Genomic DNA, 70,641 nt, shown 5'->3' with positions numbered 1-70,641 from the left:
AAATGCAGTGCCCCACTCCCATCCCCGCGGCAGGTCCTCAGCCGGAGATTCTGAGCCCGCGCCGCTCTCTCCTTATTTAAGAGGGAGACAGGAACCTGTCTGGGTCCCTCCCCGGGCCAGCAGAGGCATGGAAAGGCGTGGAAAAGGGATTGAGGCTCTTGGTTTGTGGCTTTCTGCTGTTTGCAGCCACACCTGTGTGTGCCGTGGTTTGGGGACCCTGGATTTGACACCTCCGAAGGCTGCTCTGTCCAGCCCAGAGAAGTTCCAAGCTCCCAAGGTCGTCGGCCAAGTTTGGAGCAGAGCTGCACCATGCAGGGTGGGTTGGCCATGGGCAGGGGAGAGAGGTCAGACTGGGCTCGCTTGGGCTCATGGATCCCCAGGTTCCGTGTGCAGTCACCGACTAACAGTGGCCTCCAGGACTTCAGTCCTCTCGCCCCGGTCCCTCTGAAGCCTCCCCTCCTGATGGGTCCACACCTGCTAGGGGTAGGATGCTGAGTCCCACTGGACCTCATGGCAAACCCACGGTCCTCAGGGCCGTGCTACTGGGAGCTGGTGGAACGTCTTGGGATGGGGCAGGGGGACGTGACTTGGAAGGTGGTTCTGGGAGCCCGAGTCGGGTCCCACCCAGCCCCTGCTCCCTGGCCGCGATCCTCACTCCTAACGCACTCTGCCTTCCAGCTCGGGGCCTGCGTCCTTCCAGGTGGACCGTGAGCTAAATAGGCCTCTTTCCTTCACAAGTCGCCCGTCTCGGACACTGCACTGCGGCCGTGGAAAGCGGTCACCACCCCATTATAATCTCAGATACACTCAGCCCGCAGGATGCCAGAGATGAAGGCGCAGCTGAGAGGTGGTGGTGTGGCTTTCTCTTCTTCACCGTGGCTCTGCCGGGGAAGCCCACAGCATCGGGCATCGCGGTGAGGACAGGCAACTGGGGTTTTGCCACACAGCTACTGGAAGAGCCACAGCATCCGTGGGCACTGAAAGGGGTAGCAGGGTAGGCTGGCACCATGGCTCAATAGGCTAATCCTCCGCCTAGCGGCGCCGGCACACCAGGTTCTAGTCCCGGTCGGGGCGCCGGATTCTGTCCCGGTTGCCCCTCTTCCAGGCCAGCTCTCTGCTGTGGCCAGGGAGTGCAGTGGAGGATGGCCCAAGTGCTTGGGCCCTGCACCCCATGGGAGACCAGGAGAAGCACCTGGCTCCTGCCATCGGATCAGCGCGGTGCGCCAGCCGCGGCGGCCATTGGGGGGTGAACCAACTGCAAAGGAAGACCTTTCTCTCTGTCTCTCTCTCACTGTCCACTCTGCCTGTCAAAAAATAAGAAAGAAAGAAAGAGAGAAAGAAAGAAAGAGAGAAAGAAAGAGAGAAAGAGAGAAAGAGAGAAAGAAAGAAAGAGAGAAAGAGAGAAAGAGAGAAAGAGAGAAAGAAAGAAAGAGAGAAAGAGAGAAAGAGAGAAAGAGAGAGAGAAAGCGGTAGCAGGGGAGCCGGGGGACCTGGGGGACTCAGGCAGAGATGTAGGAGTCGTTCATTCCCACCCACCATCACCACCACGAACAGCGAGCATCCGGTTCCATCAGGAGACAGGAGATGGGTGCACCTGCCCTCAGGGGACGCAGCCGAGCAGGGGCACCTGCTGACTCCCGAGCACTGGAGCCGCAGACCCCACCTCCCCCGCGCGTGAACGCGGTTCTTCCCTCCCCCGCTCAAACACTCGGGGGGCGTCAAGGACTCTTCCGGCCGGCTTGGCCCCGGCCCGTTCTCCCTCCTGTTCTGCCACGGGAGGCTCACCTGTCCCCACCTTTGGTCCACGTACCTTGGGTGGGATGGGTGTGGACTCTGCCGCTTCCGCTTCATGGGGGACAGTGTTTCCCAGAACCCTGGAGACCGTCACGGGCCCACACGGGCTGCACGCGACCCAGGCGGAGGAATCCAGCTTAGCCCCCACCCCCAGGTGCCCTGGGCTCGCAGGGGCCGGGAGCTGCGGCCAGCATGGAAAACAGCACGTGCCCCGCCTTCCCGCCCACGCCGCTGGGCCCCCTGGTGCCCAGAGCAGGTGTAGGCGGGGGCCTCTGACGGTGTTTGTGGGCGCTGCTGGCATTTGGACCGGTGCATCAGCAGGACGGACTGCCTTTCCCAGGGTGCACGGCGTCACGCACTCCAACAAAGGCCTGCCTCAAACAAGAAGGGGGAGCACAGAGGAACCCCCACCGTGCTTCCTGTGTGGCGGCTTGAGCTGGACACGGGTCTCCCTCTCGCAGACGGGGACTGTGGGCTCCCAGCCCCCGCGGTCTCCTGAGCCAGCTCCTCACTGTGATTCCTCCTCCCACAAACACGGGCACGGCAGGGACCAGGCGGGAGGAGGGTGACAGTAAGGAAGGCCGCCCCAGAGAGGAGCAGGATAGGGGCGACGAGCCTGTGCCTCTCCTCCTCTCTGGCCCTTACAGAATCAGCGTGGGGACCACGAAGAATCGAGCCCCACTGGTCCTGGACAAAACCTTACAAAGCGCACTCAGTGTGCAGCTCCCGAGGGGATCCCCAAGTCTCTAGGAGAAGAGAGGCGTGGAGGAGCAGCCCCATCTCTCTGCTTCCTGGCCAGCCATGGGCGGGCATCCCAGCACCTGTCACCCCCGCCTGACACCAGGCTGGGCGCTTCCCAACCTTGGACTGTGAACCTCCAGACCCGGGAGCTGAAATAAGCCTTCCTCCCCACGTGGCTCCTCTCCGGTGTGCGCTGTAGTGACAAAAAGCTGGCTGAGCCAGGCTCTTTCCTGCAAGGTGTCCATGCCCTCCACGCCCCATAGAGGGGCGTGACAAGCAAAGCACTGTTGCAGTGGACAGAGGAGGCCCCCGGAGATGTCCACGACCCCACGTGAACACCATGAATGCCACTGTGCCCGACCAACGAGATGCTGCACGCTAATTCAACCAAGCGTCTTGAGCTGGGGGCTTATGGAGAGCATTTGGGATCCCGCAGACGAGTCCCTGGCAACACCAGGGCCCTTGTAAGAGAAAGAGCCACAGCAGAGACCGAGGCTGCTCACTGCTGCCCTTGCAGAGGTGGGGGAGCCGCACGCCGAGGGAGGCAGGTGCCTCTGTAAACCGGAAACAGCCGGGAGCCAAGTCCTCTCCCAGAGGCCCCCGGGGCCACATCTCTGCCGACGCCTGATCCCGACCTCCAGACACGAGAGCATCCGCGTCGTCGGAAGTCACCCACTTGGCAGTGCCCGTAGCAAGAGGAGACAGACAACCCTGGACAGCGCCTTGCGACCCGGTGCCGGCCCCGAGCTTGCGTAAACTCGTTTCCTTTCCCCTGAACCGTTAGCACTGAAGATGGACCCAGCAGAGTGCACCCGAGTTTATATCCAGAACAAAAGCAACTTCGAACAATTGCACAGGCCACAAAGGCGCAAGAACACACAGCTGTGTGTATCCAAGAGGAAAGTCTCACCCTCTCTTGCTGGCTCACGCTCCAGTGGTGCAGCTGATGGACGTGTGGGCAAAGCAGCGTTAGGGACGCGGGGGGACAGCAGTGCCTCGACCTGGACGCCCCTCCCCCCAGCTCGATTCCTGGCCCATTGCGGGGCACCTCCCCCAGCAGGAGCAACACACACGCAGCAATGAGAAAGCACCCGGCTCTTCCCATCACCCACCTGCTACCTCATCCTCTCCCAGTCTCCCCACAAGCCCCCAGCCCCACCTTAAGTGACACGGAGGTCAGGAGGGCGGAGCTGTGGGGAGAGGCACTATTTTGCCACGGTTGCAGCCACAAACCCTCAGACTGGAAAAAGCAGACAGCTGCACCCGACAGGCTCACATGTGCCGGCTCCATCTGCGGAAGCGTGACAAGCGAGCCTTGGCAGGGTCTGCCCAGAACCACATTTGTCTTCTCCATAAAGAGGAAGAGTAAACTGTGCTGCTGGCCTCCTAAGTTCCTGCAATCACTTGGACGTGCGAGGCACCCAGCACAAAAGCAGGAAGCTGGCACCCGCCAAGGAGCCGGCTGCCCTGTCCAATGATGTTCCGGTTCTGTTTCCCACACCCTGGCCCTGCGGGCTCAGCCACCGCTCAGCAGCCCAAGGCCCACGACCCCCATCCAGGCTGGGCGGGCTGTGGGGTGGTCACTCAGAGGAAGCAGACCCTGTGGAAGATGGCAGGAGGCACAGAGTCACCGGGAGGGGAGGAAGAGGAGGAGGGAGTCCATGGCATCTGCAAACCAAGAGTGCCCTAGCCCAAGGCCAGAGGAGAGCCGCCACGCCTGGTCCTTTACCCCAGAGGAGAATCTGCCCAGGGGTTGGACCTCCTGGGCCAAGCCTCTTCCCCGCCCCCAGGCTGGGCACTGACCGGAGCCATCCAGACAGCCTCTCCACTTGGTCACCGTGTGCATCACTCAGCTTCTGATATCCCAGCTGCTAAAGGGGCAGATGACACCGGACTCCGTAGGGGGTGCAGAGAATTGAGGGAGACGACACCAACTCCTTAGGGCGGTGGGGAGAATTAAGGGAGATGAGATAGTTATAGATATAGATATAGATACAGATATATAGATATAGATAGATACATACACACATATATCTATAGGTACATATAGTGAATATATATAGTGTATATATATGTATGTGTGTGTAGATTTAGATACAGATATAGAGATATATACATAGTCCTTAGCCTGGTGTCTGTCTCATAAATACCTCTCGTCATGTCTCTGGACTGTTTGTTGGACACTTTTGAATCTTGGTCACCCTTCCACTGCAGCCCACGTCCTCAGTCTAAACCTGGTGAGACTGGGGGAGCGGTGGGCAAGCCACAGCTTGTGGTCCAGACCCTGTGTGCCACCTGTTCTTGTGCACCTGTGGGGCTAATCGTGGCTTTCTAGTGGCCAATGGCAAAGAGCCGGGCCAGCTGTCAACAGAGACCTGTGTCCTGCACGGCTCGAGGTGTTCACAGCCTGTCCCTTAGCGATACGGACTCCACACTCCCGGGAATAAAAGGAGCGTGTGAGGAAGTCATCCCTAGTCGAATGGGGGCAGGGTGAGCAGCACTGGACAACTAGGTCAGTCCACCTAGGACGATGCCAAGCGACACCACTGGCTCAGGATCATGGGGGTGACTGGCACTGGAGCCAGAGAAAGCCATTTCTAGATCCAGCTCTGACGGCGGCAGGCGGTGTGCCTGGGAGCCAGCAACCCACCCTCGCTGAGACACAACCGCTTCTCCTGAAATCTTGCAAATAAAATCAAGGGCTTTTCTGGGACCCGTTAGAGACTGAGTTTTCTAGGGGACCCACCAGCCCCCAAATCTGGCTCGACAGACGAATCCAGGCACTCGGAGCCCAGTTCCTGGTCTGTCTGTTCCCCAGAGCGGAAGCGGCTGGAGCCCCACGGGCATCGAGAGACCCCCAGGAATCCCGACAGGCAGCCGGAGGCCCAGGAGAGCGGGCAGAGAGCGAGAAACTCCCTGGGGCTGCAGCCTCTGGGGCCAGGACTGCAAGTTCTCCTGAAAACCTGAGAAGACAAATCCCTCCCAGCTCTGGCAGGGGTAGAAGAGAAACCGCTGCCCTAACGCCCAGAGCCCGATCCCCGATCCCCGGGGGCTTCTCTGGCTTCAGCCCCTCCGGGCCTCCTGCCTCAGCTGAGGATGGGGCGGGGCTTGTGCAGGTAGCAGGCCAGGCCCGCAGGCCCGCCGACCAAGCTGCAGACGGAAGAGCACGCCCCGCCCCCAGAGCCCCCACCACACCACCAGGGCTGCAGGATGCCGAGCGTGGATGGCCGCTGACAAAGCCCCAGACACAGGTCTCCCTGAGGGACGCTGAAAGGAGGCCAGGAGGGAAAACCACGGACATCAGAGGAACCGGAGGACCTGGAGAACCCGGAGGACCCGGCGCCGCAGCAGACAGAGGACCACTGAGCTCAACTCCTGTTTCCCGAGGCATCATGTCTGGCTCTTCACAATCAAAAGGCACGTCAGAGAGGAAGGAAGAACATACGCAGCCTGCAGAGGGGAAGCGGGCAAGAGCGCCCGCTCAGACGCGGCGCAGACATCGAAACCGCCAGATGGGGTTGAAAACAACCGCACCTGCCACATATGGGCTGCGACGGGAGCAGTGTGCCCGTGCACCGTATCCAGTCCCATCCTGGAGAAACACAGACTCTGGCAGGGCACAGGGCCGCGCTGGACGCCACACGCACCCAGCAGACGTGGAGAAGGCCCTGGGTGGGCTCCTTGCAGAGTGGACGCGGCTGCGGGAAGAAGACGTAGGGTAGGGGCTCCCCAGACTGGACAGCGCAGAGGAAATGGACGAGAAAAACAGAACCCCCGAGTACAAAACACTGAGAAAGACGTAAAAGCTGAGTTGTCCTCAAAAAGCTCATGGGACATATGTATTACAAAAATCCATGAATGGATTTAAAATATTTTCCCGCTAACAGAAGCTACATTTTAATGCCATCTCCAGGGACTTTGGGAATCCGCCTTCCATGGGTAATCAGGATGCAGGAAGGAGAGTACAGAGAACAGAGAGTGAAATCTGAGATGATGATGGCCAAGCAATTCCCCAAACTAGTGACACGTTTCCAACTACAGGCCCAGGAAGCTCAGAGAATCCAGGCTGCAGACGGGCACAGCACACGCCAACCTCAGAACTCCAAGGTAAAGAGAAAATTTGAAAGAAGCTAGGGGGTCAGTGCTGTGGCACAGCAGGTAAAGCCACTACCTGCAGTGCCAGCATCCCATATGGGTGCCAGTTCAAGTCCCAGCTGCTCCACTTTCCGATCCAGCTCTCTGCTAGGCCTGGGAAAGCAGTGGAGGATGGCCGAAGTCCTTGGGCCCCTGCACCTGCCTGGGAGACCCGGAAGAAGCTCCTGGCTCCTGGCTTCAGATCAGCTCAGCTCCAGCCATTGTTGGAGCTACTTGGGGAGTGAACCAGTGGATGGAAGACCTCTCTCTCTCTCTCTCTGCCTCTGCCTCTCTGTGACTTTGACTTTCAAATAAATAAATCTTAAAAAAAAAAGAAAGAAGCTGGGGTAAGAAGGGAACAGAGGGGTAAGAGTTATAGCGGACTTCTTGGTAGAAACCAGGCAAGAAGAGAGTGAACTATTCAGTATCAAGTGAAAAACTTAGATTCCATACCCAGCTAAACTGTCCTTCCAAAGTGAAGGCGGCATTATGGCCTCCTCGACAAGTGAACACAGAGGGCGGGTGCTGCCCCCAGACCTGTTCTGCAGAGCACGTCCAAAGCCGTCCTTCCAGGCTGGGGCTGTCTCACAGAGCGCTGAGCTGCCGCCCCCAACACCGGCTTCCCACGTGGATGCCAGCTCCTGTCCCGCTGCTCCACTTCCAATCCAGCTCCCTGTTAATGTGCCTGGGAAAGCAGCACAAGACGGCCCAAGTGCATGGGCCCTGCACCCCCGTGGGAGACCTGGATGAAGCTCCTGGCTTAGCCTGGCACAGTCCCAGCTGCTGTAGCCATCTGGGGAGTGAACCAATGGATGGAAGACCTCTCTCTGTCTCTCCCTCTAACTCCACTTTTCAAATAATTAAGAAAGAGAGAGAGAGAGAGGGAGGGAGAGAGTTCTTCCTGTAGAAGAAAAATGACAGAAGTCAGACAGCTGGTTCTATGCTTTACAAAAGGAAAAGGAAAAGCATCAGAAGACAAATGAAAACAAAATCTTTTGTTTTTATTATTCTTAATCTATAAGATAGCCACTTGCTTAAAATACTAATAGTGCCCCGTCTTCCCAGGCCATCACAAAAATACCACTGGCTGGGTAGCTGAAACGGGAGAAATGTATCTGCTCACAGTCCTGGCAGCCAGGGGTCCAAGATCAAGGCTCGTAAGACTGCGCCAGGGCCCTTCCTGGCTGGCGCTCACCTGGCCCGGCCTCGGCGTGGTGGTTTGGGGTGTTTGTTTGCATCCAGTGGGTCTAGTGTTCGGATGAATGACAGGAAAGGCAGCAACGCCCCCATGTGGCAGAGGGAGGAAGTACAATCTCTGCATTGCATGTGAAGCATCGTAGCATTCGAAGGTGGAATTAGATCAGTCAAAAATGGGTAGCGTACGCTCTACTGTGACCCTAAAACTCTTTTAAAAAGAAGTATAATCGATACACTAAGATAAGAGATAAGATAGAAGCATGAAAATGTTCTAATTAAAACCAAAGATGGCAGAGAAAGAAGCGTCCAGCAACAGAGGAAAGCGTTTACAGATACGGTCGAAGGGATCAGAACACGTCAGTGGTCACTCTAACGAGGAACGCCCTAAAATCACCAACCGAACAGCAGAGATCTCAGAGCAGACTAAAAAATAAGACCGACTATGCCCCATTTACTAGAAACAGGCTTTATTAAAGACCCTGGGTTTCACCCGGCGCTGTGGCACAGTGGGCAAAGCCCCCGCCTGTGGCACCTGCGTCCCATAGGCAGCTCCCTGCTGATGCAGGGAAAAGCAGCAGAGGATGTCCCAGGTACTCGGGCCCCAGCACCCACATGGGAGATCCGGGAGCTCCTGGCCCCTGGCTTTGAAGTGGTCCAGCTCTGGCTGTTGCAGCTCTTTGGGGAGTGAACCAGCAGATGGGAGATCTCTCAGTCTCTAAGTCCGCTTTTCAAATAAATAAATCTTTAAAACGATAAAGATTCTGGTAGGCCTACAGTAAGGGTAAGAGGGAAGTCTGTCGTGCCTACCTGAATCCAAGGCTGCAGCTACATTAAATGCAGACAGCACAGCCTGGAGAAGAAACACTCAGAGAGAAAGTTGTGATGCAATCAAGGGCTCAAGTCTCCACGAAGACACAGCCGTGCTAACAGCACCCGCAGCTGCTACAGAGCCTGAGATACAGGGACTGAAAGAGAAACAGACAAACTCACCACTGGAGGCAGAGCCTGCAACCCTCCCACGTCCGTAACTGATGGACAGAGCAGGCAGACGGCCAGCGGGGATGCCGTGGAAGGCACGGTTGGCTGGAGCTCACTGACGTTCCCAGAACAGTCGATCCAACAACTGCAAGTATGCATCCTGCCCAAGTTCACACGGAACACACTGCAGAACCATGAAACAGACCCGAACAGCACCAGCACAGGCCGAGGGTTGTGGTGCACCGGGCTAACGTGCCGGCATCCATGTTGAGGTGCCGGTTCCAGGCCTGGCTGCTCTGCTATGCACCCAGCTCCCTGCCAGTGTGGCTGGGAGCAGCAGGCGATGGCCCAAGTACTCGCACCCGTGCCACCCATGCAGGGGACCAGGACGGAGCTCCCGACTCAGCCGGCCCAGACCTGGCTGTTGTAACCATCTGGGGAGTGAACCAGCAGATGGAAGAGGTCTCTCTTCCTTCCTTCCTTCCTCCCTCAGTCATTCTGCCTTTCAAATAAAATTTTTCAGTCTTTATAAAAAAATCAATTAGTGGACAAAGAAACCAGCGGGGAGAGGAGAGACGCCCAGGGCTCCGAGTCCACACATCGGCGCTGGAAGCGGAGGTGAGCTTAGTAACCGGAGACATTGGCGGGGAAACGGCGGACAGAATTTTAGAGGAGAGGGACGCGGTTTTGAAGCGGGAAAGTCCAACAGACTACAGGAGAGAAGGAAAAATAAATAAATAAATAAATAAATAATTAAAAAGGTGGGGGCATACTGGTACAGACAAGTTCCACTCTCTGCCAACCTTGCAAAGGAGAGCAAGAGACAAAGAGCTGGGATATACATAATAAAAGGGGAGAGTTAAGACTTCAATTCAGTAGCCTAGGCAACCCAGTGGGAGTCCGCAGGACTCTTTGGGTAGAAGCCAGCGAAGCTAAATACCATCCATTCTGCTCAGCCTTGCAGTATTACTTATCTCCTGAACAAAAAATAAAATAAAATAAAATAAAATAAAATAAAATAAAATAAATAAATGAATAAATAAAGAGAGATTTACCACGCATAACCTGAGGGTGTCACCTTTGCACACCTGTAACCCTGAAGAACCGTGCAGAGCTCTCAGGCCACACCCATCTCAAGCCTCCAAGGCTCCTCCATCAGCAGGCAGTACACTTAACACAGACATAGTATAATAAAAAAAAATCCCTCACAGTGAGGGAAACAGAATTAACCATGCCAAGCAATAAACACAGAAATCGAGGGAACAAGATCAACGATGACATTATGATGCCTCCAAATAAACAAAACACCCCAAGCCAAGATTATGAAGATGATGAGATAGAAGAAATGCAAGATACGGATTTCAAAAAATTTATGATAAGAACATTTAGAAGTTTTCAAAAGCAAATCCTTGAACTACAGAAATCCTTATTGGACAGGATTGAGAATCTCTCTCGTGAAAATGAAATTTTAAGGAAGAATCAAAATGAAACTCAGAAACTAGTAGAGCAGGAAAGTGTGATAGTGAAGAGAAATCAAAATGAAATGAAGAGCTCAATAGATCAAATGACAAACACATTAGAAAGCCTTAAAAACAGAATGGGTGAAGCAGAAGAGAGAATATCGGACTTAGAAGACAGAGAACAGGAAAACATACAGTCAAACCAAAGAAAAGAAGAGGAAATTAGAAATCTAAAAAATATTGTTGGGAATCTACAGGATACTATTAAAAAAACCAACATTCGGGTTCTAGGAGTTCCTGAAGGCATGGAGAGGGAGAAAGGATTAGAAGGCCTTTTTAGTGAGATACTAGCAGAGAACTTTCCGGGTCTGGAGAAGGACAGAGACATCCTAGTACAGGAAGCTCATAGAACCCCCAATAAACATGACCAAAAGAGATCCTCACCACGACACATTGTAATTAAACTCACCACAGTGAAACATAAAGAAAAGATCCTAAAATGTGCAAGAGAGAAACGTCAGATTACTCTCAGAGGATCTCCAATCAGACTCACAGCAGACTTCTCATCAGAAACTCTACAGGCTAGGAGGGAATGGCGAGACATAGCACAGGTGCTAAGAGAGAAAAATTGCCAGCCCAGAATATTATATCCTGCTAAGCTCTCATTTGTGAATGAAGGTGAAATAAAGACCTTTCATAGCAAACAGAAATTGAAAGACTTTGTGGCCACTCGTCCGGCCCTGCAAAAGATACTTAAAGATGTGCTACACTCAGAAACACAGAAACACTGCCATCAATATGAAAGAAGGGAAAGGAAGAACACCTACCAGTAAAAGAGCATGGGAAGCTCAAAGCACATACTAGAAAATATCTCCGGGAAAATGGCAGGGCAAAGTCACTATGTATCAATAGTCACATTAAACGTGAATGGCCTGAACTGTCCAGTTAAAAGACACAGACTGGCTGACTGGCTTAAGGAACAACACCCAACTATTTGTTGCCTACAAGAAACACATCTCTCTAACAAAGATGCATGCAGTCTGAAAGTGAAAGGTTGGAAAAAGATATTCCATGCCAACAAAAACCAAAAAAAAGCAGGTGTAGCCATATTAATATCAGACAAAATAAACTTTAATACAAAAACTGTTAAGAGAGACAAAGAGGGGCACTATATAATGATTAAGGGTTCAATTCAACAGGAAGATGTAACTATTATAAATGTATATACACCTAATTACCGGGCACCGGTCTATTTAAAAGATATGTTAAGGGACTTAAAGGGAGACTTAGATTCCAATACAATAGTACTGGGGGACTTCAGTACTCCATTCTCAGAAATAGACAGATCATCTGGACAGAAGATCAACAAGGAAACAGTAGATTTAATCGACACTATTGCCCAAATGGATCTAACAGATATCTACAGAACTTTCAACCCTACATCTACAGACTTCACATTCTTCTCAGCAGTGCATGGAACCTTCTCTAGCATTGATCACACACTAGGTCATAAAGCAAGTCTCAGCAAATTTAAAAGAATTAGAATCATACCATGCAGCTTCTCAGACCACAGCGGGATGAAGCTGGAAATTAGCAACTCAGGAAACCCCAGAAAGTATGCAAACACATGGAGACTGAACAACATGCTCCTGAATGAACACTGGATCATTCAAGAAATCAAAAGAGAAATCAAAAACTTTCTGGAAGTAAATGAGGATAACAACACAACATATCAAAACTTATGGGATACAGCAAAAGCAGTATTGAGAGGCAAATCTATAGCAATAGGTGCCTATATCAAGAAATTGGAAAGGCACCAAATAAATGAGCTTTCAGAGCACCTCAAGGACCTAGAAAAACTGCAGCAAACCAAACCCAAATCTAGTAGGAGAAGAGAAATAATTAAAATCAGAGAAGAAATTAACAGGATTGAATCCAAAAAAACGTTACAAAAAATCAGCCAAGCAAAGAGCTGGTTTTTTGAAAAAATAAACAAAATTGACACCCCATTGGCCCAACTAACTAAAAAAAGAAGAGAAAAGACCCAAATCAATAAAATCAGAGATGAAAAAGGAAACGTAACAACAGACACCACAGAAATAAAAAGAATCATCAGAAATTACTACAAGGACTTGTATGCCAGCAAACAGGGAAACCTATCAGAAATGGATAGATTCCTGTACACATGCAACCTACCTAAATTGAACCATGAAGACATAGAAAACCTAAATAGACCCATAACTGAAACAGAAATTAAAACCATAATAAAGGCCCTCCCAACAAAGAAAAGCCCAGGACCAGATGGATTCACTGCTGAATTCTACCAGACATTTAAAGAAGAACTAATTCCATTTCTTCTCAAACTATTCAGAACAATCGAAAAAGATGGAATCCTCCCAAATTCTTTCTATGAAGCCAGCATCACCTTAATCCCTAAGCCAGAGAAAGATGCAGCACTGAAATAAAATTATAGACCAATATCCCTGATGAACATAGACGCAAAAATCCTCAATAAAATTCTCACCAACAGAATACAACAACACATCAGGAAAATCATCCACCCAGACCAAGTGGGATTTATCCCTGGTATGCAGGGATGGTTCAACATTCGCAAATCAATCAATGTGATTCACCACATTAACAGACTGCAGAAGAAAAACCATATGATTGTCTCAATAGATGCAGAGAAAGCATTCGATAAGATTCAACACCCTTTCATGATGAAAACTCTAAGCAAATTGGGTATAGAAGGAACATTCCTCAATATAATCAAAGCAATTTATGAAAAGCCCACGGCCAGCATCCTATTGAATGGGGAAAAGTTGGAAGCATTTCCACTGAGATCTGGCACCAGACAGGGATGCCCACTCTCACCACTGCTATTTAACATAGTTCTGGAAGTTTTAGCCAGAGCCATCAGACAAGAAAAAGAAATTAAAGGAATACAAATTGAGAAGGAAGAAGTCAAACTATCCCTCTTTGCAGACGATATGATTCTTTACTTAGGGGATCCAAAGAACTCTACTAAGAGACTATTAGAACTCATAGAGGGAGCCGGCGCCGTGGCTCAATAGGCTAATCCTCCACCTTGCGGCGCCGGCACACCGGGTTCTAGTCCCGGTTGGGGCGCCGGATTCTGTCCCGGTCGCCCCTCTTCCAGGCCAGCTCTCTGCTATGGCCAGGGAGTGCAGTGGAGGATGGCCCAGGTGCTTGGGCCCTGCACCCCATGGGAGACCAGGAAAAGCACCTGGCTCCTGGCTCCTGCCAGGATCAGCGCGGTGCGCCGGCTGCAGCGGCGGCCATTGGAGGGTGAACCAACGGCAAAAGGAAGACCTTTCTCTCTCTGTCTCTCTCTCACTGTCCACTCTGCCTGTCAAAAAAAAAAAAAAAAAAAAAAAAAAAAAAAAAAAAAGAACTCATAGAGGAGTTTGGCAAAGTGGCAGGATATAAAATCAATGCACAAAAATCAACAGCCTTTGTATACACAGACAATGCCATGGCTGAGAAAGAACTGCTAAGATCAATCCCATTCACAATAGCTACAAAAACAATCAAATACCTTGGAATAAACTTAACCAAGGATGTTAAAGATCTCTACGATGAGAATTACAAAATCTTAAAGAAAGAAATAGAAGATGATACCAAAAAATGGAAAAATCTTCCATGCTCATGGATTGGAAGAATCAACATCATCAAAATGTCCATTCTCCCAAAAGCAATTTATAGATTCAATGCAATCCCAATCAAGATACCAAAGACATTCTTCTCAGATCTAGAAAAAATGGTGCTGAAATTCATATGGAGGCACAAGAGACCTTGAATAGCTAAAGCAATCTTGTACAACAAAAACAAAGCCGGAGGCATCACAATACCAGATTTCAGGACATACTACAGGGCAGTTGTAATCAAAACAGCATGGTACTGGTACAGAAACAGATGGATAGACCAATGGAACAGAATTGAAACACCAGAAATCAACCCAAACATCTACAGCCAACTTATATTTGACCAAGGATCTAAAACCAATTCCTGGAGCAAGGACAGTCTATTCAATAAATGGTGCTGGGAAAACTGGATTTCCACATGCAGACGCATGAAGCAAGACCCCTACCTTACACCTTACACAAAAATCCACTCAATGTGGATTAAAGACCTAAATCTACGACCTGACACCATCAAGTTCTTAGAGAACATTGGAGAAACCCTTCAAGATATTGGCACAGGCAAAGAATTTCTGGAAAAGACCCGGGAGGCACAGGCAGTCAAAGCCAAAATCAACTATTGGGATTGCATCAAATTGAGAAGTTTCTGTACTGCAAAAGAAACAGTCAGGAGAGTGAAGAGACAACCGACAGAATGGGAAAAAATATTTGCAAACTATGCAACAGATAAAGGGTTAATAACCAGAATCTACAAAGAGATCAAGAAACTCCACAAAAACAAAACCAACAACCCACTTAAGAGATGGGCCAAGGACTTCAATAGACATTTTTCAAAAGAGGAAATCCAAATGGCCAACAGGCACATGAAAAAATGTTCAAGGTCACTAGCAATCAGGGAAATGCAAATCAAAACCTCAATGAGGTTTCACCTCACCCCGGTTAGAATGGCTCACATACAGAAATCTACCAACAACAGATGCTGGCGAGGATGTGGGGAAAAAGGGACACTAACCCACTGTTCGTGGGAATGCAAACTGGTCAAGCCACTATGGAAGTCAGTCTGGAGATTCCTCAGAAACCTGAAGATAACCCTACTGTTCGACCCAGCCATCCCACTCCTTGGGATTTACCCAAAGGAATTTCAATTGGCAAACAAAAAAGCGGTCTGCACCCTAATGTTTATTGCAGCACAATTCACAATAGCTAAGACCTGGAACCAACCTAAATGCCCATCAACGGTAGACTGGATAAAAAAATTTTGGGATATGTACTCTTTAGAATTCTATACCGCAGTAAGAAACAACGAAATCCAGTCATTTGCAACAAAATGGAGGAATCTGGAACACATCATGCTGAGTGAAATAAGCCAGTCCCAAAGGGACAAATACCATATGTTCTCCCTGATCGGTGACAACTGACTGAACACCAAAGGGGAAACCTGTTGAAGTGAAATCAACACTATGAGAAACGGTGACTTGATCAGCGTAGCCCTGACTGTTAATGAACAACTTAATACATTATACCTCTTAGTAGTTTTTTTTGTCTGTTCTACTTAATATGACTGGTTTAATTCTGTAATTAATACACAGTTATTCTTAAGTGTTGAAATTTAACTGAAATGTGATCCCTGTTAAACATAAGAGTGGGAATAAGAGAGGGAAGAGATGTACAATTTGGGACATGCTCAGGCTGACTTTCCCCAAATGGTAGAGTTAGAAACATACCAGGGGACTCCAATTCAATCCCATCAAGGTGGCATGTACCAATGCCATCTCCAAGTGATCAATTTCAGTCCACAACTGATCATAATGAAAGGACTAAGAGTCAAAGGGAGCACATAAACAAGTCTAGTACCTGCTAATACTAACTGATAGAATAAATAAAGGGGAGAGTGATCCAACATGGGAAGCGAGATACTCAGCAGACTCATAGAATGGCGGATGTCCTAAACAGCACTCTGGCCTCAGAATCAGCCCTAAAGGCATTCCGATCTGGCTGAAAAGCCCATGAGAGTATTTCAGGCATGGAAAGCCAAAACACTCAGGCAAAAAAAAAAAAAAAAAAAAAAAAAAAACCTAAATGAAAGATCTATGTGAGTGAGATCCCAGTGGAAAGAACAGGTCTTTAAAGAAGGAGGTACCTGTGGGGAGCAACTGGGAGCAACTCAGACTAGACCAAGTTACTGGAATTAAGACTTATTCTATGCATCTGCTCTCCCACAATATGGCGCTTGGAGAGGAGGAAACAGCTTCTACACAGCTGCCTCCAGTTCAACCAATAAACAGCAGGACCTGCTCCTGATTGGAGGAGAGCAGCGTACTCGGCGTGTGGGTAGCAGAGTTGGGATTGGTGGAAGAGGACTATAAAGGAGGAGAGAGACGGCATGCACCAGGAACATCTAAGAGGAACACCTGTGCAGCCCCCGAGAGAGCCGGCCGGCGGTGTGCTGCTCCCCCGCGGAAGTGGGGAAAGTGGCAGGGGGAACCGCCCTTCCACGGAGGTGGAAGGGACGGCAGCCAACCCGGGAAGAACCAGCAGCAAACCCGGGAAGGGCCGAGCAGACAAAAGAACAGCACAGGGTCTTGTGTCGTTCCTCCGTGAAGAGGGGGAGCGACAGTACCTTTCTCTGAAGGGAGGAGAGAACCTCCACTTTGACTATGACCTTGTCTAAACAAGATAAGAGTCGGAGAACTCAAGGGGCTTCCATAGCCTTGGAAACTCATGACTGGAGCATGGGGAGATTACTGAGGCCATAAACAAGAGTGTCAATTTGTAAAGTCAACAACAGGAGTCACTGTGCACTTACTCCTCATGTAGGATCTCTGTCCTTAGCGTGCTGTACATTGAGATTTAATGCTATAATGAGTACTCAAACAGTATATTTCACTTTGTGTTTTCATGGGGGTGCAAACTGTTGAAATCTTTACTTAATGTATACTAAACTGACCTTCTGTAAAAAAAAAAAAAAAAAAAGAAGAAGAAGAAGAAGAAGAAGAAGAAGAAATTATCAATTCCCAACTTGACTCTCACTGGGATTAAACATGACAATAGGTCTGATCTGATTTCATCATCATTTAAAAAATCATCTATTATTTTTCACTTTATGTTTCTGTGTGGGAGCAAACTGTTGAAAGCTTTACTTAATGTATGCTAAACTGATCTTCTGTATATAAAGAGAATCGAAAATGAATCTTGATGTGAATGGAAGGGGAGAGGGAGTGGGAGAGGGGAGGGTTGCGGGTGGGAGGGACGTTATGGGGGGGAAGCCATTGTAATCCATAAGCTGTACTTTGGAAATTTATATTCATTAAATAAAAGTTAAAAAAAACAATTAGTATAATCTACTACCACAATGGGCAAAAGGAGAAAATATTTATAATTTTAACAATTGATATAGAATAGCATTTGGCAAAATCCAGTGTCCATTCATGATAAAATTGCTTAGCAAATAAGAATGAGGGAATTGTCCTCAATTGGGCAAAACACATTTTAAAAAGCCTACACCTGGAGCCAGCGTTGGGGCATAGCAGGCTAAGCCACTGCCTGCAATGCTGGCATCTCAAATGGGCATCAGTTCAAGTCCCAGCTGCTCCACTTCTCACCCAGCTCCCTGCTGATGCTCCTGGAAATACAGAGGAAGATGGCCCAGGTGTTGGGGCCCTGCACCCATGTGGGAGACCACAGAAGCAGCTCCAAGCTCCTGGCTTCAGCCTGGCAAAGCCAGAGCCATTACAGCCATTTGGGGAGTGAACCAGCAGAGAGAAGAGCTCTCTGTCTCTCTCTTTCTCTCTGTAACTCTGCCTTTCAAATAAACTTAAAAAGAGTTTTTTTTAAAAAAAGCCTGCACCTAACAACATGCTGACGGCATGATAAGAAGTAGTTGTTTCCTTCCAACATGTTGTCCCTCACTACTTTCATTCAATGCTGTCCCGGAAGTCCTAGCTGGTTCAATGAGACAAAAGGAGGAATTAAAATGTTCACTGATTGAGAGGGAAGAAATACGACCGTCTTACAAGGCTGAACTCAGAAGTGCAGAGTGAAACGGTAGTTTCCAGAGGCTGGGACCGGGGAGGGAGGGAGGGAGGGAGGGGAGAGCTGTTGTCGTTGTTGTTTTCTTTTAAATGACTTCTTATTAAGAGGCAGAGAGACAGAGACTGAGAGGCAGCCGGAGAAGAGTCTTCCCTCTACTGGTTTACTCCCAGAAGCATCAGGGTGCGTAAGGCCGGAGCCAGGAGCCAGGAGCTCCACTTGGGTCTGCCAGGTGGATGGCAGGGAGCCAAGTGCTTGATCCTTCACCTGCTGCCTCCCAGGGGCACCTTAGCAGGAAGCTGGAATCGGAAGAATCGGGGACCGGGGTTGAGGCTCATGGGCTCAGCCGCTGCTTGCAGCATTGGCATCCACATCCGAGCACCAGGCCAAGTCGTGGCTACTCCACTTCCCGTCCACTTTCCCGCTAATGCACCCGGGAAGGCAGCAGGAGAGGTTCGAGTGCCACCAATGTGAAAGACCAGTATGGAGTTGCCAGCTCCTGGCTCAGCCTGGCCTCGATCCGGCTATTGTAGCCATCTGGGGAGTGAACCAGCAGCTGGAAGATTCTCTCTCCCTCTCCTCTCCCCCTGCCTTTCGAATAAATGAACCCTTAACTAAACAAAAGAGGAGCTGGGAGTCAAACTGAGGCACTCTGATTTGGGGGGCCAAGCTCTCGCCCCCCCCCCGAGTTGTCAATCAAATGGCACAAAGTTTCAGCCAGACAAGAGCAGCCCTGTCCTGCGCTGTGCTGCACTGTTCATCGCAGAGCAGCCAGGGAGCAGCTGCAGATGCGTCGCCGGCACGAGGCGGGGAGGTGCGGGGATGCCGACCTTACTCAGCTGGATTTAAGCACCTCTCACTGTATACGTATTTATCAGACTATCACATCGGAACCCAAAAGTGTAGACAACTACGACTTCCCAACTAAAAATAAATAAAATTAAGTAGAGCCAGGGCCAGCACTGTGGCATAGTGGGTAAAGCCGCCGCCTTCAGTGCCGGCATCCCATATGGGTGCCAGTTTGAGTCCTGGCTGCTCCACTTCCTATCCAGCTCTCTGCTATGGCCTGAGAAAGCAGGAGAAGACGGCCCAAGTCCTTGGGCCCCTGCACCTACGTGGGAGACCCGGAGGAAGCTCCTGGCTCCTGGCTTCGGATTGGCTCATCTCCAGCCATTGTGGCCATCTATGGAGTGAACCAGTGGATGAAAGACCTCTCTGTCTCTCTCTCTCCCTCTCTCCCTCCCTCCTTCCCTCCCTCTCTCTCTCTGCCTCTCCTTCTCTGTGTAACTCTTTCAAATAAATAAATAAATCTTAAAAAAAAAGAAGAGCCAAAAAAAGTTTTAAACTAGTACCTAAAAAACCAACCATCCAGGTATAATGCAAATAACATACGTGCAGGTCCTGTTTGTGGGGCTCTACGTGAACAGACGACACTTCCACACTCAGGCACTGAGAGACTCCAACGGTGCCCATATGGGATGCGGCACTGCTGAGGCACTGGACCTTCTGAATTCACCTGGGCACCCTGGACAGCAGCTGGCCCTCCCTTGCTGTGCCCCGTGTCCCTCTGTGGTCACAGCGCGGTCAGCATTGCCCCACACCCCACAGTGAGCACTGAACATGGTGAAGCCGAGCCCGGTGCACTGGTTACCGATTTGCCCGAGTCTGGTGGACAGAACCCTCTTACAGCCAACAAGCCCCGTGAGCGGATCCATCACATACAGACACAGAGTGAGGGGCAAGAGAAGCCGGGGCCACGGCGAGCCAGGCCCCCGGAGCCCAGAAAGCTGCTTGAAATGGAGGGGGCTTGACTGCACATCTGCATTGCAGCCGAGGACCTCGAAGGCAGCTCTCCCTGAGTGTCCCACCCTGGGGGGGTGTGGACCACCGGGCTAAGGCACCAAAGGACGTTTTCGCTTCCCAGGTGGCAGCTGACAGTGCCTGGGCTGTCCCGGCTGCTCCCTGCCTGGGGTGGTGCATTCCCAGCTTGTTCCACAGTTGCCCCCTCTGAGAACTACAGGCCCCACGGGGGGACACCGGGCTTGGTCCCAGGCCACCCAGACAGCTGTCCTGCAAACACAGCAAGGCTCCCGGAGCGCTGTCCACCACGACCACCCACCAAGGCCTTCGTCTCTAAACTCCGCCAAGTCCTGGGTGCATACTTGAGATATAGCCAGATCTAGGAAAATCGGCAGGAGGGGTGGGAGTGGGGGAGTGGCCCCGCCTGAAGTCCTTCCCAGCCAAGGGAGCTGGCCATGGCATTCACCGTGAGTCAGTTGCAGGCTGCAGGACCCCACGGAGGGCAGGAGGTTCCCAGGCATCTCCAGCTCTCTGAGCGGCCAGGGTTGCAGCTGTGAGCTGTCACAACACAGCTAGGGCAGGGCCACACGGCATCGGACACAGGGCTCAGGACACCCATGGCGTGTGCCGTGGTAGGCCAGGCCGGGGCTGCTGCGTGTGGTCGAGGTGTCGGCGCAGGCACAGCACGAGGGCCGCGTGAGACGGAGGGCAGCGCTCTCGGTGCACCAGAAAGCCTTGCTGTGAATGTGGGAGACAAGGACAATGGGGAGCTGGTGTGGACGGGCGTCTCCTGAGCTCCCTCTTGCTCCATTCAGAGCTGAGAATCCCCGCTGAAAAGCCCCAGATGAGGAGCCCCCTGCCCCAGGAGCTCCAGGGTGGAGCGGTCACCCGGGCTGACCTCCGTCCCACCTGCTGGCTGCAGACACCCACATTCAGAGTCTTCCCGATGCATTTCTGGCATCTCTGGTACCCAACTAGAGCCGTAAATTCCACTGTGGCAACACCACTAGGCTCTGGTCCCAAAGATACACAGCTCTTCCGGTTTGGAATGAAGGCCAAGGCCAGGCCTTCATCCAATAGATATTTACTGTGCAACTGCTGGGACCTGGCACTGGGGGTAGAGCGGTGGATGAAGGCAGGTGTAGTCCCTAGCAGGGGGACAGCCCAGCGCAGAGACAGATGTTAACCAAATAATCACACACTCACACTCACACATGCACATACCTACATGTTCACACACTCACACACGTGCACATACCTACATGTGCACACACACGCATGCATATACCTACATGTGCACACACACTCACACACGTGCACACGCCTACATGTGCACACACTCACACACATGCACATTCCTACATGTGCACACATTCACACATGCACACACCTACATGTGCACACACTCACACACACGCACACACCTACATGTACACACACTCACAGACATGCACACACCTACATGTGCACACACACTCACACACGTGCACATACCTACCTGTGCACACATACACATATGTGCATGTGCACACACATGCATATACCTACATGTACACACATGCACATACCTACATGTGCATACACTCACACACATGCACACACCTACATGTGCACACTCACACACATGCACACACCTACATGTGCACACACTCACACACATGCACACACCTACATATACACACACTCACAGACATGCACACACCTACATGTGCACACACTCACACACATGCACACACCTACATGTACACACACTCACAGACATGCACACACCTACATGTACACACATTCACACACGTGCACACACCTACATGTGCGCACACACATGCACGTGCCTACATGTGCACACACACATACCTTCATGTGCATACACTCACACACATGGACACACCTACATGTGCACACACTCACATGGACACACCTACATGTGCACACATACACACATACACATACCTACATGTGCACACACACACAGTTCTGCCAGTGACTCACGGGGACCTCACATGTGGCACTCCAGCCTCAGTGTCTCCTCTCTGAGGTCGATCCTGCTCCGAGCCCACAGCCTTCCCGGGGTTTCCACAGAGCAACATGTCTGTCCTGTGTGTCCCACTGTGTGTGCTGGGGATCCACGTGTCTTCCTCCAGCGCAGCGTGGGTGCTGGCAGGTCCCGACGTCGGCTCTCTGCCTGGACTCACGAGGCCCGGGCGCCAGTGCAGGGTCCCCGGGGCATCAGCACTGGAGGAGACCCCTGGGCCGTTGGCTCCCTCAAGGTGTCTGTCGTTCTCAGGGCCTGCCCACTCTGGACATTCCAGTGCGTGTTGTCTCCCCACCCAGAGACCTGCAGGGCCGACGACTGCACCTGCTCAGGGCTACTCGGGGCCCACTCGGCCACCACGTGCACACACACTCACACACTCACACACACACACACACACGGATCACACAGCTATGCTGCTTCTGTATAACAGCTGAGACTCATGCAACACTTAATCTCTTAGTTTGCTTTCCCCCAACTCCACCCAAAAAACCAAGCCTGGAGGAAGGACTGTGTACAAATAATCCATTAATAATCCACTCTGGAGACGTCCCAGGAAGCCGGAGAGAGGGAAGAGGAAAAGCCAGGGGAGGAGGACGTGCCGGAACCGGGGCCTGTCCCCAACTTCTGGGGCAGGGTGAGTGGGCTCAGTCTCGCCCCTGGCCTGCTGAGGAGTCACCAGCGCTTGCCAGGAAGGACCCCACAAGGTGAGCCCGGCCAGTGCCTCATCCGTGACGAGAGGCAGTTCCCAGTCACGGCGCAAGAGGAGCCAGCGCAAGGCTGGGCGGTCACTCGGCACCGAACACGGAGCAGCAGAGGCCGAGGCCGCCCAAACAGCCGAGACCTACGGGCTGGGCGTGGGAAACACGGAAGCTGTGCAGACGGAGGACCCCAGAGGTCCACCTGGTACCGTCCTCAATGACCACATAGGTGGGGACCACCTGGGGCCTCCCAAGTGGCAGCTGTGAGGTGGGTGCGGGTAGGGGCATCTTAGAAGCTGAACCGTACCCAAGACATGGTTCTGGCCCTGGCCGGAGTGCGGGACTTCATTAACATCTCATTAATATGCCTGGCATTCAGCCGAGCCATTACAATGCTCTTCAGAGTAAGACCCACACCCGGAGCAGGGCTGGTCGCGCACTTTCCTAGCAAAGTCCTCGCAAGATCCGTGGTGCGTCTGCAGTGGCTGGAGGCTGGACCTCCCCTTGGAGAAACGTCTTAGGATCCAAACAGCCTCACATCAGCCAAGCCGGTGAACAGGTGGACAAGATCAGCCATGACTGGGTCGGCTGCTAGAACCAGGACCGGCGCTCTTCAGGGAAAGGCATCAGAATTCAGGTCTCCACCACGAGCTCACAGAGCCTCTGAGGTTCAACCGACAGCCACCAAGAGGGGGAAACACAACCCAGTTTTCTTTAAAGATTCGGTCAATAGAAACAGGAACGAGGCATTCCAGATGCTGGACTTAGCAAAGATTTTAAAGCTGATTTTATGTTTTAAAAATATTTATTTCATTTATCTGAAAGGCAGAGTTAAGAGAGAGAGGAAAGGAGGAAGGGAGGGAGGGGGAGGATGAGAGGGAAAGGGAGAGAGAGAGAGAGATTGATCCTTCATCTGTTGGCTCACTTCCCAGATGGCCTCAATGGCCAGGGCTGAGCCTGGCTGAAGCCAGGAGCTTCCTCCAGGTCTCCCACGCAGGTGCAGGGGCCCAAAGACTTGGGCCACCTTCCACTGCTTTTCCAGGTGCATTAGCAGGGAGCTGGATCAGAAGTGAAGCAGCTGGGACTTGAACCAGTGCCCAGATGGGATGCGGGCATCACAGGCGGTGACTTAACCCACTAAGCCACGATGAAGCCCTTAAAGCAGCTTTTGTAAACATGTTTTAAAAAATGAGAGGAAACCATGGTCTTCATGTCTAACCAGCAGGGAACCTAGAGAGCAAAACTATAAAACTATAGTAAAGGATCAAACGGAAATTCTAGAAGTAAAATTGCAATAACTGAAATTAAACCCCCTAACCCCTCATTGAACATGGCGGAAGAGTTGGTCAACTTGAACACAGAGCAGTAGAAGCTATCCCATGTGAGGAACGGAGTGAAGAGTGCAGAAATGGCCTGTGACACAAGATCGCTCAGGCTAACACACGAGTGTGGCGTCCCAGAGAGTGAGAATGGGACAGAAAACACGGCTAAAATCTCCCCTATGTCAATGGAAAATGTAGATTATAGATCCCAGACGTCTGCAAACCCCAAACAAGAGGAGTACAAAGGAACGTCCACTGAAGAACCTCGCAGCTAAATGGCAAAACACTGAAGACAGCAATCCTAAAAGCAGCAGAAATCAAAGTTTCGGTCCAGGGGAACCAGGGCAATAGTTACACCAGACATCCCGTCTGAACACGATGGAAGCTGGGAGACGATGGAATGAGTCCGGAAAGTGCTGTGAGAACACCTCTCAGATTGTCCACCCAAGGACTGACCTAGAGACTTGCTTACTCCTGGTCCCCACTGCCCGAGGATTCACCTGGGCTGTCCACTCCCCTGCACATTCAGGCTGCACCCGTGTATGTGGCCAGTAGGCTCCCACGGTGTTTGCAGTGTCAGAGAATCCCCGGGGCAGGGATGCTAACTAAAACTCCACGTCACACCTTAAGGCCAAGATGGTGCCAATGCACGACGGCTTGCAAGGGGTCCATGGTGGGTACGGCCGACTTGGTAGGGGAAGCAGACATGGCAAGTGACAGCACCAAAGCCGCCAGCATTCTATAGCCCAGGCGTGGGTCTAAGGACTCAGCATGGCCAGTTGCACTGTAGGAGTCAGCCAGTCCACAGATCCTCACTGCCAAGTCTGAAACTGAGGCACAGAGGGGGCAAAATCGCAGGCCACGTTCCCACAGTTGGCAAGTGCTAAGCTGGCTTGGAACCCACGTCTGTCTGGCATTCCAACTTTCAGCCACCAGCCCACACTGCGTCCTGAGCTGACAGAAGTCATTGTCGCACAGATAACTATCACACGCTCAGACTTCTGCATAGACACCCAAAGCCACAGTGTCCACACTGACACTTAACTGCACGTGTACTGCCATGCCATCCTCACACACGTGCATGCAAGCACACACGCACACACGTGCACACTCACTCACTCAAGCTATCCACGCATGCAGCAGGAAGAACTTTATCAGGGAAACATTCCAGCCTTCTTCCGGATGACGTAACTGGGCTCAGCACAGGTGGAAAGTGGAGGCCACTCGGCCCCCAGGCAGCAGGCCACCCCACTCTCCCTCTTCCCCTCGCTTGTTGTGCTTAGCTGCCGCTGTCAGGGAAGTTATTCATCCCCTCCACGGCACCCCCATGCAGACCTCCCCGCTGTCTCGCCCACCTCTGCAGCCTGCCCACCCCCGCTCACAGCCCCCGCAGGTGCTCTCCCAAATCCCCACCTCTGTTCTGTTACCACCAGCGCAGTCGGAGTGGAATTCGTTATTCTAAACCCGAGAGAACGAGCCATGCTGGCAGCTGGGTGGGTGGGGAGGGAAGTGCCTTCCTGCTAGCTTTGTAGCCTCACAGATCACGGCCCCACCCTCAGGGGAGCAGCCCTCTGCTTCCTGTTGGGTCCACCAAGGCAGAGCCCCCCCCGCCAGGCATCCCCTGTGAGCTGGGCAAGAGACCACCCCCCAAATCCCAAAGCCCCCTTTCTTCCAGGTCATTATGAGCCACAGCATGAGGGTGTGAAGGTGCTTTCTAGGCACCATGTCATTTGTATATCTACTCAATGAACATTACTGAGCACCTACTGTATACCAGGGGCTGGGGTGCCAGCAGGAGTCATTTCTGTTGTTTTACTGCCATTACCAAGCTTAGTGCCTGGTGCATGGTCGGTGCTCAGTTTGTGTTTGTTGGATGAATGGATGGATGGATGGTGGGTGGATGGATGGATGGATGGTGGGTGGGTGGGTGGGTGGATGGATGGATGGTGGATGGATGGATGGATGGATGGTGGGTGGGTGGGTGGGTGGATGGATGGATGGTGGATGGGTAGATAGAGAGACGGATAGATGGAACAGGCCCCACACAGAGCGGTACAGGTTGATAAAGAAGATACAGTTGCCATCTCAAAGGCATCCACCCTCTAGTACAATCTTTCTTGCACAAGTGCTAGGAACAAGGGAGGGAAGGGGGAAGAGAGTGGAAAGGCAATGTCACATCCGACTTGGGAATTTCAGGGAGAGCATTTGGGGGAGTCCTCCCAACACCCCTGAGCCTGGCGAAGGAGCAGTGCCCGTCACCGATTCACAGAAATTATCAGCCAGGAACACTCTGCTGGGGTGGCCATCAGACCCCTGGAGCCATGGAAGAGGAATGCCAGGGGGCCGCCAGCACTTGAGTCCTGCAGGGTGTCCCCCACGTCACCGGATCCTCCCTGCTTCAGAACACTCGTAGCAGGGGACACCTCAGAGTATGCGTCTGATCACGACAGCCCATTGCAACCTCCACACCTGCTGGAATGCACACAGCACCTCGCAGCGTGCACCCTCCCTCCAGGGAGCCCCTCCCTTCCCTCTCAGCAGGTGCACACCAATCCAGGTGCGATCAGTGCCAAGACCTGCACACACCAAACCGATGCCACCCTGGAAGCGTAGTGATAATCTCTAGAAAAACCAGGCCTTCCCTGCCACCCAGAAATTCACTGTCATCTTTAATAACCAAAATCTGAGGCCAGTGGGCATCCCCATGTCACTCCGTGTCCCCATAAAGCAACTCAACACTGAGAATTCCAACACACTCACAGAACAGCCATGTGAAGCTGAGGGTTGGAACCTGCTCGGAATTTCTGTTTCCCATTTAATTGGGGGGAATAAAAAGTCACACATTCAAACCCAAAAATTTTCCACTGCATCAGCCCTACTTCTCTCCCAAGTGCCAGTCTCACCACTGTGGGAGTGCTCCTCCGATGGGCAGGCTGGTCCCCCACCGCCACCATATCGGGTCAGCATCATCACACTCCAGGCTCAGACAGAGGTTCAGGGTACAGAGAAACAAGTCTACAACGTGTCCCTTCCTCCCAATCCCTCTCAAAACCCGTTTTGACTTTTGAGCTATGAGTAAGGATCTCATGGAACCAAAGTTGCTGGAGTTTGGTGCTGCACCCACAGGGGATAGCGTGCAGACTTAGAGGACAGGGCTAGAGAGACGTGCCTCCCACGGGGGGCACCACCCACACAGAACCTGCCCCGCCCCTTGTGCACCTGCTCACACCCCCAGCACTGGCCTGGTCTCCTTGGATTTCCACCAGCATTTACCAAGTGGCCTCCTATCAACAGCCCCCAGCTCCCGGGAGCCCCACACCCACACCCTTCCCTTCCCACAGCCACTCAGAGCAGCCCCAGGCAGGGATACGAGCCAGGTCCCCTTCTCCTGGGAGGTGACAGCTCAGTGCACCTGGGATCTGCAAGCCCATTGCCCCGTGGCTGTGGCCCCAACTCTCAGCTCCCTCGATTCTTCCTTTAAAGCAAACTACGTCTCGCTCTGAGCTCCCACGCCAGGGCTGAGTGGCCAGAGGTCAGGAGCAGTAAGGAGCCAGAAGGGCTGGCATCTGGGGGTCACTTGTACCGGCAGATGCCGGGCCTCAGACAAGCGGCTTCACTCCTCTGAGCCTGTGAGTGTGGATGTGTGCACACGCGCACACATGCACACCCTGCACACGGCCCGGGGAGGTGCTGTGCTCAGTGCTGGGAGGCGGGGCATGATTGCCAGTGTCCTTGCTATCCACCCGTGCAGAAGGAAACGGCTATCCTCACATTTCCACTTGGGGTTTGTCTCTGTGGTCCCTCCCTTCTGGAGGTCGGTTTGCTGACAGCTGTGGAAGTTCCACGGTCACCATACTCCCGGCTGGTGTGATGCACCTGGGCACCGGCGGGGCTCTGCAGACATCGCCACCACCCATGATGAGGAGGGAGCTGTGTGGAGGGCTCACGCCACCCCTGCTTCCCAGCCTAGCATACTGAGGTTCCGAGCAGTGAGGACCACACCCGAGCTGAGCCCTGGGCAAAGCCACAGCCCCCTTGATTGGTCCCCGGGAAGCAGGGAGAACCCTGCAGACAGAAACAGAGCTGCCTTCAAGTTCAAAGGTCAAGTGTGATGTTTGGTTGTTACACCCCCTGCCAAGCAGACGAACCTCAGATCCGGGAGGACCCACAGGCCCACGCTCCACCTCGGCTCCTGGCGTTTGACCTGGTAGGTGCCTCTCTGGAGAGGCAAAGCTCACCTGCTGGTGTCCACTGGGAGTCCCTGTTCTTCGCCACGTTCCTATCGTTACTATCCTGGATACGTCCAAAGAGGGAGCTGCAAAATATCATGTCTTATAAAAAAAAGAATTTTTAAAACTCAGGCTGGGGCTGGCGCTTGGCGCTGTGGTGTAGCAGATAAAGCCACCACCTGCAGCGCCGACATCCCATGTAGGCTCCAGTTTGAGTCCTGGCTCCAACGCAGCTCCCTGTCGGTGCATCCGGGGGAGCAGCAGCAGATGGCCCAATAGGACGCCTGCGCCCATGTGGGAGAGCGGGACGAAGCTCCTGGCTCCTGGATTCAGGTCGGCACGGCTCCGGCCGTTGCAGCCATTTGGGGAGTGAATCAGCAAATGGAAGGTGTCTCTCTCTCCCCTTCTCTTCCTACTCCCTCCCTCCCTCTCTCTGTAAATCTGCATTTCAAATAAATAAATCTTTAAAAATAGAAAGTAAAAAATAAACTAAAAAATGAAACTCAGGCCTAAGGAAGTTTCACCGGATTTTCACTCTTCGAACGTCCTGCCTCTAAGGCTCTGGTCCCAGGAGACTGCACCTTCTGGGCTTGCTGGCTTTAGGGAGCTAAGTCCGTAGACTCTCCCTTGGCTGTCCTTCCCTGCCCTCCCTCCACTGTCCCCACCCCCACCCCACCCTCCATCCAGTGGCTGCCCAGTGATCGTCTTGTTGATGGCTTTGGGTTTGGCTTCTCGGGGAAGTTTGTGCGAGAAAATGAGAATCTCATTCAGATGGGTTTGCAGTTTTGTTCTGCAAATTCCTATTGTCATCCCTCCTGGTCTGGCTGCAACAAACCAGGGCATCCTACTGCCCCTTCTCCACCTCCGTGGAGCTGACGGAGTGCACTTGCTCTTGGCTGGGAGGGCTGCAGGCCCCGCGTCTGCGGGAGGCCAGGGAAAGGCGGACACCGGCAGCCACACCGCTGATGGCAATTGTGGTCGGGAGCCTGCGTCTCCGTCTTCTTCAGTTCTGCCATTTGTGGCAGGCAGTGAGCGAGGCGCTGCGGGCACAAGCAGAGTCTTGGCTTATGGAGAGCGAGAGCGACCGGGAAACCGGAATTCAGCGAATAACTGCACATAGAAGCGGGCGATTCCGGGACGGCCGACGCCAGGAAGAGGAGTGCCTTGAAACAGCGCCCTCTCTCCTGGAGTTTCCGGAAGGCAGCGCATTGGAGCAACCCGAAGACCAAGAGTGAGCGACCACCAGTTAGCTCTGAGTTCAAATATTCCTTCTGCCCCCCACCCCATCCTGCGTCCCCCAGTGCCCACCCGGTGCGAGAACACCTGCCAGTGAGAGCAGCTCTGAAATTCACAGCAAAGCTGCCACACCGAGACCAGACGGCTTTTCCACGGTGCGGGTGTGGCTCCCACGGGGCAGGTGGTTTCCCCTGTGCAGGTGTGGTTTCCTGGTGCAGGTGTGACTTCCCCTGTGCAGGTGTGGTTTCCACGGTGCAGGTGAGCTGGTTTCCTGGTGCAGGTGAGCTGTTCCCACGGGGCAGGTGAGCTGGTTTCTACAGGAAGGAAAGTGAGACGGAAACTCGCTGGAGACGAACCACAGCTGTCCCGGGGGTTCTGGCAACGCTCTGCAAACCCACGCAAACCATGGCTCCTTCCTTCATTACAATCTGCAATCTGGGGCCGGCGCTGGGACATAGCAGGTAAAGCCACCGCCTGCAGGGCCGGCATCCCATATGGACGCCGGTTCGAGTCCCAGCTGCTCCACTTCCAATCCAACTCTCTGCTGTGGCCTGGGAAAGCAGCAGAGGATGACCCAAGTGCTTGGGCCCCTGCACCCACGTGGGACCTGGAAGAAGCTCCTGGCTCCTGGCTTCGGATTGCCCAGCCCGGACCATTGCAGCCATTTGGGGAGAGGACCAACAAATGGAAGCTCTGTCTCTCCCTCTCTATAACTCTACCTTTCAAATAAATAAGTACATCTTTTTTAAAAATCTGCAAATCCTCCCAAATGATGACTCCTTCCTTTATTTAAAAAAATAAAGGGATTTAGTCGTCATTGTCTGCAGCCAAGTTTCCCTAAACGTTTCAGTGCATCTCAGAACACCACGCTGATGCGTTCGGGTCACAAAACTGCTCTGGAAGTTTTGGGAAAGCTCGTGGTAGGAAGACACACAGTCTCCCTGCACTCTAGTCTCCTCATTCCTGATCACGCTGCGGCATGTGGAGATTGACAGGTGACTGCCAACCGAAGCCGACTGCAGGATGCCTGCCTTTTTTCCCGGCATTCAGTGCACCTCAGGGGGCTCAGAAGGAGACTCTGGCGGTGTGCGTGGCATCAGAGACCACAGAAACGCACACGGGCACAGCGCCTCCTTTTCAGTCCTTCTCACTCTGCCAGACTTGTCTTTAACCCCTCCCTACAGCTGCCACTGCCACTTTTTAAAAAAAGATTTTATTTATTTGAGAGGCAAAGATACAGACAGAGAAAGAGAGGCACAGAGAGGTCTTCCACCCGCTGGTTCACTGCCCAAATGGCCACAATGACCAGAGCTGAGCTGATCTGAAGCCAGGAGCTTCTTCCGGGTCTCCCACAGCAGGTGCAGGGGCCCAAGCACGTGGGCCATCTTCCACTGCTGTCTCAGGGCGTTAGCAGGGAGCTGGACCGGAAGAGGAGCAGCAGGGACACCAGCCCCATCACCGCCCTTGTAAGAGACGGAGCAGCTACGACCCGGAACAGGAATCTCCTGACATCACTGTGTGTCTGCCTTCGATGGCCACCTCGACTGTGACAGACAGAACTGGTTTCCCATTTGTGGTCAAAGAACTTAAAATTTTCTTTTTAAATGTTTCCCGAAGAGTGTCAATATAAAAGAAAGATTAGGTAACCGGTGACCCAGACACGGCAGGCCGACGCGAGTGGCAGGTGGGGGCAGAACGCAATCGACACACCGGAAGTCACCGCTGCTCTGCGTGCCCGTTGCTGCAGCTCAGAAACGTGGACATTAACGCCTTCGCAGGCGACGAGAAAGGGGGCTTGCGGAAGGAAACTGACCCGACCCGCAAAAGCCTTGCCCCTCTACATTCATAATTGCTTGTTGCCTTGGTGATACCTCTGGGAGGCCCTAGTGGGCAGTCCGTAGGTCACCTAGGTCATGGGGCGGGGGTGATCCTCAGAGTGATTACAGAGTTCTCGGGCCAGCACTGCAATGTAGTGGGTACAGCCTGCTGTACCAAGTCCCGGCTGCTCCTCTTCCGATCCAGCTCTCTGCTGTGGCCTGGGAAGGCAGTAGAAGACGGCCCAAGTCCTTGGATCCCTGTATCCACATGGGAGACCTGGAAGAAGCTCCTGGCTCCTGGCTTCGGAGCAGCACAGCTCCAGCTGTTACAGCCATGTGAGGAGTGAATCAGCAGAGAGCAGACCTCTCTCTCTCTCTCTCTCTCTCTCTCTCTCTCTGTAACTCCGCCTTTCAAATGCATAAATAAATCTTTAAAAGAAAGAGTTCTCAGGAGAAGTTTGGAACAGGAACAAGCAGGGCCCCTCCCCCATCTGGCTTCCTGTCGGCTGATGTGGTCTCCCTCACGCGTGTGCTCCTGCCACGGCTGCCTGTGTGGCGTGTCATCGCTCTCTCCCGTGTGTGCTCTGCCACGGTGGTGCCACTGCCCTGGGGTGACGGAGCTGGGGGGCCCTCCTCAGAGCCCGTGCCATGCTGTGTGAAGTCTCCGCCTCCCAACCCAACTAAACCCACCTCTTTGCTTCGTGCACAGCCTGTTCTCATTTATTGCACTAAAAACGCGCTAACACGTGACTCAGAGGAGTTGAGCACGGGAACCCAGGCAGAGCCCTGCACACAGCTGCTTGTTTGCCGTGCTTCACCCATAACCACCCAAACCCGGAAGCCATCCAACATCCTCCAGCAGAGGATCAGAGAGGGGCGGGGTCCGTCCAGACGCAGGGATGTCACTCGGTGCCGACAAGCTGTGGAAGGACGCAGAGGACGCTGCCACGCGTGTGACTGCGTGTCAGAAGGCTGCGTGCTGTAGCAGCCCAGCCCACGACACTCTGGGCAAGGCAAAACGATGGAGACAGCAAAGTGACCAGTGATTGGCGGGCATCGCGGGGAGACGGGGGAGCACAGGGGGTGTCTGGGCAATGAGGCTCCTCTGCAGGACCCTGCAGCGGTGGACACAGGCCGTTTCCACGGCTCCAAACCCACAGAACACACAACACGGAGAGCGACCCGGATGCACGCCGCAGGCTCTGGGTGATGCTGTGCCAGTGAGCTGTAGCAGGTGCAACAAGGGAGCCCTCTGTGGGGGCACTGATCACGGGGAGCCTGGGCCTGCGTCGGGGTGCTGGGGGGCACCTAGCTTCTGCTCAGTGTTGCTGTGAACCTAAAGCTGCCCTACAATTGCGTCTTAAAGGAAGGGTGGATTCATTTAACGTCTGCACTACACCAAGAGCTAAGAGACGCTGGCACCACAAATGGAAGCGACTGCGGCTACATCTGTACCTGCACCCAAGGCCGTGGGAGGTGGCACTGAGCCTCCAACTCCGGAAGCTCCATCCCCACCGCCAGCCCTGCCCCTCCACCCAGGTCTCCTCCCAGAGCCAGAAGCCCCCTGAGCAGTGGGCGCTTCCAGGTCCTCCTGGCTGGGAGCCCCCCAGTTTGTGCTGGGACCCCAGGGACACGGCGCCCATTTATACCAGAAGCAGCCCCCCCAGCTTGCAGAGAAACAGAACGGGACCCTCCCCTTATCTGAGGGACCCACCGCGTGTGGGACTGCAGGCAGGACATAGCCCAGGGGAAGGACCGTGAGGAGACACGGACAACACACGGGAGGGGTCAAGGCCGCTGTGCCGGGCCTGACCCCGTGACGCTGCCCAATGGCTCTACCCATTCTGCTACACGCGAGCACTCGAGACACGGGTCATTGCACCCACGTTCACCGGCCAGGGGCTCCTGGAGCTGGTCTGTCTGCTCCAAACCCGAATCGACAGGAGCCGGCTGGCACCGCGCTAGAGAAACACAGGCATCCTGTGGCATGTGCACCTCCTGCCAACGCGCGTTTATGAACCGCTGAACTCAGCTGGCGCGTGCACACATGTGAATAATTGAGCCTGAGTCATCCTCGCAAGGCAGCACCGGGGCTGGGCGCCGGCATCTCCCGGCAGACAAAACAAGAGGCAGGCGTCGCGCCTTCTAAAAGCGTGCGTCGCGCCCCACGCCCCCGACGGACCCCGCAGGCACCGATCGGAGGACGCCTGGCCTTTCGCGCACACCTTGCGGCTTCAGCCACAAGCCCTCGTGGCCAGCAGACGACGGACGTGGAAGAAATGACAGATCCTGAGCTGTTTTTTTTCTCCGCAGACTTTTGAAAAGTTTGGTGTCCAAGCGACTTGGCACACCCACATCCTCGCGATGATATTTGGTGCAGAATTCTGAGATCAAAATATAATTTCAAAATAATGTAGCTTCTGACATCCCCCAAGAAAAAAATTACCGGTTTCTTCCTTCTAAAAGGATCTGATGGAATAACATCTGTGCTGAGAATATTGTGAATATGTTAAACTGACAGGCAGTCTCTAAGGCACTCTGCTCATTAATGTTCTGTGCATAAAATTAAAACTTGAAATATATTTTTAAATCCATTTTGAATCATTTAAGCAATTCTCCCGCAAAGGAACTATTGTGCTGAAATAATATATTTGGAGCGAGGGGTATGAAAGCTATTAAAATGTCTTAGACCCCCTGTCTTTCACGGGAAGAAGGGGAAAATGCTCTCTCCCTCTTTGATTTGAAGCAGGTTCTGTATGAAATACACCCACCCTCACCCCTCAAAAGAACTACTTTGAAATAACTAAGAGTTTGACTTAAACCCACGGGAGCCCTGGAACTCAAAACTGAGTCTGCCTGCTTCTGTCTCCGTGTGCACGGCTGAGCTGGGAGCAGCTGACCCCGGCCTGCAAGGACCACGCAGCAAGGCCGTGCACCTGCCCAGGGCTGGGGCAGGGGGAGGAAGACAGGGGCACAAACAGCTTTGCTTGCTCCTGCCTCACCCCGATTTCAGCACACACGCAGGACACCAGTCGACCCGCCATCTCTTCAGAGCCAGCTGGTGAGAGTGTGTGCGGCCGCACCCTTCCCGGCAGCCTCTGTTCCTGGTTCGTTATCTCAGCCTCCTGTTGAATGAATATTGATTGTGGGCTGACCAAGAGCCATTGCTGTCCCAGACGGAGAGCTCAGTGCTGGACTAACTCAGCTGTGGGAAGTCATTAGGAACGGCCACTGCAGGAAGAGGACCCAGGGTGTGGAACGGGGACAGGGGACAGCTGGGGGACAGCTGGCCCGGCTTGGGGACTGACCGCAGAGCCACTGCCAAGGAGGGCGGAAGACAGAGAAAGTGCGTGAGCGAGGAGTGCAAAGGCCCTGCGGCGTGGATTTGACCAAGGTCTTTCCCCGTGGGAACCCAGCCCCTGCAGGAGCTCGGAGAGTGAGGGGTGGAGAGAAGGGCTGAGTTCAACAGGTGAGCCGGGCACAGCCTGTGTCTGTGAGAAGCCTCAGCTCGACCCTAGGCCCAGACGCGTCCTCCCTGCGTGCGCTGGGCCCCGTGCAAACGCGTTACCGTACGGCAGTCATTCATTCTTTTAAGGTGCGTCCTGGCTGGCCGCCTGCTCAGCACACAAGACAAAGCCTTCTCAAGCCCTCATGGCTACGGCGCAGACAACGGATTCGAGCCTGGGCCTTGCTGGCCGGCCTGGCTGTCACCACAAGGCCCAGTCTCTCTGGGAGCATGGACGGACAGTGGGGGCTTCAAGCTGCGAGGGAGACACGACCGAGTGTGTGGCTGCCAAGTGCACTCCGGACGAAAGAGGCCAGGGTGGCCATGCGGGGTTGCGTGGCAGCAAATCAGGCAGGAGGACACAGGCACGTGGCTGGAGGCCGCGGGAAGGTGCCCTCTCGCCCAGGGCCAGCAGGTGCCTGGGTCAGCGGTGCCGTCCTCCGGCTCCCTGTGACAGCTCTGCCAGGATGTCCCTTGACCAAGCTGGGTCCTCAAGGAAGCACAAGCTCCTCCCTTTAACGCCCACGTGGGACGGGATCACGCGGCCAGGGGGCCCTGCAGGCCCAGGCTGGGGCTCAGCCACCACTGATCCCCCCAACCCAAGTCCCACAGGGCCCTGCTCCCCCCACGGCTGACAGGACACACACATCTCGCTCGCCTCCGCACCTGCACACGTGACACGCAAAAATGTCTGCGAGAGAATGAATGAGTAGACAAATGAATTCCAGCGTGAACTGAACTAAACCGGACACAGCGCGGAGCCACGAACCCGTCCAGCTTCCAGGGCTGACGCAGAGGACATTCTGGTATTTTCTATCTGGAAGCTGAATTCTGGGAACTCCAGGCGTCAGAGCCCCCGCCAGCCCCAGCCTGAGGTTCTGGGAGACTCCAGGCATTGGAGCCCCGGCCAGCCCCAGCCTGAGGTTCTGGGAGACTCCAGGCATTGGAGCCCCGGCCAGCCCCAGCCTGAGGTTCTAGGAGACTCCAGGCGTTGGAGCCCCCTCCAGCCCCAGCCTGAGGTTCTGGGAGACTCCAGGTGTCGGGGCCCCCGCCAGCCCCAGCCTGAGGTTCTGGGAGACTCCAGGCGTTGGAGCCCCCGCCAGCCCCAGCCTGAGGTTCTGGGAGACTCCAGGTGTCGGGGCCCCCGCCAGCCCCAGCCTGGGGTTCTGGGAGACTCCAGGTGTTGGAGCCCCCGCCAGCACCAGCCTGAGGTTCTGGGAGACTCCAGGCGTCGGGGCCCCCTCCAGCCCCAGCCTGCACAGCTCGCACCGGCCTGGAGACAGGTGCGCTAGTCTATTCTCATGGGACCCGGACCTGGTAGTCCTTGGATTCTGAGAAACAGGGCTCCCCCCTCCAACATTCTTTTTTTTTTTATTTTAAAGATTTATTTATTTATTTGAAAGTCAGAATTACACAGAGAGAGGAGGGGAGGAGAGACAGAGAGAGAGAGAGAGAAGTCTTCCGTCTGATGGTTCACTCCCCAGATGGCTGCAATAGCCTGAGCTGTGCCAATCCCAAGCCAGGAGCCAGGAGGTTCTTCCAGGTCTCCCACGCAGGTGCAGGGGCCCAAGGACTTGGGCCATCCTCCACTGCTTTTCCAGGCCACAGCAGAGAGCTGGATCGGAAGAGGAGCAGCCGGGACTCGAATCAGCATCCATATGGGATGCCAGCGCTTCAGGCCAGGGTGTTAACCCACTGCGCCACAGTGCTGCCCACCCCCCCATTCTAACAGCTTTGAAAGTGAGATGCAACTCGCAGCAGATGGACGGCAGGTGTAAAGGGGCCAGGTGGGGACCCTGGACGCTCACCTCCTCCCTCTCTGGGGCCCCAGCAAGGAGCTGGCTCTGCAGCACCGAGCGGCACCAGTGCCTACACTTTGAGGCCACTGCGAGTAGATGAGCATCCTGGCCCCCATTCCTGCCCGTGGGTAGAGGACTGTATACAGAGCAGGGGCCAGCGCCCTCATTCCAAGCAACCCGGTCTCCCCACGCCCGGCCACCGCACACCTGCCACGCGCCAGCAAGCAGGCCGGGGCCAAGGTGCTCGGCCGCTCCTCTGCCACGGCTCCCTGCAGCCAGGTCAGCTTTACGCGCGTCTGCACGCACACCCCGCTTTTCCCCGCACCCGAGATCACAGAGCCTGCAACGGCCAAAGGCACCTGGATTCTGTTGAGCAGCCGGTCTGGGCCTCGTCTCCCCGTCTGCATTCGGGGCAACAACACGGAGCCTGCAGGACGGCTGTGACGCCGCCTCGGAGGCAGGCAAGACGCTTTCCGTGCCCGAGAGCGCCTTCCCGGGAACCTCAGCGCCGCCCAGACAGACGCTCTGGGAAGGTCGCGGGTTTCTCCTCCGGCATCACCACCCCGTGGCCTCCCTCTTTGTCTCTTTCTGGAAGATGAGCTTCCGGAACACACCCGGCACACCTCATGGGCGTGAGACGTGACAAGCACACGGCCCTCCCACCACCTGCCTCGGAAGACACAGGTGGGTGTCTGTCCCGAGACGCTCCCTGCACCAAGCCACTGGCGCCTGCCCTGGGCCCTGTGAGGTGGGCACTGTGCTCATGTTGGGAGGGGACAGAGGCTCAGACAGCCCAGGGGCTGACGGGGCTGTGGCGCAAGGCCGCCAGGCCACATTCGGCACCTCCACCTGCTCACCGCCAGCATCTGGGGAGGTGACAGCGGTGAGATGAGGTCCAGGGCGTGTCGGGCTGGGCCGGTTCCGCTCCTGCACCTGTGAACACGGTCCTCGTCCCCTGGGGTCTGCATGCTTGACGGCGCTCGGCGCTGAGCCCCGGTTATGCTGGGGCTTACGATGCCTTCCTCGGGTTTATAATCTTGGGCTAGGCACCCACAAGACTATCTGAGCACCCAGCACCCTGCACAGAGGCTGTCGACGTCCATTTGTGTCCCTGGGTCCCGAGTTGCCAGGGTTTCCAGAATGAGTTAGCACAAACCCGCGTCTCCAAACAGCAGGTGTTCACGCTCCCGCAGCCGGAAGGGGAGCCCACACTCAAGCGCTCAGCAGGGCCACCGATCTGAAGGGGACAATCCCCACCTCCCTCCGCCGGCTCCTGGTGGTCGCTGGTGTCCCCCTCCCCCGGCTGGCGGCTGCCTCGCTCCGGTCTCCACGCATCCTCTTCTGCCCGTCCGTGTCCCTGCCTTCACCCAGCCCCTCTGATAAAGCCACCGCCTCTTAATGTAACTCGTTACCTCCGCACAGAGCCTCCCTCCAGAAAGCCTGCTGTCACAGGTGCCAGGTGGACGCCACTCAAACCAGTGCACCCAGGACACAGATGACTACCTGGGAGGGCAGAGTGAGTAAGTGGGGAGATGTGTGGCCGGGCTTGGGATGCCGACTTCCGCTCGCAGACGGGAGAGGCTGATGTCCACTCACCCTACCAGCAGGGGGCGCTCTAGGACAAATGTTAACCTCGTGGTGGCCAAGAACGAGGGCTCAGTGCCGCAGGGTGAGGGACACGTGGCTGGGAAGATGACCCAGTCAGAAAGGGCCAGCAGTGCTTGGAGCTCCCCACGCCAGAGCGAGCTCAGCACCCCAGACAGCCCCGCACACAGGTGCACCAGACAAGTGCTTTCCGTGTCGGACCCAAGAAGAGCTGTTCTTCCGGTGAACCCGCCCAGATTGCCATCAGCCCGAGAAGCAGAAAGCGAAACCGCACTGGATCATCCTCTGGTCCTGAGCGAGCAGTGGTGAGCACACAGCAGTGTGGCAAGACCACGAAGACCACACAGAGTGGAAACGGCCGCCGAGCCACAGGCGAACGAAAGCGCATCCCCGCGCAGGCGTGAATCAGGACAACTCAAGTCACACAGCACCACCTGCTCCAGTTCTGCTGTGGTCCAGTGCCGTGGCTTCCTCAGCAGGTGCAGCGTGGCAGCCGGCCCCAGCCCCTCGTCCCACGTCAGAGGCACCCCAGCCTCCATGCCCTCCCCCACAACCCCTGGGCCTCCGTGCCGTGAGCAGCGGGCATCTGTGGGGGCCCACCTGCTGCAGCTGGGTCACCTCTTCCGCCAACTTGCCTCAGTCTCAGGCCCCGGCCCCAGGCTGCCAGTCATCTCAGCCGTCCTCGGGCCGTGCCGAGCCGACTGCATCAGAGATGGGTGTGTGACCCACGCGGCCAATCAGAGCAAACCCCGAGACCTGTGCCAGAGCAGTGGGGGGCCTGGCGCTGCTGGTGGCCACCCCGGGCAGGCCTGCAGGGAACATAGAGCCACACAAGAACGCCAGCTCCGGGGGCTTCACCTGACGCCTCCGAACGCCAAGTCCAAGGGCTCAGCAGTTCCGTTTTCACTCAAACTGACTGGCGCTGAATACCTAACGTGGGAGCAGAACACCGAGTGTCCGTCCCACCAAACACACTCGCCTAATTTCCCCCAAGCCCCACCGTGTCTGGCTCCTTCTCTCCAGCCCAAAGGCCACTCGGCTGGCCCCGGGCCCCACCATCACCTGAGTGGACGTCATTAGAGCCTCCAGGTGTGGTTCCGGCCCATTCTCCAGGCCAGAAACCTCCCCCTACACACACACACACCACAGCAGGCCCTCTCCAGGCCACAAACGCTGAGGCCTCCAACCAGGCTGTCCACAAGGACAGCCAGGGCTCCAAGACCGGCCAGCAGGGACAGCAACCCGCAACCCAGCTGCTGGGTCTACCGAGCCCCAGGCTGTCCCTGCAACTCCAGCACAGGGTGACCCGAAAATGAGCGCCAGGGGGACGTCGCTCCAGACGCCGGCGTGCGGGCGCCGAAGGGGACCACGCCACGAAGCCGTCCGCCTTGTAGATCAAGTGTGCGGCGACCCAGGGTGTCTCTCTCCACGCCCACGACACGGGAAGGCCTCTCCTAGACACACGTGGGGGGACCACTCGAGTCCTCACAGTAGCTGGAGCCCCAGTAAGACAAGTATCTGCCGAGGACCTACTGTGCGTCAGACACCATCCCGGAGGGGACGATGGACTTAGCCCCTGGGCCACCCACGTTACCGAGGGCTGCCCACACACACGGGGGGCTGGGCACACAGTGGGTGCGTCACAGACACCCCTGGGTTGGCGGAATGCTGAGGACAACAGTGCGACTCACGCCCTCTGTGGTCCTGTGATGTCCTCAGACTGTAACTCGGGAAACAACTTTCTCCAGGTGATCCTGGTCCTCGCACAGTCCGCTGCGTGCATCTGGGCCAGGACAGGGGCCCTGGACCCACCTTCACAGCTGGGTGACCACAGGCAAGCGACCAAACTTCTCTGATTCTGTCTACCTCTGCAAAATGAGAACGCCCGGGGCTGTCATCCCACGGGGCTCTCTCCTGAGGCTGAAACGCAAGGAAGCTTGGGAGTGCTTCTTAGGTCAGCACGTAACAAGATTCAGCAGTTATGGGTGCAGCCTCCGCACCCACGACCGCTGTACTACACACAGCAGAGCCCGGGAGAGGAGCGGCCACAGAGCGGCTGAGGCGCTCGGGCGGTCAGGCCCCCAGAGCTCGGCGCCCAAGCCGCCTGTGAGGCCGCTGTGCCACGCCTGTGACCCTGCAGCCACGCCTCGTGCACGTGGCATCCTGGCCCTGGCACGAGGGAGCACGTGTTCGCAGGTGAGACCCAGCCCCCAGTGGCAGCCGAAGCCTCCGGGTGGAGCAAAGGCAGAGCAAGCCCGCCTGGCGAGGAGGATCTCCCCGGCTCAGTCACGGGGGAGACATGGGGTGCCCGTGCCGCACCCAGGTCTGAAAGGAAACCTGCGTGTGGGACTGGACAGAGCCAAGCAGGTGCAAGGAGGGCTCCCCGCCCCATCCAGCGAGGCCTGCCGGGCCCCCAGCCCTGTTCCCCTCGGCTGCATCCCCGGGGCCGCCTGCTCAGAGAACTCCCAACCCCACAGGACCCCGCCGGGCACCTGGCCCCTCCGAGAGCCTCCTGGTGGATCTATGGAATGGAAGCTCCCTGAGGGCAGGAAGCAGGCCTCTCTGGCCTCCGCCAGGCGCCTGGGACCTGCACACGGCCCAGCAGCCCCGTTAAGCATTCTGTGAACGGACGAAAGGGTAGGGAAGCAAAGCCGCGGCCCAGCAAGTGGGCCGTAGAGACGCAGGGCGGAGCAGCTCCACGGACAGAAACCATCCGCCTCCCCTTCCTCTCCGCGATCCAGCTGCCTCCACACCCCCAGCCCTCCCTGGCCGTCCAGCCCCCATGGCAGGCCCAGCAGGAAGGGGGACCTGCAGCCCCTCGGAGCCTTGCAGAGGCCACACTGGGTCCTGAGAACGTCCCCCTGCCCACCCAGCCCCTTCTCAAGCACGGGGACCCCACACTGTGGCCGCTCCCGTGCCGGCTCTGCCTGCCCCGTTCACTCTGGCGCCCGTCTGGGCACCCAGGCCATAGGGACAGGGCTGGCGTCGAGGCCCGGCCTGTCCCCCCAATGCAGGCTGGAAGGACAGGGGAAGAAACCGGTCAGGGCGCCCTCACGGAGCAGGCCTTGGTGACTGGGCCACATGGGAAGTGTGTTTATCGGCACTTCCCTGGGGAATGTGGGCAGATTACAGCTTTTCTCCTTCAGTGAGCCCAGAGGATGTTAATTGGTCCTGCAGGTGTGTGGAGTGTAGACAGATTACAAAGGGGGGTAGCGTCCCGAGCGTGACAACTGCTGGCTTCCCGAAGCCACCTCGGGCACTGTCTCAGCCCGCCTTGGTGCCGCCGCCGGGGTCACTGTCGCCGGCACGGTGCCTGTAAAAACTACGCAGGGCACAAAGCAACTTTGGTTAAAAAAAAATCACAAAATAAAAAAGAAACCTGCTTAAGCTTAAACACTGAAAAAGAAACAGTTGGCCGCCGTTGTTGGAATGTTTTATAAAGCAACAGCAAAATGAAAAAAATTAAAAAATAAACCGTCCCAGAGAACTGAGAGACGGCCAAAAATATTAATACCCAGGGACACGGCGAACCGCTTTCCCACGCCTGCTCAGCAGGTGTGGCGCTGCTCTCCGTCCCCTCCCTCCGCGCTTCCTGCCGGGAACCCACGCCAAAGCACCAAGAGAAAGTATTAGGGGAGCAAAGTGCGTGTGCAGAAGGGCGCATGGATTTCTCGTTTCAAATTTCAAGGGGGGCTCCGATCCCTGGACCTGAGCAAAAGAGGGAGGAGAGCGCAAACAGAGCCGGGAGACCACGAGGCTGAGCAGCGAAGCCGGCTCTGCGCCGTGCAGAGGCGTCACCTGCTGGCCCGGCACCTGCACCCGCGGAACGCACCCAGGCCGTGGCAGGCAGGTGCCTGAACTTCAGACCAACAAGAGAACCTCTTGGTTGACAGAGAGCAGAAGTGTGTCTGGGGAAGCCGGCTGTAACGGGGCGCCCTGCTGGGGAGCAGTGCGGGAGGAGGGGGAGGGGCAGGTGCTGCCCATGCTGAGTCCACAGTGGATGGAGCTCTTGGCCCAGCCGTGGGCACTTGACTTGGTGATTAAGATGCCAGTTAAGACCCGGGCGGTCCACACCAGAATCCCCGGGAAACCCCGGAGGCAGCAGAGATGGGTCTGGTAGCCGGGTCCCTGCCACCCACGTGAGAGAGCCGAGTTCTGAGCTCCCCGCTGGGGTGTGGCCCTGGGCTGACCACGCAGGCATCTGGAGGAGTAAACCAGCAATCGAGAGCACTCCCCCTCTCCACCCGGAGCCCCCTCCAAATAATTTTTCAAAGAAAATGGAAAGTTTTCTGCCCACCCTGGATCAGGGGCCACCTCCAAGGCGCAGGCATCCCCCTGCTCGGGGTTCAGCGCCGGGGCGAGTGCCCCTGGGGGACATCTGGTCTTGCACAGAGGCCACCTCGGAAAAGGCCATGCCTGGCCGCTTCTCCCAGTTCTCAGAGGTCCAGCTACTGGGAGTCGTCAGGGAGGAACTGGGGTCCTGGCTGAGTGCCAGCCATGCCAACAAGAGCCCCACAGGTGGGAGCTGAGCCCATCTCTCCGCTCACAGATGAGCGAACTGGGGCTCTGAGAGGCTAGGCAACCTATCCATCTCAGCTCAGGGCTCCGCCCATTCTGCCCTGCACCCACCCCCAGGGCGCTCCGTGCAGTCTTCCAGCACTGGCAAACTCCTGTCCATCCTTCAAAACCCAAACCACTCATCCCCTCCTCGGGGCTTTTCTGTCTCGCCCAAGGATCGCTGTGAACCACATCCTGCAGCGAGGCACTGTCACCTGCTGCGTTCACACCTGTGCCTCTCCTGGACTGAAGGCGGGCACTCGCTCTTTCCTCCCCAGCTGCCCTGCCCTCTGTCACCCCCACACCCCGATGCCCACCCTTTGCCGCCTGGGCCCCTCCCTGGGGTGCAGCACCCCTGCATTTGTTCACTTGCTTCACCGTCTGTCTTTCCCATGACTGGCGGCTCCAGGAGGGCGGGGCCGTGGTGGCTCAGCTCCGCCCATGTCCCAGTGCTCGGCACACACCTGTAGAATGAGGGACCCCACGGCGTGTGGCACGCAGGGACGGGCAGCACACAAAGTCATCATTGTACCAGAGACGTCTCAGGATCCCCCGAGGCGCAGCAGAACCTGCCCTTGCTCCCTGATGGAGCTCAGCCTTGCCAGCCGCTTGCTGCCTCCCAGGGCGCCTCCCTCCTGTCGAAGGAACGGTGAGCTCTGGAGAAAGGCCAGGAGTTGCACCTGGGCCCCACCTGCAGACCCCGGCGTGTTGTCGGCTCGGCCCCGGGCACAGTCGCTGCTCGTCCACGAGACCACTCATTCCTTCCCCGGCTGAGCAGGGGTTGGGACCACCCCAACCTTGGGCCTGGGCCAGGCGTTTCCGGCAGCCAAGCCTTTAGGACGGAGATGCCGACACAGGAGGAAGCCGCCCCAGCCCTGCTAATGCTGCATCAACGCCCAGGTCTGCTGGGGGTGCGGGCGGAGGCCCCCAGATACCCAGCTGGAGGTGAAAACCCTCCTGCCTCTCACAGCAGGGCCTTGATCACGGTCTGGGAGACAGGCGTGGGTCGGCCAAGAGGTGTGCTTCCTCTCAGCCCGAGAGACGGGGGATATCTGTGTGTCCTGCGGTTGCTGGGCCAGAAAAATGCCCCCTACCCTGCCTTGCCGGTCCCTTAGCTCTTATATCCGACCCACTTTCCATTCCAGGCCCATTACAACATGATGAAGCCAGGGGTCAGCGAGTCAATCAACAAACACAGATTGAGCACCCCCTGGTGACGGCATGAAGCAGAGGGTGGGGGTGTTGGGGTCTGCAGGTGATGCTACTGTGAATTTCATGTAGGGGCTCTTAGGGGCTGGATGCCAGCAGACACCACCTGGATTCTCCAGGGGACAGGCACGGTAGCACCGCTGGCCGCACTGGTGCAGCGGCGGAATGCAGTGTCCATCAGCCGCTGGACACGCGGGCTCCTGGCAGCGCTGTGGATGCCCCACATTGCACCTGCCCTGCAATGCCGGGTGACTCCAGGCCACAAACGTCCGTCACCTGCTGGGAACGAGGCCTCAGCGTTCACGGGGGGGGGGGGGGGGGGGGGGACCGCGGGGGCCGCTGGGGTGGGGGGGAGGGACCGCGGGAGCCGCTGGGGTGGGGGGGACCGCAGGGGCCGCTGGGGTGGGGGGGACCGCGGGGGCGCTGGGGGGGGGCTGCCCGTGCTCCGTGCCCAGGTCGCTGGTTATTGAGATGTGCTCCTTTGCCGTGACGCTCTGTGCTCCGGCAGGAGTGCACCCCGTTATTACGGGTTTATACTTTGAAAGGAGGCGAGGGGCTAGGTCTAAGGGCTTCCTGCAAAGGGGCAGGCGGACCGCGAGGTCGCACAGGGCTCCACCCTAGCCCAGGCTGACTGGGCAGACTGGGCCCTCTCTGCGCCGCCGCCCCACCCCGGCCAGGCAGGTGCGGCACCGCCTCCGCGTCCCGTGTCGTCCGGGAGACCGGTTGCCAAGCGACGCGGGACGCGGAGCCCGGGGTCCCTGAGTGCCTGGCCCAGGAGATCCCAGGCGCCATGGCACAGAAACCTCTGAGCACCGCGGCGGCTGAGCGCATGAACCTGGTGGCCCAGGACGAGATCTGGTAACACCGGGGACCCGCTGGGCTGGGCGGTCCTCCCCTGAGAGGTGCTCACCTGGCGGCTCCTGGTCCCCACGAGCCCAGAAGGTGGTGGAGCGGTGGGCTGGAGGGGCCTGCACTGAGGACGGCCCGTGCCAGGGCACCAGGGGCGCCAGGGCTGGGGACTGGACGGCCCTTCCCCGGGAGCCTCCTAACGTCCTTCTAAGAGTCCCAGATTTGCTTCAGATAGAAAATCTCAGCGTTCAGCCTGAGAGAGCTGCCAGTACCTTTGTCTCTAGGTTTTCCTGGGCGTTTAAGCCTTAAGAACTTTTGGATGTAAAAGGTGTGCGTGCGGGCTGGTGTGGCGGGCGTCTGTCTGTCGCTGAGTCTGCTAAGTGCTGGGGTCAGCCCTGGGCTGAGGCTGTAGGTGACGTGGAGACGCAGGGGCAGCTTCGCGTTAGCAGCGGCAAAACACAGTTGCCCCCTTCCAAACCTCCCCTCGCCTGTTTCCGTGCACACCAGTCCTAGTCCCTTCCCGTCCCTGTCACTTACCAAACCTGCTTTCATCACCGTCATGGTAGAAACCCAGGATCACCCGGCATAAGACACACAGACTCTGCCTCCAGGAGGCAGGACGCGTGGCCCGGGTCCGTTCCTTCTGCAGTGTCCTGCCCCCACCCCGACCTCTCCCGCTCGTCCGTCTGTCAAGACCCAGGCCCGGTGGTCCCTCCCCTCCTTGTGAACAGGGTAGCACCTGGACTGTGCCAGCCCACGTCCACGTGTGGCTTCTGACCACTCGAAATGTCCACACCGGGGTAAGCTGCAGATGTCGAATCCCCAGCAGACTTCAAAACAAATGAACGAGCCAGAAACAGACGTGCGAATTAGAATTCCCGTCCCCCGTGTGGTGTTCACCGTGTGCCTCAGGTCTGTGTTGGGAGGGGGCCGAGAGCCGCAGTGGGGCTGGAGCGCTGGGGGTGGGGACGTGCAGGTGCCGATTCCCAGGTGGAAGAAACCTGACAGGTCCAAGCGCCGAGCTGATGTTTGGACTGTGACGCCCCAGCTGCTCAGTCCTCAACCCAGGGCCTGGGTGGTCAGCACAGGGCGGGGTTGGGGCGAGGTCCCTGCTGCTCCGGGGGCACCGGACATCCGGGTCCCGGCGATGCTGACTGCCCTGGCCACGTCCATGGAGCACTCTCCCTCGCCAAGGGGCCCGGCGCCCTCACTCCCCGGCATCCGACCGTGCCCGGCACAGCGTGCATGGAGCCATGACATTCCCGCAGGGGGCCTCTGGGGCCTTCTGCGGTCCGCTGAGCCTTTCTCTGGCCTGAGCCTGCTCTCTGGGACTTTGTCTTCCAGGAGATACCGCCTGAAGGCTGAATCCGAGGCGCGGCAGAACTGGGCCCAGAACTGGGGGTTTTTAACGACCCCGCTGGAGGAGGTGAGCACAGGGGTGTGTGAGCCACACTCTGAACAGCGAGTGCTGCCGAGGTGCGGGACCGGCTAGAATAAAATGAACCAGCATCTCGTAGGCAAAGTGGCCGCCTCTGGAAACAGAAGCGAATATTGAGCACCTACTGTGTGCCTGGCACGTGCTAGGTGCTTCCGCAGAACTGGGTCACGTCACCTGCCAAAGGACCCCGTGCAGGGAAGAGGTGCTACTTTAAGCCCATTTTACAGATTAGCAAACTGAGTTCAGAAGTCACGTGACCAATCAGGGACCCAAAGGTGCGAAGCCCTGCTTCCAAGGGCACCTGAGGGCCGACTTCCCTTCCTGCCTCCCTGGGTTACTGAGATGCAGACAGAACGAGAAGCTGTGTGGACCCCTAGGGAGGCCCGCAAGGCAAGGGGTCTGGGAGGCATTGCTGGAGGCCCCCGTGGGGTCCTCTGTGCATCTGGACGTCTGTGAGAACCAGAGAAGTGACAGGGGCAGAAGGGGCCCCACCCCGTTCCCTGGGAGTGCTGGGGACTGGCAGAGTGTGCGGAGTGTATGGGTGGGGGCGGGGCAGGCAGTGCATAGGAGCTGCAGAGTCCAGGGACGCTCACGTGACGTCTCCACTAAGTGGCCCCGATGTCCACGACACTGCCCAAACACACGGAGTGCCCGGGTAGGCACCGGCACGAGGACGCCGCCTTGCTGGGGTGGGGGTCGCGGGCCTGAAGAGCCGTGTCCACCCCGCTCGCGGGAGGGCCCCCGCGTTGTGAGGCACCCCGCCCCTGCAGCTCAGAAACTGTGCCGTTCTTAATGAGTTCCTTTAATTCTTAGAGAGTTGTACAATCTGACATTTTATGCATGAAATGAGTCCCTATTAATATGCATAAAAGAGTCTGTATTAATAATCCTTGTGTGTAATTACATCGGGCTTTCAAAGAGTTCAAAATTGCTTGGAAAATTCAGGAGGGGGCATGTGGCTCTCCTTTAGGGTTTGAAAGGTCGGATCCGGAACCCGGCTGGCATTTGAAATGAGGGAGGGCGCCTCGGGCTGCAGGGGGCAGGGGCGGGAGCCGGCCTGCGCCCTTGTCCAGCTGTTAAGTGGGACCACTGCCCCCAATGTCCCGTGCCCACTTTCGTCACCGTCACGTGTGCCTTTCTGGGGGCGGGGTGATGAGAACGCCCCGGACGGCTCAGCCTGAGGCGCCCGCCCCGGTTCTTTGCAGTTGCTCCAGGGTGAGGCAGAAGCCCCCTCTCCGAAGCCCAAGGTCGAGCTTCCCGAGCGCTTCCGCATCCGCCCAGGGACGCCCGTGGAGAAATACATCAAGGTTCGCAAAGCCCTTTCTAGACACTTGTTTGCCTAAGTAAGCAGCGCGTGGGCCGTGGAAGGTAAGCGCACAGTGGGCCTGGCCGGCCTGCAGCCGCTGTCCACGCACTCCCAAGGGCAGAAGTGGGAAGTGCACCTGCACCTGCGTGGGCTCCTGCCTCCCACCCTGCAGAGGCAGAGGGACACCGAGGCACGAGGGGCCAGCCCCGCCCTCTCAGCAAACATCATGGGTAAGCAGGACAGGCTCGGGCTCTGGGGTGAAACCACCGCATCTGGGTCCTGCTCTGTCTCTCACCTCCTGTGTGATCCTGGCTGAGTGGCTTGACCTCTCTGTGCCTCCTGGGGTCAGGGTCCAGTGGGATGATGCATATGAGGGACCAGAACAGAGCCCAGCATTTTTTTGAAAGATTTATCTATTTATTTTGGAGCTGGCACTGTGGTGTAGCCGGTAAAGCCACCGCCTAGCACTGCCGGCATCCCGTATGGGTGCCGGTTTGAGTTCCAGCTGGGCCATTTTCCACTGCTTTCCCAGGCCATAGCAGAGAGCTGGACGAGAAGTGGACCAGCCGGGTCTTGAACCGGAGCCCGTTTGGGATGCTGGTACTGCCGGTGGCAGCTTCACCTGCTACACCACAGCACCAGCACCCGAGCCCAGTGTTTTTACAGACTGCAGCCATCGCTAGGTGCCAGGAGCTCAGTGGGGCTCACAGGGACGCCCCGGGAGACGGGCTGAGGGGAGGCCAGCCGAGGGCAGAGGGCAGCACAGGGAAGAGAGGACCTGAACAGCGTTGCCACGCGAGACCTGGTCAGCTGTGCACACAGCACAGGTGCCTCCAGAAATTGTCAGTCTTTATGCCAGCGGGTCCTTGCGTGGTGGGGTTGCTGGGCCAAGACATCATTGGATGGGGAACTCAGGTTCTTGTTTCCAATGCAAGAAAGAGTTTGAAGATGAGAAAACAGTAAAAGTTAGCAAAGGAATAAGACATCTGTACACAATTCAGAGGGTGGGGCATGCTCAAAGGTTCAGAGCCACCCCCTATGATCTGGAGGCACGGGAGGTGGTGTCTGGGACAGGATTTAATTGCATATTCTTGCATATTCATAGGGGGTGGAGTTTGGGAAGGGTTCAATTGAATATTCATGGAAGGTGGAGTTTAGGGCAGGGTTTGAGTATCACCCATTTCCTTAGCCTTTTCCAAAACCTGAGAAGTGTCATGGTATCAGGGCGTGACAGGAGTGGGAATGGAAGCTATGGTTATTTTATTACAATGATACTATAATTAGCTGAAGGTCACCGCAAGCCTGCAGCCGGCCGCCATATTGGTTATTTGGGGCCAGCGCTGGTTGGAAGCCGTGGTTTCACGGAAGCTGGGTTTTTGCTGCAGGGGTGGGGGGAGGTGGGTGCTGGGGCAGGGCTGCAGCGCGGGGCAGACGACCTCAGCTGCTCCTTGCCCGACACCTGCCTGCCCGCATCCCCGGGCCACGCTCTGTGCCGAGCCAAGGAGCAGGCAGTGTGGTGCTGGTGGGGAGGGGGGTGGAAAGCCAAGTTGAAGGTGGCCAGAGGCAGGGGGAGCTCGTCGCTCTCCATACGTGCCTCAGGGTCAGGTGGGGAGGCTGGCATCCGGGGAACGTTTGGTGAGCAGAAGGAATGAGTGAATCAAGAGTGAGCTGCTCCAATGAGCTGTGTTGGGGGCTCCCCCCGCCCCCGATTATAAAGCCATGTAGGGTCACTGTTAAAAGCTGTTTTAGAAATATAGCAAAAATCTAAGTAATAAGGTAGTTAAAACACCCTATGTTCTCTCCCCTGGCTGACATTTGGGGAAAGCAGCAGAAGATGGCCCAAGTGTTGGGGCCCCTGCACCCACATGGGAGACCAGGAGAAGCTCCTGGCTCCTGGCTTCGGATTGGCACAGCTCCAGCCATTGTGGCCAGTTGGGGAGTGAACCAGCGGGTGGAAGACCTCTCTCTCTCTCTCTCTCTCTCTCTGTGCAACTCTGACTTTCAAAGAAAGAAGGAAGGAAGGAAGGAAGGAAGGAAGGAAGGAAGGAAGGAAGGAAGGAAGAAGAACTGATGCCCCCCACTCTGGCCCACCTTGTGGGAGTCAAACAGGGCTTTTGCCAAAGGAGGGGGACCCGCTACACATCTGCCCTCGCTCCCCAAAAGTCCCCGTGTGCCCGAGCAGCTCACAGATGACATCGTGCACTCTCATGTCACACAGAAGCCTGCCCTCTTGGCTTCTAATTAAACGTAGGTGCTTCTCCGGCCCGCAGTCCCCTGAGGCGGAGGTGTGAGTGCACATGGCACATCCTAGCGCCCTCCCACCAGAGGACGCACGGCCACTGTTCATCCCCCGTCATCCGGTCCATACAGGGCTGCGAAGTCCTTGAACAGCCTTGTGCCTCATCCCAGTGCCTCAGCCACGAGCCACCTTGGATCGCAATGGAGCTGAAAACTTCCAATGGCCTACATGACCGCTTTAAACACAGCGTTGCTTTTTTAAGATTGAAATTTTTTTAAAAAAGATATTTATTTGAAATCAGAGTTACACAGAGAGAGAAGGAGAGGCAGAGAGAGGGAGGGAGAAAGAGAGGTCTTCCATCCGCTGGTTCACTCCCCAGTTGACCGCAATGGCCAGAGCTGCGCCAATCCAAAGCCAGGAGCCAGGAGCCAGGAGCTTCTTCTGGGTCTCCCACACGGATGCATGGGCTATTTTCTGCTGCTTTCCCAGGCCATAGCAGAGAGTTGGATTGGAAGTGGAGCAGCCGGGACTCAAACCTGCACCCACATGGGATGCCAGCACTACAGGCAGCAGCTTTACCCACTATGCCACAGCACTGGCCCCAAAGATTAAAGTTTTTAAGAGTTTGAAGTGTAGGAAGTGAAAAAGTTACAGTAAGTTAGTGTTAATTTATTATTAAAATGAAAAAAACAATATCCCTCAGATTTAGCGCAGCCTGAGCGTCGGCGTGGACAGGTGCGGCCGGCACGGTCCCATCCTGGGCCTCACGTCCCCTCCCCACTCGCAGACCGGCCCAGAGCGACTTCCAGCGCTGCCAGGCCGCTTCGTGCTGCGTGCCTGTGTGTGTCTGTAACTTTTTACCCTGCTGCTGTATTTTTGCTATGGTGAGATGTGTTCAGACACGCGGTACCACTGTGTCACGACCACCAAGGACTCGGCACAGGACCAGGCATGGAGCAGGCGTCTCACCCAGGCCTGTGTGGGCGGCCCCTGCGACGGTCACACGGGAAATGGCCCAAGGGCGCGCCCCTCGGGACTTGTTCCAATCATCATCAACCCGGGACTGTATCTGGCATTTCTGCACCTGTCCTCCTGGATGCCAAATTAGCCGGGGGCCATTACAAGAGAAAGCAGCCCCTTGGGGGGGACTAGGTCCCAGAAAGGCACCAGCCTCAGCATCCGCCGATGGGAGCAGGCTTATTCCAGCACACCCTGGGGATGCCGGCTGCCCACACTCCCGTGCCTGTCCCAGGAAGGCTGTGGCTGCGCCCACCGCTGTGGCCCGGGGGGGCTAACCTCTGCATCCCCTCCCCAGGTCCTCCCGTCTCCCCCAGTCCCGCAGACCACCCAAGGCTTCATCGGCTGGAGGTCCGGGGTGCCAGGCCTCAACAAGTGCCTGGAACTCGACTGTGAGATCAGAAGCTGCAAAGGGGCCTACGCCCGAGAGCTGGGCTGGCCCAAGCAGGGCATCCACTGAGCCGCCCAGGCTGCGGCCCCTGGGCACCCAGGCCAGGCCTGGCAGAGGAAGAACTGTCCAGCGTCCCGGATGACGGAGCCCTGGCCTGGGTGCTCATGAGATGTGGCAAAGCACACAGAGGACGCCTGACACATTCTCATCAGTGCCTCCCTTCTAGAATGTTCTCGGAACACACTTATTCTCGGCTAACATAATGAATAAAGCAAAAATAGATTCTCTGTTATACTTTTTCTCTGGTTTGTTTTTGATGTCTTGGGGATTTCTAGCTAGGGCTTTAAAGAAAATGAGTGGTTTAAGTTTTCAGATAATCATTGAGTCCCTCCCAAGGGGATTCTGTTGCCCCCAGCCCCACCCCCAGCTAGGATGACCCCCTGGCCAGGTGGTCCCGTGTCCAAACAGCCCCAGGCCTGCTTTTCAAGAGGAAGTACACAGGTGCGGGCGGGTGTGCCGTCTCCACCCTGGAACCCCTGTCTTCGAGTCACAGCCCTGAACGCTGGCCTCACTCCTCCGGCCCGTCCCTCGGGTGAACACCCCTTAGCCGCCTGCCCCCAGCAGAAGGGCCCCCCTCATCCAGAGAGACCGTCCCCAGGAGCCTCCAGTGGCAACTGGAACTTCCGGTCTCCCACCTGCACGGGGCTGGCTGCAGACACCTTCGGAGCCACACAGCAGGTGCACGGGTCCAGCCTCCCCGCCTCCCCAGTCCCAGAACAGGAAACTCGGGCCTTCGTGGGCTGCCCTGGCTGGAAGAGCCAGCACACAGGAGCACAGCGCTCCACGCAGCACCTGCCACGTGGGTCACCGTCACCAGCAAATGTCACCTCTAGGACCTCAGGAAAGGGCCGGATGGGCCAAACAGGGTTCCACAGGTCATCGCAGGTGACCGGCTATAAGGAGGTCATTACTGGAGCAGGGGGGTTCTTAAGCCACTGTGACCGATGCAAGAAGGTGGGACACTCACAGAGGAGGCTCAGACCCACAGGGGAGAAGGCCCTGTGATGTCAGAAGCAGAAACCAGAGGCATGTGTCCCTAAGCCATGAACGCCAAAACCTGCCGGCAAACCCCACAAGACTGGCAAGATGCCAGGAAGGCTTCTGCCCCACAGATCTCTCAGGGAGTGTGGCCCGGTGGACACTGACTCACGGATCTCACAGGGAGTGTGGCCCAGTGGACACTGCCCCACGAATCTCGCAGGGAGCGTGGCCTGGTGGACACTGACTCACGGATCTCACAGGGAGCGTGGCCCCATGGACACTAACTCACGGATCTCACAGGGAGTGTGGCCTGGTGGACACTAACTCATGGATCTCACAGGGAGCGTGGCCTGGTGGACACTGACTCACAGATCTCGCAGGGAGCATGGCCCAGGGGACACTGACTCACGGATCTCGCAGGGAGCGTGGCCCAGGGGACACTGACTCATGGATCTCGCAGGGAGCGTGGCCTGGTGGACACTGACTCACGGATCTCACAGGGAGCGTGGCCCAGGGGACACTGACTTGGAGAACAAGCCTCAGCCATCCACCCCTGGGCTTGGTGGGATGGACCCCGCACCGAGCAACTGCCGCCCCCTCTCCTCCCTTAGCCGCCTGCCTCTGGCCGAGTCCATGAGAGCCCAGGTCGTGAGCCCACCCCCTGCAAAGATGTTCCCGTCACCCAGCTGTTTGCTGCAGTGCAGACTCAACAAGTGGAAGCGTGGCCGAGCACGGCCCCCGTGGATGCTGGTGCTCCCATGGCCCCGGGTGGCTCCTGGTGCTCCCACGGCCCCGGTGGACACTGGTGCTCCCACGGCCCCGATGGATCCTGGTGCTCCCACGACCCCAGTGGACGCTGGTGCTCCCATGGCCCCGGGTGGACGCTGGTGCTCCCACGGCCCCGGTGGATCCTGGTGCTCCTGCGACCCCAGTGGATGCTGGTGCTCCCATGGCCTTGGGTGGACCCTGGTGCTCCCACGGCCCCGGGTGGATCCTGGTGCTCCCATGGCCCCGGTGGACGCTGGTGCTCCACCTCACAGGCTTGGCTCCAGGCAAGGCACCTGCCCTTGAAGAACCACATGTCCACCTCGTGATCAGCCTACCCTCCAACACGGTCGTGCAGAGTGGCCAGAGACAGCGAGTGCCGGGGCCCGTGTGCAGCCCACGTGGGGGGTGGCATCGCTGCAGCGCCGCAGGCCTGAGGATGAGCTGCCTGCGGCACCTGGCGTCTTTCTGATTCGTGACCACAGACGCCTCTGAGGGTCCTCTTCCAGGTGTGCCCACCACAGCAGGACAGCAAAGAAGCAGAGCTAAAGGATGAGCTCCCCCGGCCTGGCCCAGCCCAGATTGGGAATCAGCAGGGTGACGGACACTTCTCACACTCCGATTGTTCTCTGCTTCTGTAACTGTAACCGGCAGCCCAGATTTGTAGTGACAGATACTGCTGCTGGGACTGGCCAGGCTGGGGTCACCGCGTGGACTGGCCGGCCTGGGGTCACCACATGGACGGGCCAGCCTGGGGTCACCTCATGGACGGGCCAGCCTGGGGTCACCACGTGAACTGGCCAGCCTGGGGTCACCACATAGACTGGCCAGCCTGGGGTCACCACATGGACTGGCCGGGCTGGGGTCACCACATGGACTGGCCGGGCTGGGGTCACCGCGTGAACTGGCCGGGCTGGGGTCACCGCATGGACGGGTCAGCCTAGGGTCACCATGTGGACTGGCCGGCCTGGGGTCACCACGTGGACTGGCCAGCCTGGGGTCACCACATGGACTGGCCGGGCTGGGGTCACCACATGGACTGGCCGGGCTGGGGTCAACATGTGGACTGGCCAGCCTGGGGTCGCCGCGTGGACTGGCCGGGCTGGGGTCACCACGTGGACTGGCCGGGCTGGGGTCACCACGTGGACGGGCCGGGCTGGGGTCACCTCGTGGACTGGCCGGCCTGGGGTCACCACATTGACGGGCCGGGCTGGGGTCACCACATTGACGGGCCGGGCTGGGGTCACCGCGTGGACGGGCTGCACCTTCAGAAAGCCCAGAAAGCCCAGTGGTGAAGCCCTTGTCCTGCAGCTCCGTGAAGCAGAAGAGGAAGTGGGTGCATGGGTGCCCACGCCAGAGGCACCCGTGGGGAGCCTGTTCCCAGGGAGCAAGATCTTCGTGAGAGATCACTGTCAAACATGTACGCGCCTTTGGCCGCCCAGTGCAGGGTCCGTTACAATGTTAGGAGAGGGGCCGGTGCTGTGGTGTAGCGGGTAAAGCCACCGCCTGCAGCACCGACATCCCATATGGGCACTGGTTTGTGTCCCGGCTGCTCCACTTCCGATCCAGCTCTCTGCTGTGGCCTGAGGAAGCAGTGGACAATGGTCCAAGTCCTTGGGCCCTGCACCTGCGTGGCAGATGCAGAAGAAGCACCTGGCTCCTGGCTTTGGAGCAGCTCAGCTCCAGCCATTGCAGCCATGTGGGGAGTGAGTTAGCCGACGGAAGACCTCTCTCTCTGTCTCTCCCTCTCTCTGCCTGTAACTCTGCCTCTCAAATAAATAAATAAATAAATAAGTAAAATCTGAAGCGTCCAGGAGACCATCTGGCACTTCTTGCTGCCCTTCAGTGGAAGCGCAGCTCATCCGAGCTTCCGTGCCTGCGTCCAGCGCCCCCAGAACCACTTCTACCGACCACACGGCAGCGCAGCCGCCTCGGCCCCTCCGCGCTCGTCAGCACAGAACCGGGTGGAGGGCGCGGGCTGACCAACATCAGGAAACCTCATCTGCGGGTGGATTTTTCCCCGGTCTCCAGTAATTTATTCACCAACCAACCACAGAGAGAAAAGGAGGCATCGTGCCTGCCAGAGTCAGACTGCACGACCGCGGCCCCCCACCCGGCGCCCTCCCCCGGCCCCCGGCCGCGCTCTCTGCCTTGAGCTGCTAGGGTGGACGCTCTGGGCTTCTAAAGGAGCACAGAGTCCGGTCCATGGCCCAGCTGAGAGCCCAGGTGGGTGGCCCCTCGAGCAGTCAGTGACCCCGCTTGGTTTCAAAGTTGACATTTAATCTATGGAGATCTGCCCTTTGTGGGCGTCCAAACAGGCCCAGAAATGCCACCACACGGTGTAAAATACCACAACATTCCCAAGGTCAAGACGAGGCTGTGAACCTGCCCCACGGTGGCGAACCACATCACAGCAGCAAAATGAGCCACCGGAAGGGCCCTGGCCAGGGGAGCGGCCGCAGGGACAGCGCACGACGTCCGCAGGACGGATTCTGTCACACGCACGTTTGAGCCCCGACAAACGAGACTCACCAGAAGGGAATGAGGGACAGCTGTACAGAGCCAACAGGAAGCGTGGCTCCTGTTCTTGCACACTGGACACAGTGGCCGTGCCAGGCCACGTGCACCAGCCTGCTCAGGAATGGAGGCCCAGGTGCCTGTGGGAGGCACAGGTCCTGCACATTACATCACCCCCAGCAAGGTCTGGGAAGCCCCACGCGATGAACCCATTATTGCTTTGTAGCAAGACTTCCGAATTCTCACACTAAAGGGGAGACAGACCCCAAGAAACCACACTATTGATTTGGTTTGGATTTTGCCGCCGAATGAGCCTTGGTTTTAACCTAAGAATATTTCTGGGTTTTGGAGCATCTTGGGATTTGGACCTGAGAAAGCATTTTGTACATAAAACGTCTCCATCACAGCAAATGGGAGGAGTGGTCCTTTGGGACCTGCCTGTAACTCACGGACTTAAGTAGGGAGCAGACTCCACGCGAGCTGGCCAGAGCGTGAGAGGACGCGTTGACTCCTGTACCTGGGAGCAGCCTGCACCTGCTGCCTGTGGTGGCATGGCTGCAAGGCCACCTCACCGGGCTTTCGTTTCAGGAGACACTGGCGTGTTTATAAACGGCGTTCTGATTAAAGTCAGATGAGGACTCTGGGCCAAGCCCGAGCCTGGAATCCCAGGCACTCGGAGAGGGCAGCTTGTGCCCCCTGAGAAATTAGGCTCGAACGCGAGCAACCGGCGCCTGTACGTTCGTGCCGGGGTGTGGTGGACTGACTCGCCGTGCAGGACGTGAACCCTGCTGTTCCGTGGATGCCGTTCCTGCGAGGATGCGCAGGGAATGCTGAGCTGGGAGCCACGGGGAGCCGGCGTGCTGCATGGCAGGTGCACTGGCCGCAGCCAGAGCCTGCCCTGGGGCGCCCTGCAGAAGCAGTGCATGGCAGGGCTGAGGCAGGGCCGGTGCCCCTGGAAAGAGACAGCCACTGGGGAGGAGGGAATAAAGCCGTAAAACCGTGGGCAAGCTTCCCTGGGTCGCTGCCGCGTGCCCGTGTGATGGCGTCCGACCCACTTTGCAGGGTCTGATCACTGCTGCTTGGTACGTCCCAGCCTTCCTGTGTGCCCCGAGTCTGCCCCACGACCGTGGATGAGAAAGTCCGCTGCTCTGTGCTGGGGCACCGTGGGAAAGTCAAACCCTGTGTACCGCTCAGGTTCTCATCACTTCAACTCGAGCGCCTGCAGGAACCACTTAGGAGAGAAGAGTTGACTTCGGCTCGCAGTTTAGAGGCTCAGCTCCAGGCCCGGGCAGCCCCGTTACTCTGGCTTCTGCTGGAAGCTGACAACGGGGGAGTGTGCGCAAGAACCGTCACACGGCGAGCCAGGCAGCGGGGAGAGACAGGAAGCCCACCCAGCTTGCATAACCAGCCCCCTCCGGAGAGCTAGGTGGGCCCGCTAGGCCCATCTCCCAGAGGCCGTGGTCCATGAGGTCTGCAGCCTCCATCCGTCAACCATTAACACAAGGATTGGGGTACCAACACCAGTTCATGGGCCTTTGGGGGGCGCAGACGCCGATTACCCAAGCCACAGCTCATGAATGGGACCCTGCCCCCAGTTTGCCCTGTAGCCACTGTGAAACCCAAAGGAGGCTCCTCTGCCCGCCCTCGGCGTCACCTTCAGGCAGCGTGGAGGCCTGCTCTGCTCCTCCACAGAAAGCTTCCTCTGCCAGGAACCAGCCGCCCCCACCCTCTTGGTGCAGGTGGAGCCGCCCCCCTCTTTATGTGGGTGGGGGTGCAGCCTACCACGGCGCTAAGCTTGCTTCACTGTCAGCATCCTTCGCCTGTCCCCGTTACAGGTGGCGACACAGAGGCTCGGTCGCACAGGGCCCTGGAGCCAGGGCTCGAATCCCACGCCGCGTGACTGCAGAGTGGCACGGGATTCCCTCGGCAAGGTGTACCGAGTATGCGGCAAAGCCGACGCCGGCCTGTCTTTGTCATGGACCACTGCCTGCTGCCGTCAAGTCAAACACATGGCGGCCAGGGCGGGCCCTCGGGGCACGGTTGGGACCTTGTAGCATCTGGCCAAGTGGCCACACCACCCAGTGCACCTGCTCGTGGGGAGTTCTCCCAGCCTCAGGAAAATCAGAGAGAAACCCAGCCTGCAGGAGGCGTGGCCAAAGCCGCAGACACAGAAGGGCACACGTGGTGTGGTTCCATGTACACACAGTGCAAAACCAGGCGGGGTGCTCGATGCTGACACAAGGCCCGGGAGGACGGGGCTCAGGGGCTGCTGGCCACCTTCCACTCCTCCCGGCCGCCACTGGTGACACACGGGCTGTCTGTTTATGCCCCGTGCACTTGGTGTGTTACTTCCACTCTAGAAAAGTTTTAGAACAGGGCCCCTCTGGGGACCAAGCCCCTAAAGACCCGAGCCCAGCTGTCCCCACCACCTCGGCCACCAGTGCAGGGAGCGGAGACTCCCGAACCGCACGGGCCCCTCCGATGGATGCTGAGACCCTCCGAGGAGATGGGGACCCCACAGACCAAAACTGCGCTCAGAATCAGAAGCAGGCCTAGAGATGCCATCGCAGGGGGCAAACCCTTCTCTGGGTGGGAGAAGGGACTGCCATGCACTGGCGTGTGCCTGGGGAAACTGCTGCCCACACCCGCTCACCCACCTCTCCTCCGTGGGCTCAGAGACACTGAGGAGAGGGCTCAGGACGGAGTGAAAGACCCCAGAACACAGAGGCCCCGCAGCCACGCCTCCCACCCTGTGGTCTGAGCACCCACGTGGCGCGGAAGGCCCTGTTCTCCTGGAGTGGGCACACAGCAGACAGGTGGGGCTACATCCACCAGTCACCTTCTTTCACCTCCTCCCCAGCATCAGCCCCAGGGTGTGGGGGGAAGGGGAGAGGAGTGGGAAGGTGGGGGGAGCCTCTGAGTCAGAGGTGAAGAGGCCACCAACGTCCCACGTCCGAGCACCTGGGTTCCGTCCCGGCTCCAGCTTCCCGCTAGCAACAGATCCAGAAGGCAGCGGTGAGGGCTCGGGACGTGGAAGACACAGATGGAGCTCCCAGCTCCAGCTTCAGCCCAGGCCTCTGCAGACATCGTTTAGGGAGTGAACAGAGCGGGAGTTCTGTCTGTCTGTCTGTCTGTCTCTCTCTCTCTCTCTGCCTCTCCAACAATATTTTTAAAACAAAGACAGGGGAAGAACAAGAGACAGAATGAAGGAGATGAGTGGTGGAGAGGGGAGGGTGCCAGCTCCACAGGGCAGCCCGGGGTCACCCAGTGGACCTGCACCCGTGCAGAGCCCGCGCAGGGCTCGACCCTCCTGGTCCCCCCCCCCCCGCCCCGGCAGCCTTCTCCAGCGAGGCAGATCTTCCTCTCACCCTCTCAACCACACCCCCTCCAAGGCCAGCTCTCCATACCCCCCCCCAAGGACAGCTCTCTCCCTCTTTTTTTTTCTTAAAAAAGATTTATTTATTTATGTTGAAAATCAGAGTTAGCAAGAGAGAGAGAGGGAGAGACAGAGAGAGAGGTCTTCCATCTCTTGGTTCACTCCCCAAATAGCCCCAATGACTGGCACTGGGCCAGGCTGAAGCCAGGAGCCCTGAGCCTCATCCAGGTCTCCCCCGCGGGAGCAGGGGCCCAGCATTCAGGCCACATCCTCTGCTGCTCTCCCAGGCCATTAACGGGGAGCTGGATTGGAAGGGGAGCAGGCAGTGGCTTTGCCTGCTACACCACAACGCTGGCCCCAAGTCCCCCCACCTTGAAAACAAACACCAGGGACAGGCTTCTGGTGCAGTGGCTAAGCTACAGATGCACTTGGGACGCCGACATCCCATATCAAAGTGCCTGGGTTCGAGTCCCAGCTCTGCCTCAATCCCAGCTTCCTGCTAATGGGCACCTGGGAGGCAGCGGGTGAGGACTCGAGTGTCGGGGTCCCCCCCACCCACGCAGGCTCCAGCCTCCAGCCCAGCCAGGCGTCCATACTGCAGGAGTCTGGGGAGTGAACCAGCAGGTGGGAGACCTGTCTGCCTCTCAAATCAAAATACATGAATAATTAAAAAAAAAAAAAAAAAAAAAAAAAACAAGAACAGGCTGCCCTTAAGCAAATTCACTCTTCTACTGGCTACACAAACCCCAAGGAAGAAGCCTGCCTACCTGCTGGGGAGGAAGGAGGAAGACACACACCCACACACATGCACACATGTGCCAGCACACACACACGCACACTGTCAGCACGCACACATGCACACACATACACACACTGTCAGCACGCACACACATGCACACACACACTGTCAGCACGCACACACATGCACACACATACACACACATACACACACTGTCAGCACGCACACATGAACACACATACACACACACTGCCAGCACACACACGCACACTGTCAGCACACACACACATGCACACACATGCACACACACATTGCCAGCACACACCCCCACTGCCGCCTGACTGTGGGGACTGACATTTAACGGGCAGGAAGCGACGCCCTCCGTGTCCCTGACCTGGGCCCCGGCAGACAGCGCTCACTTCAGAATCCGTTCCTCAGAAAGGTCACCAGCCAGGCACCTGCCGAAAACCCAGCATCGCTGTCTCCTGGGTGGCGGCCCCCCGCTGTCCGTCTCTCTCCACGCTTCTCCTCCCGCCCTGCCTGCCTTTGAAGCGCCACACAGGCAGGACCCCCACCGCCAGGGCCCCCACCGCCAGGACCCCCACCGCCAGGACCCCCACCGCCAGGGCCCCCACCACCAGGGCCCCCACCGCCAGGGCCCCCACCGCCAGGGCCTGTCTCCCTCCCAGCTCCCAACAGCCCCCCTTCCTTTCTCACTGGGTGGGGCACACCCTGCCCTGGGCCCCGGACCCTCCTCTGCTGGCGGGGGTCACCCACTGGACCTGCACCTGAAACCAAAGCCCCAGGAAAGGCAATGCTTAGCGACCGCACAGTGAGCCCCGCCCCCCCCCAGTCCCGGGCTCCAGCCACCCCCTGGGTCCGTACTGCTCCCCTCCACCTCCAGCTCCAGGTGCAGGGCCCAGCCTGGGACGTGTGGATCCCCCACCCCGGACTTAAGAAGGAGGGCCCCAGACCCACAGCAGGAAGAGAGCCCCCCAGGCACGGGCTAGGACAAACATCAAACAAAACACACACGGCCCTTCCTGTTCACCGTGAAAGCCGAGGGCTCCTTCGTGGTCTCCTCGGGCTTTCCTTGGGGGAGAAAAGCAGGCTTGTGCGTCCACGCTGAGCGCTCGCGTCCCTCCTCCCGGGCCGAGTGCGCGCCTGCACCCACGCACCCCTTCCTGTCCCTTCACTCGCCCGAGCTCCTACAGGGTGGCTGGGGCTGTGCAGAGCGAGGCCGGGGGTCCCGGCCCCGGGGAGCGGATGCTGCCACTGCAGACATCCGTCCCACAGCCACGGACCTCGGCTGCATCGCGCTCTGGGGCAGAGCGTGCCGGGAGAGGGGTCAGAGCCCTTGCTCTAGCCTGCAAGGCCACTGCTGGGCTGAGAGTTTGGCCAGGAGAGTGCGCAAGCAAGCGAGGCAGAAGCAATAGCATGAGCAGGAGTTGGGGGAGGTGAGGGGCCCACAGGAGGAGCAGAGAGGCAGGGGCTCCCTGCGCACCCCGGCCCCCAGCCCCCTGACTCCCGCTGCACTGCCAGCTCCTGGCACACACACCCCTTTGTGGGCACCGGAGGCAGCCACAGCAGCCACAGCCCACACACCCTCAGTGGCTGACCACGGCAGGGGCTCAGCCTCTCACAGCCCCAGGTCCCCATCAGAGACAGCAGGCAAAGCAGGATCTCCCCCGGGACTGCAGCCCCGGGCCCCTGCCTGGGCGACGCCACACCCTCGCTGTGACTCAGCGTTCTGTCTGCCAGAAGTGGGGGGTGCACGAGTCCCGGCAACGTCTGCGTTTTACACAACCGCGCCGGAGTCCCCCGGAGGAGGGTAGGACGCAGGGAGGCGGGAGGGGTCTAGAGCCAGCTGTGGGCCAAAGCCCGAGACAAGACCCTCTTGTGCTGTGTGACCGTCGGCAGTTTGCTTAACCTCTCTGGCCCCACCGTCCCCTGCACCCCACTAACCAGGCTGCCTGGATTCCAGCCCCAGCGGCCCCGTGACAGCTGTCAGCCTCCCAGCAGCAACGCTGCAAAGCTCCAGTGAGCCGACCCCGCTGTGTCCTCCACCCAGGTCCTGGTATACAGCAGGCGCCCAAAAACAGCCCCAAGAAATGCTAACGCCACCACCATTACCAAAGGGGGCTGTGAAGCCCTCGGCCTCCGTGGCAGGGGGTCCGGGGACAAACCGGGAAGGGAGCAGTCAGGGAGGCCGGAAGAGGCCCCCCAGGGCCCCCAGGGGAGGCGCAAGGGCTGCGGGTTCTGTCCCGCACGCGGGGTCTCCGGCTGCGGGCTGCTCTGGGCGCACCACCCCTCCCAGGTGCTGCCAGAGCTGCCTGTGCCTGCAGGCGGCCCCGTGATCCCCGCTCCAGGCCTTGGTGCGCAGCGCGGAAAGAAGGCACGGATGGCGCGGGAATGGCCGACATGCTCCCTCGCACACGCGTGTCCTTCCCCAGGCCTCGCCGCAGCCGCGAGCCAGGCACCTGCCCCCCCGCTCTGTGACCCGCGGAGTCCAGGGCACCCCTACCGTGGCGCACGCACAGAGGACACACGTGCAGACGCCACGCAGGGAGACGCCCGCGGACCGCACCCGTTCGCGCACAGCCCAGCCAGCACCGGCCGCAGAGACCGGGCGGCACAAGGGCCGCGGACATGCGCGGGCCCACGCTGCCCCCTGCCGGGCACACGCCGGGTGGCAGGTGCAGGGAGCAGGCCCCGAGGGCGCCGGAGCCGAGGCGCGTGCCGGGCTGGGCCTGGGTCTCCCGCCGCCCCGCTGGGGGCCGCGGAGCCCCGCACTGCACCGCCCCGCGCAGACCCGCAGAGCCAGGGCTCGGGACGCTGGACAGCGCCACCCGCGGCGGCTGCCGGAAACGCAGCGTCCGTCGTCCCCATGGTAACCACCCCGCCTCCGGCCGCGGGCCAGACTGGGGGCGGGACTCCTAGGTGGGCGCAGGGAGAAACTGGAACGGAATTAAACAGGATGTAAGGTTCGGATGCAGGCGTGTTTAAAGCGCCCGTGTTTTGTTTGCCGTGGATTTTATTCTGCTCTCGTCTTGACTGGTAATCGCGTTCCCGCGCCTCTAATCTTGATGACACAAATTGCGGGGTGCCGTGCCTTCTCCCACTGCCCTGCGGCCACCCCGGCTCGGCACCTGCCCCCCCAGCTCCCCACCTGGGCCCCACTTCCCCTACTTCAGGGAGCCTCTAGAAACCACCGCCGGCGAGGCGCGGCCTCTCCCTTGGAGCCCTCTAAGGGCCTGGCGGCCACACGCAGGCTGCTGGCCTCGGAGCCCTGCGGGAGCAGCCCCTGGACTTCGGGCCTGTGGTGCTGTTAAGGCAGCGGGGGGCCCGGACCCGGTCACACCCTGGGAGCCAGGACACAGGAGGAGGGCAGGGCAGTAACAGGCTTGGCGCACGCTCGGCCCATCCTGCCGGCCAGGCTCTGAGGCCAAGGTGTGGGCAGCGCTGGCCGCTTCCAGCTCCCGGGGGCTCCTACTCTTCCTGCCGGGTGTGGCTTGCTCACCTCCTCCAGGTGGCCGCGCATGGCCATTCAAGGCCCCTCCAGGAGGACTCAGGGGGACGCCACACCTCACCTCAGACCCCTGAGGTCATCACATTTGCAAAGACCCTTTGCCCAGCAGTGGCCATGGTGACAGGTTCCTGGGGCCGGGAGGACCTGGTGTCTTTGGGGCCCTGTTCTTATCGTCCACGGCCTGTGATAGGACAGCTGCTCTCAGGGCAGGGCACGGACGCCACCTAACCCAGTGGTGAGTGCCCAGCTGCTGGACGGACCTGCAGGCCACCCCTTACCCTGGGGCCCACAGGCAAATAGCTGTGGGCCTCAGCTTCTGCCAGGGGGCCGCTGGCCATGCCCCGGGAGGTCCCAGGACCAGAAACTTTGATGTGTCCCTGGCACCAGGAAGGCACTCTGTCGAGGTCCCTGTGGGCAATGTCACCTGTGCTGGCCACATGGTGACAGACAGGCTGCCCTGGCTGAACTTAGTGCTGCCCCTCGCTGGCTCCGGGACCTCCAGCTGAGCCACAGCCGCCTGGTCTGTGACATGGGGCCGCTCCGGCACCCGGCTCCTGGGGTGGGTGGGATTCACTGGCAGGTCACTGAGACAAGGCACGCAGGGAGCTCGTGTTTGCACGGTAGCGCCCCCGTGGGGCACGGTGGGTGTCCAGGCCCCTCCCCTCGCCAGTGGGCGCAGCCCCAGGCACCATCAGAACATTGGTGCCTCGCGGTGTCCCGTGGTCAGCGGGCGGCTGGCGACAGGTGCTCCCCTCCCAGGCCTCTGTGGGTGGTGTGTGACTCCTGCAGTCGGCACACAGCGTCACAGTGGACAACTGGCCGTCTCCACGTACAGTCCTTGTTTTCACTGGTATTACTAACCGTGTAGACAAACCCTCGTCACCCCCAGGATTGCTCCGTGTCATCTGGGCAGAGCAGGTTTGCAGAGCCAGCAGCCCAGTGGCTCGGGCGATCTGCATCTGCCTTCCGCACGAACAGACACACACAGGTGCCCGCGTGCACACGCTTACTTCTACGTGTGTTTACACACACACACACCGTGGCTCTGGGGTTTCCCCCGCTGCCTCCGGGCTCCCAGGCCCTGGGAGTCTGTTTTCACACACAGGCTGAGGAAAGATGGTTTGAATATTGGCGTGGTGAAGCCACGGTCCTCGGTGTCCAGCCAAGCAATCATTCCAGTGTTGCGATGGAGGCGTTTGGAGGAGGTGACGCAAGCCCACCGTCCACTGATGTTAAGTAGGAGAGATCAGTCTGGGTGACTCACTCAGACCTCACAAGGAGCTGGGCTGAGCTCCCCACAGGAGGAGAAACTCTGCCTGTGGACATGGCCTTGGCTACCCCCGGAGGGCAGGGCCGTCCTCATGGCCCGCCCCACTGGCCCCACAGTCACCAGCGCCAGCTCCCCTGAACACGGGCCTTCTAACCCCTGTTCTCTGCTGGCCCCTGAGATAGAAGAGCTGGGCGCTACCCCTCACAAAGCCTGGCACACAGCAGCAAGTGCAAAGCATTTTGCTATTTTTTTAATTTTTAAAAATTTTATTTAGTTTCATTTTATTTGGAAAGGAGAGAGAGAATGAGAGATCTTCCACCTGCTGGCTCACTCCCTAAGTGCCCATAATGACCAGGACTGGGCAGGCTGAAGCCAGGAGCCCAGAATTCAGTTCAAGTCTCTCACGTGGGTGGCAGGGACCCAGGACTGGGTGCATCGCCTGCTGCCTCCCAGGGTGCACGGAGCAGGAAGCTGGGATTGGAAGCAGAGGGGCCCGCACTGCACCCAGGCTCTCTGACGTGGGCTGTGGACGGCCCACGTGAGTCAGCAGGTGCCCCCGAGGCCTGCCTCAGAGGGGGTCTGGGAGCCCTTGGGGCTCCCCGGCCATCACAGATCCCAAAGCCAGCAGCACGCCCGGGCGCCTTCAGATCCCGGCCTGTCACGCGTCAGCGGGAAACCGCGGCTCAGAAAGGCTGCTGTCCTCGCGTGGGACGGCTCGGAACCAACAGATGCACCCCGGAACTGCTCCAAAGCAGGGCCCTGTTCCCGCCCCTGCAGCTGGAGACCACACCCACGCAGGTCTCTGCAGGCGCCCCGGCCGGCCCCCTGCTGGCCCTGGGGTCATCCCGGGCATGACCAGCGTCCCCTGCTGGCCGGTGTGCTGGCCTCGGTGCCCCTGGAGACGCTCCTCAATCAAAGCGCGTTTGCTCACCGAGCTGATCGGAAATCCAGCAAAGAGCTGGCCTCGGGGGACTGGCCGCCGGCAGAGCTCTCGGGGCTGTGCCCAGCTTCGGGGTCAGTGGTCTTGCCTACCTGTGCACTGGGCTCGGGAGCCCAGCACGTGCTGTTCCCCGGGCAGGCGGGAATCCATCACAGCACCCACACAGCTGCCTTTGCAACCAGCAGCTCGGCCCCCAGTGCCCGGCAAAGGCCCCCAGGGCTTCCCTGCGGAGCGGGCAGGAGGGGGCAGCAGCGGAGAGGAGCTTGTGTCGGGCTGAGAGCTGGAAGTTGGCGCACAGCCGGCACCCAGCTGGCCAGGGGGTGGGGAGCTGCCCCTGCAGGCACGGTGGCCCCCAGGGTGTCAGGAGAAAAGCCTGGTACCCAGTGCCAGCCATAGCTGCGAATGGGCAGAGGGGCAGTGTGGCTGGCTAAGGAACCACCGGGCCTCTCCCTGCAGACAAGGCACACCCAGGAGGGTGGGAAGGGGCACTTCAGGACCATGGCTGGCCGCCAGCTCAGAAGCTTCTAGAACTTCTCCATGAAGATAAAAACCTATGGAATCAGGGTCAGCGCTCTGGCGTAGTGGGTAAAGCATCCCATATGGGCACTGGTTCGAGTCCCGGCTGCTCTACTTCCGATCCAGCTCTCTGCCGAGGCCTGGGAAAGCAGAAGATGGCCCAAGTCCTAGGGCCCCTGCACCCATGTGGGAGACCTGGAGGAGGCTTCTGGCTCCTGGCTTCAGATCCATGTAACTAGTTGTTGTGGCCAGTTGGGGAGTGAACCAGTGGATGGAAGACACCTCTCTCTCTGCCTCTCCTTCTATCTCTGTGTAACTCTGACTTCCCAATAAATAAATAAATCCTTTTTAAAAAAAAATCTATGGAATCACTGATATATTTGGATAGAGTGGAGATCTAAATAAGTGATAAAAAACATTGAAGTTGAATTAGAAATACTTTTTTTAAAAACTAAACAAACCAGAAAAATGGTCATTACCAACACCAGAGAAATCAAGAAAGCAAGATTTCATATTCTTTTTTTTTTTTTTTTTGACAGGCAGAGTGGACAGTGAGAGAGAGAGACAGAGAGAAAGGTCTTCCTTTTCCGTTGGTTCACCCTCCAATGGCTGCCGCAGACGGCGCGCTGTGGCCGCCGCACCGCGCTGATCCAATGGCAGGAGCCAGGTGCTTCCTCCTGGTCTCCCATGGGGTGCAGGGCCCAAGCACTCGGGCCATCCTCCACTGCACTCCTGGGCCACAGCAGAGAGCTGGACTGGAAGAGGAGTGACCGGGACAGAATCTGGCGCCCTGACCGGGACCAGAACCTGAGGTACTGGCGCCACAGGCGAAGATTAGCCTAGTGAGCCGCGGTGCCAGCCCCACCTTATCTTTTAATTCCATTTTCCATGTACTTCTTAAAGTACCCCCCTAGGTGCAGGAAAATATATCTGCACTATTCCTGGTTTCACCTGTGCCTTTGGACTACGAGTTTTGGAATGTATCTCCGGGTATGAGAGGAGACTCTTGTAATTTAGGGGTTTGCAGGGTGTTGTTTCAGCCAGCTGTTACCTGCTCTAGCTGTCTGCCACGTGCGAGGTCATTGTGGACGGCCATGTCTATCAGAGCTCAGGTCACTGCCAGTCCCTGAGTGTGCTCAGCCCAGCCTAGGTCCATCCATCAGAATAAGACTGTTGCTTGGATTATAAATGCTGCGCCATCAGCTTCGCTTGCTGTTTCCTGTGGTAGCATTTTCTCAGTCCTGGTTTATTTCAGTCACTTTCTCTTCTTATGTAACCACCTACTATAAAATTGTGCGATAGACATTTCCTATTTCCCCATCGTGAGGAAGTCTCGGGAGCAAGGGAGGCCCGGGGGTTTGCAGCTGCAACACTCCCATCAGTGTTCTTCACGGCGCTCAAAGCGGAGCTCACCCTGGGGGCTGATCTAATCCCGCGAGCTGAGCAAGGGGGCGGAGAAGGGAGCCCACTCCCGCCTGTGCGAGTCCCTGTCCTGCAGACCCATGGACAGGACTGAGGGCGCAGGGCAGCGGCCCCTCTGCAGCTGCGCTCCGGATAGGGCCCGATAACAAACGGGATGCTTTAAGCGACCAAATGTGTGCCAACTCGTTACACTGCAGGAGAAAACTACGTAATGAGGGGCTGGCGCTGTGGTGCAGTGGGTTACGCCCTGGCCTGAAGCGCCGGCATCCCGTGTGACCGCCGGTTCAAGTCCCGGCTGCTCCACTTCTGATCCAGCTCTCTGCTGTGGCCTGAGAAAGCAGTGGGAGATGGCCCAGGTCCTTGGGCCCCTGCACCCATGTGGGAGACCTGGAAGAAGCTCCTGGCTCCTGGCTTCGGATCGGTACAGCCCCAGCCATTGTGGCCAATTGGGGAGTGAACCATCGGATGGACGACCTCTCTCTCTCTCTCTCTCTCTCTCTGCCTCTCCTCTCTTTGTGTAACTCTTTCAAATAAATAAATAAATATTTTTAAAAAAGAGAAAACTGTAATGATCCCATTAAATCTCTTGAAAAATGCAATAACGTAAGTGGTCACACGGACCTACAGCTAGAGGACGAGGAGAGAAGCCACACTGACACGTAGCAGAGGGTTTGGAAGCCTATGTGTCCCACGAACAGTGCAGCCAGGGAAACCACTCAGACCCTCGCGGGCAGACCCGACCTGGAGCCGCCCCCCATCCAGGCCACAGCCAGGCGCTAGGTGGCCTCTAGCATGTGCCTCTGGTGGCAAAACCAGTGCCAAACGGGCCTTGGACTCCGCTACATGTCTGGGGCGCTGACCGCACTGGCGAAGTGGAGCGACTCCTCCTGGGCTGGCCCCCGCAACTCAAACACAGAGGTGCTGGTTGTGAGTGGGCTCACGGATCGCTGGCTCCCAGTTGGGGGCGGGGTCACAGAGCGTGAAAGTCGGGGAGCCGGGGGCACATGGGGACCACGCACCACCCAGATGCCATCCTTTGAAGACTGTGTGAGACAAACACGGATACGACAAAGTTCCCAGGGCTCCCAGGAAGTGGCCAGTGACAGGGTTAGTCCTTTTTTTTTTTTTTTTTTTTTTTTTTATATTATTTGAAAGCTACAGTGATGGGGGTGGGGGAGAGACATCCACTGTTTCTCTCCCCCACTTGGCCACAACAGCTGGGGCTGGGCCAGGCTGAAGCCCGGAGCCTGGAGCTCCGTCCGGGTCTCCCACGGGGGTGCAGGGCCCCAGCCCTGTGACTGTCCTCTGCTGCCTTCCCAGGTGCGTAGCAGGGAGCTGGCGGCCAGGGTTGCTCTGGTGGCCCTGGGTGCCTCGGGGGCCTGGAGGTGGCCACGGATGCCCCTCAGCATCATGGGGGCTGCGGGCAGCAGGGCCAGCCCCGACCCACACGAACTTCCCACTTTAGAGGAAAAACCCGCCCCACCCCCCGACGCCTACCTGGAAGTCCTCACCCCCGGCATGTAACTTGGCTTTCTATCACGTTAACGGGAAACATCAGCACCTTGGACTTGGCTGCTAACGAGCAGGTCTCCATTTCCCACTCTCCAGGCCATGAGGAGGCGGCCCTCCGCGTCTGGGGCAGGCCTCCCGGGAACCGATCTTCACACCGTTCCGCCTGGAAGGCCTCCTTGGGGAGCACGCTCTGAGCTCAGGACAAGTGCTCAGGTTAGAGGGCTGCAAGCGAAACCCAGCAGCTCAGAAACCGCTCTCCCGTTCTGCCTCTGGTTTCATTTTGCTTTGGCTTCAGGGCCACAGGTCACCCGGGTGACAAAAGTTCCCAAGGTTAGGTAAAAGCTGCAAGGGCCTCGCCTGTGGCTCCCAAACCAGGCGGCTCTGAGACAGAGACGCTGCCCTTCCTTACAAGAGCGCGGAAAGCAGAGATGTGTGTTCCTTCCGCTCAACCCCCTCCCCCACCCCGTACTCCCACGCCTGCAATCACGTGTCAATCAGGTGTCAATCAGGTACCCCCAGACCATGAACCGGGCTGGCCCCTCAGAGCCTGCCGTCTCCCTGGGCCATAGGGACCGACCGGTCCCAAGATGGGCGTGCGACCCAAACCGGCTAACCAGGGAGGCCAGCCCTGTGTCCTCGTCTGAGCGAGTGATGCAGGACAGACATTCTCCGTGTCACCCAGCACACACATGTGTGTGAGTGACAGAGAGAAAGTGGCCTCTCTCCGGGTCACGAGCCCTTGGAGTCCAGAAACTAGAGCTTCCTGCCAGGTGCATGGACACATCTCCCGAAAGCAGAACGACGCACACGTAGAAGGAAACAGACGCTAGCGGAGAAGGAAGGCGAAGAGAGAAAACCAAGGGCATCGTCTCTCTTCCGCGAGCCCCTAAACCCAGAGCTGCGCTCGGACTTTCTGCTTCCTGAGCCAACTGTGTCTTCTTGGGGTCTAAGCTGGTTTGAGCTCATTTCCTTTTTTCTTTTTTTTTTAGATTTTTAAAATTTATTTGAAAGGCAGAGTTACAGACAGAGGGAGAGACAGAGAGAGAGAGAGAGAGAGAGAGAGAGAGAGAGATCTTCAAGCCACTGGTTCCCTCCCCAAATGGCTGCAGCAGCCAGAGCTGGGCCAGGCCAAAAGCCAGGAGCCAGGAGTTGCTCCGGGTCTCCCACGTGGACAGCAGGGGCCCAAGCACTTGGGCCGCCTTCGCTGCTTCCCCAGCTGCATGAGCAGGGAGCTGCATCAGAAATGGAGCAGCCAGGACTGGAACCGACGCCCAGATGGGATGCTGGTGCTCTAGGCAGCAGCTCAACCCACTGAGCCACGACGCCGGCGCCCAGAGCTGATTTCCCTTCTGTCACCTAGACCTGTGTGTGCCTGGGTGACACAGAATTTCTGCCCTGCATTCGCACACTCAGATGAGGACACGGGGCTGGCCCCATCATCTGGGCTTGAACCTGGCTTGGTTAACCATGGGGAGGACGCCCCCCTCAAGGCTAAGGGAGCCAGGAGGTCTCCCGACTCCGTCCTGCACTCTTGGCCCCCCTGCCCCAGCAACAGTGAGTCTCCCCACCGCCACCTGCCAACCAGGCAGGGGCCAGGCCTCTCGTCTGTTCCGAATGCAGCAGCAAGAGCCAGCGCTGAAGCAGAGTGACAGGTGGTGGCACACCTGTGCTCAGAGCCCCGTGAGCCTCCCCCTTCTCCAGGATTAACCCCAAGCCTAGCCAGGGCACAGCGGGCCCGGCACCCCCAGCCCCCCCTGCCTACTGCCTCACCTGCTCTGCCACACTGCAGGCCTGGGCACTCTCCACCAGATGAACACTGCACATGCATGACCCCACGCAGGTCACCTGAGGTCACTTCCACCACTCCAGGTCACCTCCTCAAGGAGGCACTTCCTGGCACACACGCACATGCAGACATGTGGACTCATACACGCATACTCAGGCACATACATGTGCTCACGTGCAGG

General features: G+C 57.4%; 1 protein-coding gene across 1 annotated transcript; it reads left to right on the top strand.

Moving 5' to 3' along the window:
* Window positions 1-44,508: 44,508 nt before the first annotated feature.
* On the top strand, window positions 44,509-51,332 carry CIMIP1 (ciliary microtubule inner protein 1). Its single transcript, XM_002723542.6, has 4 exons — window positions 44,509-44,665; window positions 46,001-46,082; window positions 47,300-47,401; window positions 50,955-51,332. Exons 1-4 carry the CDS (start codon window positions 44,598-44,600, stop codon window positions 51,114-51,116), a joined length of 414 nt encoding a protein of 137 aa, XP_002723588.1. The 5' UTR covers window positions 44,509-44,597; the 3' UTR covers window positions 51,117-51,332.
* The last annotated feature ends 19,309 nt before the right edge of the window (window positions 51,333-70,641 follow it).

The sequence above is a fragment of the Oryctolagus cuniculus genome, chromosome 11 (assembly GCF_051225735.1).
Source record: "Oryctolagus cuniculus isolate XC-2025 breed Fujian yellow rabbit chromosome 11, ASM5122573v1, whole genome shotgun sequence".
Taxonomy (NCBI): Eukaryota; Metazoa; Chordata; class Mammalia; order Lagomorpha; family Leporidae; genus Oryctolagus; species Oryctolagus cuniculus.
The sequence above is the reverse complement of the archived record's forward strand: the minus strand, read 5'-3'. Positions and strand labels throughout refer to the sequence as shown.

Coding starts and splice junctions, on each gene's coding strand:
- CIMIP1 (XM_002723542.6), top strand. CDS start 44,598: ATGGCACAGAAACCTCTGAGCACCGCGGCGGCTGAGCGCATGAACCTG. Junction 46,083..47,299: donor TAACGACCCCGCTGGAGGAG/GTGAGCACAGGG, acceptor GGTTCTTTGCAG/TTGCTCCAGGGTGAGGCAGA. Junction 47,402..50,954: donor CCGTGGAGAAATACATCAAG/GTTCGCAAAGCC, acceptor TCCCCTCCCCAG/GTCCTCCCGTCTCCCCCAGT.